Source organism: Drosophila suzukii, chromosome 3, assembly GCF_043229965.1.
Source record: "Drosophila suzukii chromosome 3, CBGP_Dsuzu_IsoJpt1.0, whole genome shotgun sequence".
Lineage (NCBI taxonomy): Eukaryota > Metazoa > Arthropoda > Insecta > Diptera > Drosophilidae > Drosophila > Drosophila suzukii.
The window spans coordinates 61,657,704-61,729,792 of record NC_092082.1 but is presented as its reverse complement, the minus strand read 5'-3'; the positions used below and the strand labels follow the sequence as shown (position 1 = coordinate 61,729,792).

The following is a 72,089-nucleotide window of genomic DNA, read 5'->3' as shown; positions in this document are numbered from 1 at the left end:
CCACCTACCGGCGGTAGACAGATTTAAGCGTTTATTTTTGGATCAATCGATAGGTATTGACGACACCAATACATTTCAGTTAAAATTTTTCATCTAGCATCCAAATTGTGGGCGTCACATGTTTTCGCGGTTTGTGGGCGTGGCAAACTTTTTTTTAGGTCAATCGATAGTTATTGATGAGAACAATACATTTCAGTTAAAATTTTCTATCTAGCATCAAAACTGTAGGAGTTTCAGTTTTGGGCGGTTTGTGGGCGTTAGAGTGGGCGTGGCAGTCTACTGAAACAAACTTGCGCTGCGTAAGAAGCTCAGGAATCTGTACGCCAAATCTGAATAGCCTAACTCTCATAGTTTCCGAGATCTCAGCGTTCATCCGGACAGACAGACGGACAGACGGACAGACGGTCAGACGGACAGACGGACAGACGGACAGACGGACAGACGGACATGGCTAGATCGACTCGGCTAGTGATCCTGATCAAGAATATATGTACTTTATGGGGTCGGAAACGCTTCCTTCTGCCTGTTACATACTTTCCGACGAATCTAGTATACCCTTTTACTCTACGAGTAACGGGTATAATAAGGGAAAATAATAAGAAAAAAATTAAATAAACAATAATTGTTAGTATAGAAAATTAAAAGAATAATAAATAAAATAATTCAAGTGCTTTCTTTTTTTTTGGTACCCAAACCAAGGTAGGTGAATCTTCGAAAGATATTTAAAACGCCGTCGCAATAAATATGCCCGATTCGTAATAAAATAACGCCTATGGACTAAACACCTCCTTTACAAAAAAAACTAAAAATCCAATTTAAAAAAAAATGCAACCATGGAACTACTACTATTTTTTCTAAATAAGGAATGGCTACCGCTTTTCTCTTAAATTCCATTATTAAAAATCTTTTTATACTAGAAGGCACTTCTGAATTAACTAAATATATACCTAGGCCAGAAGAATTCATTGCCTCAACAAAAAAACCGTCCCTATCTTGCAATTCCCTTCCATTAATAAAAATTTCCCCATCTACCTCTTCAAAGGATTCTATTTGAATTGGAACCTCATCTCCTACAAAACAAAAATTGTCTGGTTGCCTATCACTAAGTGTGCAGTCGTTCACTTTAAGATTTCTGCCTACCAATTTTATTTGTTCTTCTGCTGGGGCTACGTATATTTCTTCGACTATCTTCCTAAATATTTGTTCTAAGATAAAAGATTTTTTTCTAACACATTTTTTAAGGAGCTGCAAGTAATTCTCAAAGGAGTAAAAAGATCCTGAAACCGGATTTCCGATTTGATTTATAGTATCTCTTACATGGAGTAAGCCTTGGACATTGTAAGTCACACTGTTTGCTCCAAATACAATGGGGAAATTTTCAACAAATAAATTTAATATTTGTTGAGCATTTTCAATATTATTTCCCCGTTGTTTTTGCGAACAGAGCAATCTAAATTCGCAGTGCAGTAATAAAAATAAATAATACTGGTCATCAAATATTGAATCTTTAAGGGCTACAAAACCAGTGTATAATAAGAACTGCCTAAACTCAGTGCTTTTCCAGTTAGGAAGCTCTAACAATGTCCTCGGCTTCCTTGCAACATTAACAACGCATTAACATCAATTTAGCGGAAATACTGTTCTTGGTTTGTTTTAAAACTTTATTTATAACTTTGTTATAATAAATTCGTTCTAAAAATTTGCGCATACCCCCAACTCAATAAGATGCATACAATCTAAAGGAACTTAGGTTATCATACGAACACCAAGCGTTTCAAAAGCCGACGGACTATTCAAATAATCTTTGCTGTGATGGTTTGGATAAATTCTATTCGCAGTCTTCATCAGTAATTAACTTACAGCAACAGTACTGTATGTTAATGTACCATCTACTTTGCGACCAACCTGAAGACATTTGGTACAGCCGTGACGGGATGTATGTCCAGGGGTTCCTGTGACAAAAGCCCTTGCAGGTGCATCACAAGCCACCGCCCTAAGTTCTAAATTTACTTTTTTGTTTGAAATAGTTAGTCCGTTTATAAAAAGATCGGACAATTCACTAGTAAATTTTGACATGTGTTGAACACAATTTGTTGGCTTACTTTTAGATGAAAAAACTCCTACTGGAAAGAAGAGGCATTTATTAATATTATTAACTCGAATCAAAATAGGCCACAATTGTGCACAAGAGCTTTTAGTTAAGGTAAGACCGTCAATATTAACGTCAATGCTTAAAACTTCTGAAAATTCTGCTACCACAGATAATTTAACTAATTGCTTCGATAAGCCAATATACAAATAGGAACCCCATCTATTTCCGTAATATCTAACGTATTGATGCATTTAAATTTATAAAAAGTCCTAACATTTAAATTTTCTTCATTTAAAATTTTGATTAGATCTATAGCGCAACTACGAGTTGGCTTGTGCTTTATATTCCTCTGTTTCAACTTAAAATTTGAGTCTCCCTGATCGGACTCAATGTTTTCTATATCTTCCTGATTAACTTATACAATATCTTGACCTCCTAATAAATTTTCCTGATCTACATCTAAATGTTCATGAACTTCTAAATTTTCCTCACCTATCTCTAGATTATCCTGACCTACTTCTAAGTTTTCCTGATCAGCTTAAGCTATCGCAGAACAGCATGTCTGCAACCGTTTAATGATATCTTCTAAGAGCCGCGTCTAGTTTTAATTTCGGCTAATAATATTAAAATCGTCTCGCTAAAGATATTATAAAAGGCTAGAAAACGATCCGTTTTCGAAATATCCAAAATGAAACTTTTCCTGCCACAAAATGAGCGACCAGTAGTAAGTTTTTTTGTCGTTTTTGGATCCGAATCGATACTCGTTGCACGTTTAACTCTCTCGAAACTTTCGTTTGCGATATCGCTAACGAATTTTTAGTCCATTGGGCCGGAATAGCTGAGAATCTTAAATACTTTAAAACATAACAGTGCGCAGGGAAAAGTATGTAAGAGGTAGAAGGAAGCGTCACCGACCCCACAAAGTATATGTCCGTCTGTTCGTGTGAACGCTGTGATACGCGAACATGCCACGCCCCTTCTGACGCCTACAAAAAGCCCAAAATTGTGGCTCCTACAGTTTTCAAGCTTAAAAAAAATGTAAATGAAATTTATTGGTCTGTTTGCAACGCCCACTCTAACACCCACAAGCCGCACAAAACGCTTAAATCTGTCTGCCGCCCACATAAGCATATATTTAAGTCGGGGGTGGGTGGGGCTTTACAATCTCGCTTTGCTGTTTGTATAAATCCATCTCCCTTTTGCTCCCTATAACTGTGTTCGGAGCAGATCGCCAGCGCCTAGTCATGCGCGCATAGGTGTACGACGGCACCTGCAGCGCTCTTTGCTTATCTTTTGTCGCCTTCTTTCTTATACCACTAAAGCTGTCGCTTATCTATTCAACTACTTTGTAAGCCTGCATATATCTATATGAAGATCTTGGAGCCAAGCTTTTCCACAGTCCGTCTGCCGCTCCGAATAAACGCTATACATGTAATATAACCTATAAGGGTGGCATTTTTGTTGTATTCCCACAAACAGGCTGAGTAACGGATATCTGATAGTCGAGGCACTCGACTATAGCGTTCTTCCTTGTTATACCCGTTACTTGTGGAGTAAAAGGGTATACTAGAAGTATGTAACGGATAGAATAATATATATGTATATATTGTTGATTAGGATCACTAGCCCAGTCAATCTAGCCATGTCCGATTGTCCGCCTGTCTGTATGAACGCTGAGAGCTAGAGTGTTGGGACTAGACTAATTAACTATTCCTATTAATATTGTAAAAAAATTTATTGTTATTGTTGTTTTATGTTCCCAATAATTACGCAGAAAGAACTATGTTTTATGTTTTATGTTTTATTTCACCGCAACACCAGCACCACAACTTAACTCAAGAAGATGTCACAAGAAAAGAGAAAGAAGAACGATCAGTGTGACCAAAGGCTACGCTTTCATTAATGCCTAAAATGTATAATAGTAAAATGGTATTTCTGTTTAGGAATAGGGGTATTCCAACAAAATTATTTTGGCAAAGCTTGCTACTGAGTTCTCCAAGTTCTTATCACATAAGCATTCTCACACTCGCACCTCATAAACCAACGGCGAGTCAAGCTTGAGACAGATGTAAACAAATTCCCCCACGGTAGCCAGCAACGTCGAGACAAGCTCAAGTCTAAACATCCGCTAGAGTTATGACACCAAGATCCCATATTTAAGGCGTCGCCTTTGCTTCCAAATTTTCCATGCTGATCACAGCAGTCCTACTTGGTCATTAAGGTCGGGATCAAGACTTCGGGAAATTACTAGGACAAGCTTTCATAAGCTTCGATCCCGAGGCAACAAGAAAAGAGAACCAACCAAGCTTGTGTAGTCGGAAAATTAGCCTAAGATATCACTGTCTAAAAATAATTGTTAGAGTAAAGTTTAAATAAAAGTTTGTATTTTAAAGTTTAAATAAAACTTTATATTTTTTTATTAGGTCGGTATCCGTTTTTGTAATTTGCAGATTCCTGGGCTTCCTGCGCAAGCTTGTCTTAGCAGGGTGCCACGCCCACTTTAACACAATAACAAATGACTATAACCATAAAACCCGTCTAGCGCCCACATTTGTTAAAATTTTGTAAAAATTTAAATGAGAGTATTTTCTTGTTGTCAATACCTATCAACATGTTAACATACAACCCAGTCATTAAAAAGGTTTAACCAATTAATAATAAATATTTTGCAATTCAATCCAGATTGCACACCACATGCAGCCAAAAAGCTGTTTTCACCAATAAGCCATCAAGCCGCTAGGGGCGCTATAGGCTAGTTTTCGATGTAGGCCAAGTGGCGCTATAGAAGAAGAAGATAGGTGGCGCTATAGGCTAGATGTGTTAGTGAAAAGAGCAGAGTTGCTTTAACGGGTATCCAATAGTCGAGACCATCGTCTATAGCGTTTGCTCATGTTTTGTTGTAAAAAAATTTAAAGAAAAAGTCACCACACATTTTCATATAGATTTTGTACTATTTATTAAAACATTTAATTATTTGGAATCCACAATTTTTAATAGTTTTAAAAAAGTTTAAAGAGATTTTGTTTCTGATAGTTTGGATTAAGCATAGAGATCCAGATATTCTTCCGTAACACAAGTGTATTTCAGCAGGTGTATAACGCCCACAAGCCGCCCAAAACTGTTGCGTCAACATTTTTAAAGACTAAAACTTAAAATAAATATTTAATTTTTTTTTCTTGTCAATACGATGAAAAAAGTTAAAGAGTAATGATTTCAGCCTGATCTAGAAAGAACGTCGTCAATAAATTCACAGCCAGCAGATATAAGTGAAAAGTGTAAAATTTGAAGTAGAACAAAAATAATAGATGTAAAAAGTATACTTATTTTAAAGTTAGTTAAGCTTAGTAACGGGTATCTGATGTCGACGCACTCGACAATTGCGTTCTTCCTTTTTATTGTTTAAAAAGATACGAATTATTAAAAAAAAGTCAAATGTTGCCACTTTGTGTCGATTGTACCTATGCTGAAAACAACATGGTCTCAACCGGCTACAAGTTTTGAATAAGTCGTACTTAGTGATTAATTTAGTATTATATTTGATTTTGTTCTTACAAATTTTAACGTTTTATGTGCTGAAGCTCGACATTTAGGTCATCAATTTATGCATGGTTTGTGTCGTTACTAATCTTAAAGTTGAATGATAGCACAAAACTGTATTTCCTTACAAATTTCGGGTGTATGTACGTATTTGGGCTAGATTTCGGTTAGAAGCTGTTCATAAAACTTTCCCAGTGAATATTACAGCTTTTAAACTATTTTAAAAGTCACAAAAGAATTAAAACAAAACAAGGACGAAAGCTACAGATACCTGTTACTCAGCTTAAAAGAGCAAAGGTAGATGGAGATGGCTTGACCAACTGTGTTAACTCAATTAATAGGTATTAAGACACCCAAAAAAAAATCGTCATCAATATGCCATTATTTAGGTGTGAATGTGATACTATTGAGTGTCAAAAAATCTCTGATACGAAGAACATCTATTTGACACTATTTTGGTGTCATTTTGATATTTTCGAAAATATCAATTTAACACTTTTTGGTGTCAAAAGGACACTACGCTTAGGCATTTTTTAGTAAGAATATGTGGTCAAATTGATACTATTTCACAGTAATTTGATACTCATTCGAGGTGTAAAAAGGCCATTTTTAGGGTCAACTTGATACGATTTTAGTATCAATATGACACGAATTTATTGTTAATTTCACACCCAAAAAAAGACCAATAATTTCTTTTTCATTTTTTTAATACAAATTTGGTTTTTTAGTTAAAGTTATATGTGTATTTTCTTATAAATTTGCTGCTGTCGACCAGGTGTACATACGTGGATAGGCGGCCCATCTGCATAGAATCGTTGTCCTCCATAGTGAACTTAAATGACAAAAAAATATTGCATTCAAAAATTGCAAGCGATGTTACCGTCAGTGCTTACATGCTTACATACATATATATGTGCAGTGTGTATCTATGAATTCGAAGAATAACGAATAGATACACATTCCATACATTACATACATATTACATATTATATTATTGGGAATGTACTTACCTGATTCAATAAGCACTAGCACCTTGCACTGAAATGTTTGACGTCTTTTTCGCAATGTCGAGCTCACAATGATTTATCGATAACTACGCTTGCTATTGATGACGATTTCTTTTTGGGTGCACGATAGGCGCAGTTCGAATTTTGAAAATATTAATACAATTATTGGTATCGACGAGACCCTGGATTTGGTCAAAATGACACTAATTAGGATAAAAAAACATTCTTCATACAATGTAATATACTTTTGACACTCGCTTAGGATCAAATTGATCCCAAAAATTTGATCCTTGGTGTAGTGTCATTTTTTTTTTTTTTTTTTTATCACCGTTTTGGGCGAGTAAACATAATCGCGGACAAAGAAAAAGACAATGTAACAATAGACAATTAAAAATACAGGTCAATACGAATAGACAAAATACATCAAGTAAAACTAATTAGTTACTAGGGAGGATAGTATTATTGATTTGAAGATAGGAAGTGAGTCAGTAGTAGATATTAGATGATATAGTCTATTATAATCATTGCAAAGTACTCTAAAAGGTTCATGCATTGCGTAATTAGAGATACAGTGATTTAATACTAAAGGAATATAGTTTCTAGTGAATCTATTTGGCACATTAAAATGCAGGCGACCCAGTAACTCGGGACTCTCTACATCACCATGAATAAGATTTCTAATAAACGTAATACCAAGCATAGTTCTACGGTTAGCTAACGATGGTAAGTTAATTAGAAGCAGTCTACTAGAGTAGGATGGTAGTATTAGGCTTGTATCCCAGTTAAGTCTTCGTAAGGCAAATATTAAGAAGTTTTTTTGCACAGACTCAATCCGGTCTATATGCACCCCATATTGGGGACTCCAAACAGGAGCGCAGTACTCAAGAATTGGTCGGACTAATGAAATGAACAAGGTCTTTGTGACATAGGGATCATCGAATTCCTTCGACCACCTTTTGATAAATGCAAGCACGCCCCTGGCTTTATTTACCATAGTAGTAATGTGATCGGAAAATTTAAGTCTAGGATCCATGTAGACTCCAAGGTCGTCAGCATGCGTTATCCTATCTAACGCACAACCACTCAAAGTATACGTTGAGTAGTGGGGGCTGACACGAAAAAAGGTCATTAGTTTACACTTAGAACCATTTAAATTCAATTCATTATCCATGCACCATGTTTGAAATGCATTTAGATCCGATTGTAAAGCTAAACTTTGTGCGGGGTCATTATATTGCAGGCACAACTTAACGTCATCTGCGTACATAAGAACCCGTGACTTCGTTAAGACTAATGGAAGGTCATTTATAAATAATGTAAACAGGAGCGGACCAAGATGACTTCCTTGTGGTACACCGGAAGTAACTCGGATTAGGGATGACAAAGAGTTTTTAAAAATGACCCTTTGAGTCCTATCATTCAAATAACTTAAAATCCACCTAAGAAGATCACCTGAAAACCCTAAAAGGTCCAATTTCCGGACTAAAATCGGGTGACTTACAGAATCAAACGCCTTACTAAAATCAGTGTAGACCACATCAGTCTGACGATTCTTTCTAAAACCTCCTATAACAAATGAAGTAAACTCCAAAAGGTTGGTTGTCGTTGACCTACGTTTTATAAATCCGTGTTGACAAGAGGAAATAAGGGACCTACAACTGTGTTGTAAATGAGGCGTAATAATGTTCTCAAAGAGCTTCGGTATAGCTGATAGCTTTGAAATACCTCTGTAATTACATGCGTTCAATTTACTCCCTTTTTTATGAAGCGGGATAACAAACGATTCCTTCCATCTGTGTGGGAAATCGGATGTTTCTAAAGACAAAGTAAACAGTTTGTGCAATGGTCTACACAAAGTCTCAGCGCAATACCTAAGCACACATCCAGGGACTCCGTCAGGACCCGGAGAGTAGACTGGTTTGACCCTTTGCAATTCTAAAAGAAGTGAGCTTTTACTTATAACAGGACAACAAATAAAGTTTGATTTAGGAATGACATATGGGTAAGACTGATCTGGAGGACTTGATGTTGAATAGGTGGTTTGAAAAAACTGTGCAAAAAGATCGGCTATGGCTTGATCAGTGCTAGCAGCCGAATTTTCAAATTTAAGTGATGATGGGTAACTAGAAGATTTACGCTTTGTATTAACAAAATTATAAAACTGTTTTGGATCCAGTGTAAACTGGGTCTTGCAACGAGCTAAATAGTTTTTATAACACTGAGCGTTAAGCACGGTGAAATCGGACCGAGCACTTAAGTATCGGGTAAAGGCAGCTTGTGAACCTGCAGCTCTAAACTTTTTGTAGAGTCTAGACTTTACATTTTTAAGTCGTGCCAGCTCTTTGTTAAACCACGGAGGTTGGTTTGAAATTTTAGGATAATACGTAGGAACGCATGTATCAAAAACTTCATTTAATATGTTATAAAATATATTAACCGCTTCAATTATATTAGTACTTAAGTACAGATTGGACCAATCCGAGCAAGCTATAAGGCTATTAATGAGTGCAAAGTTCGCTTTACGAAAGCAGGGAATGCGTTTAGCTATTTTTTCAGATACTTCATACACTTTTGTACCCGTGTCAATAGTCAGCTCTAGCGTTGGGTGATAAGGGTCTTCTGGTAAAGTAATTGCAGAGGTTCTAGCTATGCAGACACAATCTGGACTGGAAACAAAGCATAGATCCAGTAATCGTCCTAAGAAATTGAATACATGATTTACTTGAGACAATGAAATATCAAGCAAACCGTCAAGAAAATCATGCTGCGTTGACGGTAACAATATATTTGAGGTTTCGACGGTGGACCATGTCGCCCTAGGTATATTAAAGTCACCTAAAACTATTAACTGATCCCTATCTGATAGTTTACTTGAAATAAACTGGATAGCGGACAGATGATTCGCATATGTCGGGAATTCCGATGATGGCGGAATATATGAACATGTTATGTATATAGAAATACCCGGTAGGGATAGTTTTATACACAGAAATTCAATGTCATTTATTTCGTCGGACGTTATTACTTCAGACGTTAATTCTGAGTCAACTGCAATTAAAACTCCACCTCCACGTCGGGACGGACGATCAAGCCTGTAAGTTGTGTACTTACTTGGAAAAACTTCGGAACTTAGAACTTCCGGTTTTAACCAGGTTTCAGTAAAAACAATAACATGGGAAGACAAGGAAAAACTATCAGTATACAATTTGGTCAACTTACTTTGTAAACCTCTTGTATTCTGATAATAAAGCTGAAGAAAAGAATCTAGTTTTTTGAGATAGATGAGGATGTAGATGTGGATGGCTCTTTAAAGGGATTTCCAACTTCTTTTGAACGAGTTTTCTTTTTTTTAGCTTCGTACTCCCTAACAAAAATGCCAACAGGCCAAAAATTGGCTGAGCACATAGTTGCAAAATGAGCACAGGGAACACCGATCTTAAAAGATGATACTTCCCTAGCATATGGAAAATTAAATCGTTCAACCTTTAAATCATCAATCTGAACTTTGTTACGGATATAGGCCGTAATGTCCAGCGATGAAAGGTCAGGATTTAGCCGAGAAACAAAAATTTGTTTCCGCTGCGGTACACAGGTGACTGTTTTAGGTACCACGCATGTGACAGGTTTAGGTACTACGGCATTTACGGCTGCACTACCAGTTTCATTCGGTACTCCGGACGTTAAGTCAACATGCGGCGTTGGAATTATTAAAGTATTGCTTATAGCAGATTTTTCGGGCGTCTCATGCGGCAAAATCTCGCGTCCTTTGCATTCGGAAACCGAATCTTTTTTAGCTTTCGATCTCAGTACCATTTGTGCGGCGGCTGAGATCGACTGCTGTGCTGCAGACCCCGGATCGCCAGAGAGAGTTACACTAGCGGCTACCGTGGGTTGTCTATCGACCGCGATCTTTTTACGCTTAGGAGAATCGGGCTCAGATAGCATACGGCTAGTGAGCTGCGACTCAAGCGCCACAAGCAGATCCGTATTTTTACGGCTGTTCCGGATTAATTCCGTAACAGTGCTTTTTGTAAGCCGCCTTATAGAGAGTGCCTGGGTTTCATACGCAATGCATTCATCACAATAGTAGCGCAAGCCACTTCTCATGTCGATTGCATCGCGTACCAGGCCCGAATAGCCAAGGCATTTTGCATGAAAAATATTCTCACACGAATGGCACGGAATGCTTTGTTGTCCAGCCGAAATTAACGACTTGCATTTCTTTAAATTGCAGACAGCCATTATCGCGATATTCCGAACCACAGTGCCAAGAGAATAAAGCTACGCAAGTAAAAGAGAGAGTTAGAGAGCGGGAGAGAATGAGCGGGAGTAAGTAAGCTGGGGGAGCGTAAGTTTTAGATGTTCCAAAAACAAAGTTATAAGCGGGAGTGCGGGAGAGCGGGTAACTACCGTTTAGACACTTACCGCTCCAAACAGCGTTTGGAACAAAAGAAGAAGGCAATTAGAAAAAAACTATAACAACAAACACTGCACAGAGATTAGACGTGCAAACTAATTTTGTTAATTTAAACACAAAACAATCACTATGCACTCGCGAAGCGAACGGATGTTGTTAGGGACATAAAAAGTTATATAGACGTATGAAAATATGAATTAAACCCCGATGGTTTATGGACAAAAAGAACAAAAATTCGGAGCGCAAGACAAAAACACGACCGTTCACTGAAAGTTCTCACAGAAAACCAGGCTAATAACTTTTCACCCACACTTATCAAATTGACACTCAAAGATTTTTTTTTGGGCGGAGAAATAAATTTCAGTAAAATTTTTTTTCTACCATGAAATCTGTGGGCGCCACAATTTTGGACGGTTTGATTACGTTAGACTTGCGCTGCGTACAAAGCCAAGGAATCTTAATCTGAAATCCCAGTTCTCCAACTTTGATAGTTTCCGAGATATCAGCGTTTTTACGGACAAACGGACAGGGCTATGTATATCGACTCGGCTAATGATCCTGATCAAGAACATATATAATTTATGGGGTCGAAATCGTATCCTTCTACCTGTTACAACTTTCCGAAGAATACCCGCTTACGAGTAACGGGTATAAAAATAAGAAAAAGCAAGAACAAATCTCTGATACGAAGAACATCTAACTGACACTATTTTGGTGTAATTTTGATATTTTCGATATCAATTTTCCACTTTTTGGTGTCAAAAGGACACTACGCATTGGCATTTTTTAGTAAGAATGTGTGGTCACATTGACACTATTTCGTAGTAATTTGATGCTCATTCGGGGTATAAAAAGACCATTTTCTTATCAATATGACACGAATAAATTGTTGATTTCTCACCCAAAATAAGACCAATAATTAATTAAAATTTGTTTTAATTTATGTAAGTTTAAATTTTGTTCATCTTTTCTAAGAATTAAAAAGAATCCTTTCTTACATGTAAGACCTTTATATTCCAAATGTTAATGTTAAACGAATGTTAAATGTTAAAAAATTTTAAAATTTTTTTTAGAATTATCCATCATAAGGAAATATTCTGATGATTTTATGTCATAAAAGATTTTTTTATTAATTCAAAATTATGTGGAAGGCCATTTGGCTTTTTCTCCAAGAATGTAGTAAATTTTAATGCAGCTTTCATGCTAAGAGAATATGAAATATTTTTTCGGCACATAACATTTCGTGAATAAATTTTATACTCCCTATGTTTTGCCTCAAACCTAAAGTTCCAAAAGTATTTTGGAGGCCCACTCCTTCTTTTTATATGCGGATAATGAGTGAGAAAATGAAATTTTGGCTTAAGGGGCTTGTCAAATTATCGCACAAAATCCTAACTAATATTTTAAGCAAGAAGAGATAAATTGTTAATAAGTTCTGAATTAAATGCTTTCCCTAGCAACAAATTAATTAATTGGTAAAATTGGTAAGATATTTCCAAACCTCATTGCCAATAGAAACCAAATCTCCGTCTATTAATGTAAAATTATGCATTAAAGTTTTCATTTCAGATGCTCAGGTTTTAATCGAAGAATTTTTAAGCTAATGAAGCTCAAAATCGATTGATTTGTTTCCGATTTTTTTTTTTTACGAAAGGTAAAATTCTTTACAGTAAAAAACTTTTTCTTTAAAATAAAGTGTAACAGAATTTCACATACACTGTACCTACAAACACTCTCAAACAAATCGTGCATAACTTCAGCAATAAAATTATTTGTAGCATGAAAAAATCTAGGCTCATTAAAAATGCAACTCGATTTAATGCCAGTTAACCATAAATTGTTATCCTTAACTGCTTTTTCATAGCTGTCTTTGGCTCTTAAATTTTCTGATAATGCAAGATATCCTTTGGCATTTTGCTCTTTTGACAGAATGCAAAATCGGCAGTAAAAAGATGCGTTAAATGAATTGTAAAGCCAATAATTTCGTTCAGAGCTAAATTGTCTCCAAGAATATTTGACAAAATAAAAAATATTCTCCTGGGCCGGATAGTAGTTATTGGTATGCCAACTTCTTGAAGTTTTTCAAATGTTTTTATAATAGGTTTAAAAAATATATCATCCCCATATTTTTCTTATGAAGGCTTTTGAAATAAGCCGCGACAAATATAAAGTCAAGGTTTCGTGCCAACACAAACAATAAGTTCAGTTAAATGTATTAAATCCTTTCCGACAACTATAAGAAATGGTTAAATTGTGGATTCAAATTCTAACGATTTAGTTGCTATATGTGTTTGATGGTGGCAGCATCATGAACAAAATGCAACCCTTAGAGTCTAAAAGAAAGATTTTTGTTTATTATTTTGTATTATTAGGCAAAATACAATTTTTAATATGTATTATCGTCCGTATTGTCGTCTATTGATACCTTAAGGTTTTTATAAAAAATGTCCTTCACGCTTCCATTAAAAATTTCTAGTAAGTTTGGAACCGTGGTAGCTTATTTATTAGTCAGACCATTTTGAAATCCACATTGCAGTTGACATAAGTCGTTCTCCAACTAAAAACAAATTGTTGTTAATAGTTATCAAATATAAATATCTAAAAACACACAAGGACAATACGAAACAAGACAAACAATTACAAGCCAACATTTGGCATCGTGCTTACAAAAGTGTATCCGGTTGTCTGCTTGCAGAGTGGAATCTCATCGACAACCTCTTGAAAAGTTATTGACTGACTTATTAAATATTTTCTATAATCGTATGTCAGTTTCCACAAATCCATACAATCTGGTTCACCGCCCACATAAAACTTAAGTTTACTAACATGATCAAAAATATCGCTAAAGGCTACAAAAATTTCTGTATCTGTATTACTGCAGCTGTATTACTTTTCGAGCCCTCTTATTTTTCCTATGGTGGCTATGAAGCCTATTATAAAGTATACCTCCTGGGTGCTTATCCTTCCTTCTTTTTGCCCCAAGAAATATATTTTTTTTTTCAGATGAATAAATGCTTATTATTTCTTCGGCGATTCCTTCTATTTCAGCTAACTTCACTTTTTCGTACTTATCCGTTTGGGGATCATAAAAACTTTTTGATATTATATATATAATTTTTCGTATTTTTTCAGCAGATAATTTTTGGTCCAAGGTATAGTGCTCAATAATTTGTTTGCCAATTTCAGAAGATTGTAGTATTTGGTGTGTGCTTTAGATTTTAATATATAGTAAAGAAAACAAATAAAAACAACAAATTATAATAAAATAGTAAAGTAAAATATAAAAAAAAAAATATAAAATACCTTGGTAAATTTTGATAAATAGCTTAGAGTTGGCATAGAAAAAGGGTCTGACTGTGTAATTGTCTGCGAGTGATTGAAGCCCGGCATGCTAAGACCCTGAAAAAAAACTCACAAAATAGTTGGCTTTAAGTGACATTGATTGAAATTTCTCACTTTTGAAAGTTTCCAATCAAGTAATTTGGATCTAAGTTCGGAGCGCATCGTAGAGTATTCCCGATTAGGAAAAATGACATTTAAGACCTCATTTCCAATGTATATACATTTTTCATAGGTATATCCGCACTCTAATAATATTAAAAAAATTTAATTAAATAAGTAGTGTTGAATTGTAAATAGTGTAGCAGCAAACGAACCAGTTCAATTTGATAGACAGTCTTCGTCCAAATTAGTTTCTTTAACAAATTTAAGCCGCTTCTGCATAGAAACGTTGTCCTCCATAGTGAACTTAAACAACAACAAAAAACAAAGAAGAACGTTATAGTCGAGTACCTCGACTATCAGATACCCGTAACTCAGCCAATGGGACCAAAGGGAAATGGAGATATGCAAGCAGCAAAGCGAGATTGAAATGCGCCACTTACCCGTGATCTCAATATGTGGTTATGTGGGCGGTAGACAGATCGCTTGCAAATACTTCTGCTATTTTGAAATCACTCTGAGCACAAGTGCCATCGCTTCGTTTAAGGGAAAACCTGTGAAGGCGTTGCCTTTTTAGATTACGTGTTCATTACTATATTGCGAATCCATGATCTTGGTTGGGACCAATGGCACTGAGATAATTCACAAACATTCTGATTTGGTCAATCGGAGCACTTTTCTAAGTTCTGACACGACAGTCCTCTACCTTTACCAAGACCAGGGTATGTCCTTATCCAAACGCGGCAATGTGTACGACCTTTTCTGGCCAAGACTGCAATTTCAGATTTCGAAGAAGCCCATGTTAGTGGCGGAATAGGTACACTTCCAGTAGGAAGGGCAGCTTGATGGAGCTTGTCTACCAAAACCTGAGCAAAGGAATCAACGTCATTCGTAGTGACAAACGGAGGGTTATCTTCAGTTAAAGCAGTGAGCTTGGCACTGAAACTTCTAATATCGGAGCCCCGACGTAAAAGCCTATTTTTGGCAATGACGTTATAGGCAGCAACAGAGAAATATATCAGGAAAGGAATATATCAGAGGAAAGGCCCTAACACACAGAGATGGATGGGTGGCTGCGCGGGATACCTCTGTACACTGCAAAATCAATGGGAGTCGGAAGATGATCATTGATCATGGATGATGCAGGGATGAGCAAGAGACAACAGACATCAGAGTGTCAGAGCGACGGCTACCCAGAGCCGAAAAGGCACAGAAGGCTGTCCAGAAGGACAGTAAGCTGTGTTAAACGAAATTCTTCCTAACGACGTGACCAAATTGAGCTGCCATGGCAATGGCTTGCAGTTGAGGCTCAGTTATTGTGGTGCTCAGGTGATAGTCCAGGGACGGTTTGTTAATGACAGCAGCACCACCACTATTTCTATCATCGGGGTGGTTGCCGCAGGTAAAATTTTTTATCTGAGATTAACAAAATGTCAATGTTAGTTTCCTGGAGGAGATGGATCTAAGGATTTGCTAACTAAATTGTTAGCGTTTCAAATTATGGAATTTAATCCGTAGTTAGTTATTGCGGCGCGTTGACTCTACGCCGTGCTTAGACGTCACGCTCTGTAACATTTGCAGCGTCTACGTCATGACTGACATCATTTGTTCAAAGCGTTCCAGCAGTTTTTCAATTGTCACCGCTAAGGCATTCAGCAGCCTCTTGCTGCTTTTGTAAATGATTAATAAATTCCAAGAGCCTGTCCTGAGCAGGTTGTAGTAGCATTTTCAAAGTTAGGCTGGCCAAGCGGAAGCAACACATTTTTAAACGAATTTAATGCCATCAATGGGTGACTTGAGGAAATAGGAGGGTTCAAAGGATACCGAGCATTCTGACTCGGGAGCGGAGCAACAATAGTTTGCTTTTGAGTCCGTTGTCGTTCTGAAGTGCTGTTAGACTTACGTTTCTCATACTGCTCTAGATAGGCAGGACAACTGCATGAGGAAGCACTATGATTTGACCCACAGTTGATGCATTTAAACTGATCCTCTTTCAGTGCTGGGCATTTATCCTTGTCCTTGCTGTCATGGTCGCCAGCACAACTAGCAGATTTAGGTAAAAAGAAGCAAAAGTTTTTCGAATGGTTAAATGATTGACATTTGAAACACCTTAAAGTGTCATTTCTTTGAATCTGTGCATTTATTGTAACCACTTGATAGTCTATTACTTGAATGTTATAAGCACCTTTGTTGTTTTTAGCTGGTTCTAATAGAACAAAGAATATGTCTCGTTTGGCCTTACCATTTTCACCAGGTGGGTTATATACATTGCAAGGCTTGTGCCCCAGTTCTTTACGTCTGGCAATGATTTTACGAACCTCAGTTAAATTATATATACTGTCATTATCCACAGAAATTCTATAGGAGGATCGACCAGTCGTCTTAAGGCGAAAGCCAGTAGTCACAGGTGATAATAATGCAATCAGTAGCCTAAAATCCGTGACACGTAGAGTTCACTGAGAGTTTTGCCCGGTAAAACTAGACCGAGTAGTTAAGAATATAGAATAAATACATTGATAGCCGGTATCTTTGTATTTAATACAAAGTCTGGACTTCTTATTTCTTAGAGTGTCAGCTCTTTACTAAACCAATGTAACTTGTTGGGACTGACGGATAGTATTACGGAACACAAGAATCGAAACCGAACTAAACATAATTTGCAGAATTTAGTTTTATGAGAATGGTCTTAAAATTAGACATCTAAAAATGATCAACGCTTTTGATTGTGCAATCTTTATGCGAATCATAGTATATGCTGAACAACATTTTGTGTGACAACTTTTAAATTGCCAATAAATTAAGCTAATTAAATTGAAATTGCTTTTTTCCTTTTCAAAAAACCCTTCAGTCAATTAGACCAATATACAGTTAAATAGGCCACCATCCGAAATTGTTACTTTGTTCAAGAAATGAATAACTCTTATAACAGCAAATTACACACTCGTTTCTATTTTATGGAGGTCTTACTAATGTTTAGTTTGTTTTCTATGGCCAGCTTACCATTTCATGGTAGTTTTACTGTTTTTATAGTAAATTTACTATTTTTACAGTATTTTTACAGTAGTTTTACTATTAGTTAGTAGTTTTACTATATTTGTAAAGTTTTTCTGTTTTTGCTTGTTATAGTTTGCGATTGTATGCGATTCCCAATTTACTAAACATCATTTGTAGAATTTGGTTTTATGAGATTAGTTCTAAATTTGACCGTTTCAAAACGAACAATATTTTTATACCTGTTACTCGTAGAGTAAAAGGCTATACTAGATTCGTTGGAAAGTATGTAACAGGCAGAAGGAAGCGTTTCCGACCCCATAATGTATATATATTCTTGATCAGGATCACTAACCGAGTCGATCTAGCCATGTCCGTCTGTCCGTATGAGCGCTGAGATCTCGGAAACTATACAAGCAACAATACTGGGATTAGGCAGATTCCTGAGATTCATGCGCAGCGCAAGTTTGTTTCAGCAGAGTGCCACGCCCACTCTAACGCCCACAAACCGCCCAAAACTGTGGCTCCTACAGCTTTGATGCTAGAATAAAAATTTTAACTGAAATGTATTGTTTCGTCTATACCTATCCATTGGCCCAAAAAAAAGTTTGCCACGCCCACTCTAACGCCCACAAACCGCCCAAGCCTGTGGCGCCCACAATTTTCATGCTAAATAAAATATTTTAACTGAAATGTATTGGTCTCGTCAATACCTATCGATTGATCCAAAAAAAATTTGCCACGCCCACCCTAACGCCCATAACGCTTAAATCTATCTACCGCCGGTAGGTGGCGCATTTCAATCTCGCTTTGCTGCTTGCATATCTAATTTCCCTTTGATCCCATTAGCTGAGTAACGGGTATCTGATAGTCGAGGTACTCGACTATAGCGATCTTCCTTGTTATTTATGTGCAATCTTTTTGAGGTTTACAGTATACGTTGAACAACATTTTGTGTGCCATCTTTTAAATTGGCAATAAAATAAGCTTTTTAATTAAAATAGATTTCTATTTTCTTGTATAAAAAGCCCTGCGGCCAATTTTACCAATGGGTCATTTAAAGACGATGCAATTTTTTTAGAATTAAGTACGATCTTAATAAGATTCATAGTGTACACTGACCACCATTTTGTGTGCCAGCTCTAAGGCTGCCAAGTAAAATGGGTAAATAAATTATGAACTCTCATAACAGCAATGTACACACTCGTTACTATTTTATAAAAGTTTTACTAATAGTTAGTACTTTAACTTTCTTATACTGTAACTGTATAAGAAATGTATAACTGTAACTCCTACAGTTTTGATGCTAGATAGAAAATTTTAACTGAAATGTATTGTTCTCATCAATACCTATCGATTAAGCTAAAAAATAGTTTGCGACGCCCACTTAAACGCCCACAAACCGCGAAAACCTGTAACGCCCACAATTTGCATGCTAGATAAAAAAAACTGAAATGTATTGGTGTCGTCAATACCTACCGATTGATCCAAAAATAAATTTGCCACGCCCACTCTAACGCCCATAACGCTTAAATCTGTCTACCGCCGGTAGGTGGCGCATTTTAATCTCGCTTTGCTGCTTGCATATCTCCATTTCCCTTTGAGTAACGGGTATCTGATAGTCGAGGTACTCGACTATAGCGTCCTTTGTTGTTTTAGTTATAGTTATAGTTATATATATTTATTGTAGTTAGAGTATTAAATAGTGAATTCCACTCAAATTTGTATGCGATTCCCAAGTCACTAAACATCACTTGAAGAATTTGGTTTTATAAGAATTTTACTAAGTTTGGTCATTTAAAAACGAACAATATTTTTAATTGTATGCAATCTTTTGTAGATTCATAGCATACGCTGAACAGCATTTTGTGTGCCAGCTCTTAAATGGCCAATAAAATAAGCTTATTTTATTGAAATTGTTTTCTTTTTGTGGGAGTCAGTATTTTCGGCCAAGTTGGCATTCCTAGTTAAGACATTACCCATGGTAATTAACATAAATAGCCCAGAGTCAACCCTTCAGTAGCAAGGATCCGACCCTCGCTAGAATACCAAAAATACCATTTTTATGGATTTTGGGGATTTTGTGCATCCTACATCCACTCTAGACGCCATGATTTCCTCCTCTTTGTCGCAAGCTTCTCCTGCTATAATTTTCAAACCCGTCCGCATCCGCACATCCGCGTGTGAAATTCTAGGAATTTTGGTTGAGCAGTACGACCTGTTATCACTCCCAATATTGGTGGTAAGATTATTCGACGATATATTGGAAAAATCTAATGGTAATTCCCGGAAAACAGCAGTGACCAGAGACACGTGCAAATTCTCGGAATTGACGGAAGTTTTACAGTCCTCCCTCTGCGCACAGCAAGGAGCAGGTGCCGCGTGCAGCGATTCATCAGCGGAACCATACATTTCTTCAGCGCCAGGCCATAATCGCCATTTGGGATTCTTATACCGCACACCGCGTGAAATGAATCTGTCTTCTTTGCCACACCTGGATTAATTTCATCATCGGCAAAACATAAGCGGCTTCAAGGATCGCCGCAGTCAACCCGCGTGAGGTTTTGACTTTGCCAAGTCCGCTCGACGATCTACAAGTCAGGTCACGTAGCAGTTCGGGCGAAAAACGCACCGGCGCCGATTCGGCGTAATTCGGGCAAGACATCGGAGGCGGACGCCGCATCCCAATTGGAATATCAGTTCCAATTCTGGTTTCCAGTTAATTTTGGCCGGGACTGCCAACTCGTTTTTGTATCGCTAAAGCGATTGTAGTTTAATTTTCTTATTCTAAATATTTGTACGACAAGTTTCTAATTTAATTTACGATTCCTATTTAGCTTTTATACTTGCGTGTGTCGTAAACATAGTATGACATATATACACCTAAATTAAATTATCCTACAGCGCACATCGATCGTCATCAGGCCTGCTGACTTCGTTGGAGAGTTCGTAAGTACGGCATAGCCGTAAATCATTTACATTCCTACATATATATTCATTCTTGTCTGAGCCCGCACACTTTTGGTACCAATATATACATGTAATTTTTCCACATTCGCGTATTGATATAAATATTAAATAAGAATCGTTTGCACTTATAGAATTTAACGTAATCCGTCTAAGTGATTTCCTGTAATTTTTGAATAAGCTTGCCGCATATCGATAAAATATGTAATCAGTTTCGTAATAATTTAACGTAAACAAAATATCCATTTCTTTTCTTATTTGATAATCTTGTACTGAAACTTGGTCATATAGAGAGTTTTTTTTGGCGTAAAGAACGGTTAGTCTTAAGGCTTTAGTGTTAGGATTTGTAGTATTAAGAACCATGAACCATATTATCGTATTTGCCGTATTAAATGAAATTTAAGATGAATTAATTTGTGATCTTTTGAGGGCACCTTAGAGGATGTACCGCAGCGGTTGTTTTAAGGGTGGAGTCTAATGAGACTTCACAGGTAGGGTGGGTATAGAAGGTGGCCAATAACATCTGGGCCTCCGTCTTCGATAGGTACAGTCTCTCGTCCGAATCTTAGCCGATAGGTTAAAAATCCTTATCGTTACCGTCTCTCTGTCTACTATTGTTAGTTCTGTGACACTCTTGTTTCATCTTAACACAAACCCACACCCATCTCCCTGAGCAGGCCGGTCAAAGCGTAGACAGAGGTGTTAGGGTGGACAACGCTCATAGAGTGTGTTCGTTACAGAATTAAATGGCGCCCAACAATGGAGCAAGCCCGATGCCTGATCAGGCATCTGTCGTTTGACAGCCGAGCTTCCCGAAAATATTTCAATCCATCCATTTTTGTAAAATTGTAGTTTCAGTTAGTATTTCATTTTTGACTTGGATTTGATGGTACTCTGGATAGATTCGGAGCCATACCAGCAGAAATGTTATACTTTTGTTACATGTTTTTCTATCAGTTCGGTCATACTCGGACAATATAGTTAAAAACATTCCATTTTGATTATTTGATACTTCGGAATTTTAGTTCTGATTTAAGGTCGGTTTTTTACCAAGTTTTCAGTTTTCAAACCACATCTTCTATCCAATTAAAATCGAGATTTGTTCTAGCTGGAAAAATTCGGCTAGTCCCTCTTTTGATTGGTTAGACCTCAAAATACTATTTTTATATAATTAATTCCGCAAACATTTTCAGTTAATAATTAGTACCTATCGAACGAAAATCAACCTGCTGCTACATTACTCCTCAGGATAAACCCCTCTTATTTTTATGATACTACCGCATTCCGTATTTCTCAAGGATCTTTCTCGTCTTGTCATTGTTGAATGATTATCGTATACTTCTATCGCATATCGTACATTTCTATCGCGTATCGTATATCTTCTATTTCTCTTTATAAGTTTTTGAGATTAGTTGGTTGTTTAGTTAGGTTTTATAAATGTCGGTTAGGCACAGCAACGAGAACCTAGTTTCTCTAGGTGATGATGACTCAGTGACGTGCACCCTCTGCAACGCAGTAGTTTTCGAATTGGATTTAATTGAAACTGCTTGTAAACATTGCTTTCATAAGGCTTGTCTACAAAACTGGCTGCAGGAAAACAACACTTGTCCAACATGTGCTCAACCATGCTCTTAGTCCCAGACGGTATCTAATCCGAATTCCGGTATGCAAAATCGAATGATGACCAGATCTAGGTCTCGTAACGCCGATAATCAGAACAATATTATCGTCTCTCAGAATGGCAACTCAAATCCCCATCAAGACAATAGGCAAACCAATGACTCAGATGTAAGCGAAGACCCAGATCAGCAAAGTCTTGCGAATCAAATGCGAGCATTTCAAAAAAGCATGTTAGACAACCAGAAAACATTTCAAGTAACCATGACAGATACAATCACAGAAAAAATGACTCAGATGTTTAGCCAATTGAATAGGTCTACGTTTGTGGATAACAATACGCAGCACGAATTCCGTAACAATTCAGGACAAGTCGATTTCCAGAACAATCAGGGTCAAAACAGTCAGCGAGTTAGGAACTCTCCGGATGTGCGAAGCGATCGCAGCGATCTTTCTTTGGATCGTCCTGACAGAATTTCAAATGTGATTTCCAACTGGCGAATCAAATTCAGTGGGTCAGCTGACGACATCGCAGTTGAGGATTTTATATACCGAGTAAACTGTCTCACTACACAAAGCCTAAACGGAAATTTCGATTTGTTGTCGCAGTTTGCAAATTTGCTATTTGCAGGTCCTGCTCTATCTTTTTACTGGCGTGTTCATAGGTCGGTAGATGACATGAACTGGCATGTATTATGCAGACGCTTAAAGGAGAGATACTCAGATCAGAGGTCAGACCGTGAAATAAAATTCCCTAATTCCCTCCGAGAGCCCATGCATGATAGTGAGCTAGCCAGCGAAGTGCGCCACAATCTTAAGGCAGACTTGAAACTTGAGTTACTGCATGTTGACACCCCTTCTTTGGAAGCTTTGCGTAAGGCGTGTCACCGCCACGAAGAATTTTATCGTAGCACTCGATCGAAGCCAATTCAACGCCCTAATGTATCAAAATGGTTTGTCAACACAATTCTTCACGAATACGACTCTGAAGATCAGTCCGAAGACGAAGCCGATGTCGAGGGCGAAGTCTGCGCAATTAAGCCTGCAGACAAATTCATATGTTGGAACTGTGATGGAACAGGTCACAGGTACCATGATTGTCTTAAACCTCGCCGTATTTTCTGTTACGGTTGCGGCATACCAGATGTATATAAACCAAATTGTGCAAAATGTAAATCGGTATCGGAAAACTCCAAGCAGGACATTCGCAAAATGAATGTCCGCCGTTAGCCTTGGATATTCTTAGTACTCCGGATGCTGCGGCAACGGATAATTTATCTGATTTGTCTACTCCCAAACCTGATGAACCGACTACTAAAGCGTTCAATGCATACCACCTGTGCTTTCAAGAGTATCTTAAACGAAAGCTTAAACCTGTTAGTGTCAATTCTATCTTTGCTTACAAACGTCGTTCTACCTCGCGTATACGTAAATTCTGGATGCGCAAACGAGCTTTTAACCGTTGCATTATCTCATCAATCATCCACAAAAAGAATGACATCCGGCCTTTCACAATGGTGCAGATTTTCGGCCTCGAATATTCAGCTCTCTTAGACAGCGGAGCCAACAAAAGTGTCATTGGTGGAAAGCTTGCCCAACAAATAATATCTGACAAACTGTATAACAAATTCAAAAGCATAGTCCGTACTGCAGACGGCCAAACACAATCCGTGGCTGGCACAATCTCCATTCCCTTGACGTACAACTCTATAGATTCAAAATTTGAATTCTTAATAGTACCCTCTATTCAACACAGCGTGATATGCGGCATGGATTTCTGGGAAACCTTTGGCATTTCCATCCAACTTTCGTTTTCAGTTAACGAAATTGAATACAAACCCGAGGACGACCCCTAACGCATCTGTTCATCCAACGCTGCCAATCATTTCAACGCAAAGCTAGCACCAGTCGGAACAAAAGCGAGAGTTAAGGAGAAACTTGGTCAATCATTATATGTTCTGGAAGACATGAACGGCAAAGAGCTTGGTAAATTCCATGCCAAGGACATCTGGTGATCCCTCCTGACTCCTTTTTCAGTTTTTATTATTAGTCACAGGGACTGTGGTTGTGGGAGTCAGAATTTTCGGCCAAGTTGGCATTCCTAGTTAAGACATTACCCATGGTAATTAACATAAATAGCCAAGAGTCAACCCTTCAGTAGCAAGGATCCGATCCTCGCTAGAATACCAAAAATACCATTTTTATGGATTTTGGGGATTTTGTGCATCCTACATCCACTCTAGACGCCATGATTTCCTCCTCTTTGTCGCAAGCTTTTTCCGAGATCTGTTCGTTCCCTGCAAAAAGTGCTATAATTTTCAAACCCGTCCGCATCCGCACATCCGCGTGTGAAATTCTAGGAATTTTGGTTGAGCAGTACGACCTGTTATCACTCCCAATATTGGTGGTAAGATTATTCGACGATATATTGGAAAAATCTAATGGTAATTCCCGGAAAACAGCAGTGACCAGAGACACGTGCAAATTCTCGGAATTGACGGAAGTTTTACAGTCCTCCCTCTGCGCACAGCAAGGAGCAGGTGCCGCGTGCAGCGATTCATCAGCGGAACCATACATTTCTTCAGCGCCAGGCCATAATCGCCATTTGGGATTCTTATACCGCACACCGCGTGAAAGGAATCTGTCTTCTTTGCCACACCTGGATTAATTTCATCATCGGCAAAACATAAGCGGCTTCAAGGATCGCCGCAGTCAACCCGCTTGAGGTTTTGACTTTGCCAAGTCCGCTCGACGATCTACAAGTCAGGTCACGTAGCAGTTCGGGCGAAAAACGCACCGGCGCCGATTCGGCGTAATTCGGGCAAGACATCGGAGGCGGACGCCGCATCCCAATTGGAATATCAGTTCCAATTCTGGTTTCCAGTTAATTTTGGCCGGGACTGCCAACTCGTTTTTGTATCGCTAAAGCGATTGTAGTTTAATTTTCTTATTCTAAATATTTGTACGACAAGTTTCTAATTTAATTTACGATTCCTATTTAGCTTTTATACTTGCGTGTGTGCTTACGACATAGTATGACATATATACACCTAAATTAAATTATCCTACAGCGCACATCGATCGTCATCAGGCCTGCTGACTTCGTTGGAGAGTTCGTAAGTACGGCATAGCCGTAAATCATTTACATTCCTACATATATATTCATTCTTGTCTGAGCCCGCACACTTTTGGTACCAATATATACATGTAATTTTTCCACATTCGCGTATTGATATAAATATTAAATAAGAATCGTTTGCACTTATAGAATTTAACGTAATCCGTCTAAGTGATTTCCTGTAATTTTTGAATAAGCTTGCCGCATATCGATAAAATATGTAATCAGTTTCGTAATAATTTAACGTAAACAAAATATCCATTTCTTTTCTTATTTGATAATCTTGTACTGAAACTTGGTCATATAGAGAGTTTTTTTTGGCGTAAAGAACGGTTAGTCTTAAGGCTTTAGTGTTAGGATTTGTAGTATTAAGAACCATGAACCATATTATCGTATTTGCCGTATTAAATGAAATTTAAGATGAATTAATTTGTGATCTTTTGAGGGCACCTTAGAGGATGTACCGCAGCGGTTGTTTTAAGGGTGGAGTCTAATGAGACTTCACAGGTAGGGTGGGTATAGAAGGTGGCCAATAACATCTGGGCCTCCGTCTTCGATAGGTACAGTCTCTCGTCCGAATCTTAGCCGATAGGTTAAAAATCCTTATCGTTACCGTCTCTCTGTCTACTATTGTTAGTTCTGTGACACTCTTGTTTCATCTTAACACAAACCCACACCCATCTCCCTGAGCAGGCCGGTCAAAGCGTAGACAGAGGTGTTAGGGTGGACAACGCTCATAGAGTGTGTTCGTTACATTTTTTTCTTTCTAATAAATTAAGATTTCCCATAACAGCAAAGTACACACTCGTTACTATTTCAAAGAAGATATATTAATTTATGTAGGCTTACTTTTTTAGAGTAATTTTTTAAACTTTATGGTAGTTTTAATTTCTTTTTAGTAGTTTTACTATTTAGTGGTGTTTTTACTATTTTTACAGTACTTTTACTATGTGGATAGAACCCATACTATTTTATTGTTGTTCTAGTATTAAATAATGCTTTTTATCAATCAAATTTGTATATGATCCCCAAGTCACTAAACGTCGTTTTAGAATTTGGTTTTACGAGAACAGTACTAAGTTTGGTTGTTTAAAAACGAATTTGCTGAACAATATTTTGTGTGCCAGCTATTAAATTGCCAATAAAATAAGCTTATTTAAGTGAATTTGTTTTCTTTTTTCATATACAAATAGCCCTGCATTCAATTTTACCAATATAAGTTAAATGGTCTACACCAATGGAATTGTTACTTTGTCCAATAAATGAATCACTCCCATAAGAGCAAAGTTACTATTTAACAGAAGTCTTACCAATTTATGTGGTTGTACTTTCTTAGTGTAATTTTTTTTATTTAAGGTAGTTTTGAAATTTTTAATAGTAATTATAAAAGGGTATACTAGATTCGTCGGAAAGTATGTAACAGGCAGAAGGAAGCTTTTCCGACCCCATAAAGTATATATATTCTTAATCAGGATCACTAGCCGAGTCGATCTAGCCATGTCCGTCTGTCCGTCCGTCTGTCCGTATGAGCGCTGAGATCTCGGAAACTATACAAGCTACAATACTGGGATTAGGCATGCAGATTCCTGAGCCCACTCTAACGCCCACAAACCGCCCAAGCCTGTGGCGCCCACAATTTTCATGCTAGATAAAATATTATTTAACTGAAATGTATTGGTCTCGTCAATACCAATCGATTGATCCAAAAAAAAATTTGCCACGCCCACTCTAATGTGTAGCGTTCAACTTGAATCCTACCGGATCTCAAGTCGCCACTCGGTATGCTGGTCGTAGAGGTCGTGCACTTCTAGCGATGCTCTGCGCTATGCTCGTCGGACTGGCGTGGGTTCTTTCTACTTCCGCTATACCACGACATAAAACAAGAAAATAAGTGCACTATCTGAAACTATTAAGATGTATCTAAATTGTTGTAATCGGCGGTACCCACTGCTTAGTTACGCCAACAGGAACAGATCTCCAATCGATCAAGGGTTAGGGAGACTTGGACGTTGTTTGCCCCCCTATTCTTTACCCACCCTTCCGTGGTAACCTTGACATCTATTAGATTACCCCTTATCTGACCTCAGATTATATTCTAATACCCCTCAAACATTATGTAGCTCCGGTGACGATCCATAAAAAAAAAGAATTTACACGATCATTTCGTAGCGTTATACAAAGAATTCATAGTTTTCATTTATTTCATAACTTAACGCGCGGTACAAACAAACCCTTCAAAGGTCGTTTTAGATAATCTATGCACAGCTGGTGCCGTTTACTTATTGGCTATACTTCAAGATTTATATCCCAAATAAATTATATACATATATATAGCAAATCATTGCAAGTTAAAGTGGGCGGTACGTAATTAAGGTTAAATAGATAAATTCTTACTTATTTATTTACGGCAGGGGTTTCAGCTACCGCGGGATCCGCATCGACAATAATTAAGGCTCAAACATATTCATACAATATTCATTAAGGGTTACTCACTATCGGTACTTTATAGGAAAATCCATCGAAGCGTTCGTTGGGCCCAATGAAGCTCTCGTTGATTCCTTGAGGGTAGATTAGAACATGATGTATATGTATATGTGTGATGTTTACAACATTAACTTCGATGCACTTCCCGCTTACATAAGAAGCTTTTTACCTAATGGGCGTATATAAAACTATCGTTAGAAATTTCGTATAAGCACATTTATGCAAAAAAAAAAAAACTACTCAAATACAGCAAAAAGAAAAAGGAGAAACTAAAAACTACGCAAAGTTACCGCCGCTGAGCATACAGCAGCCGAATCGCATCTGGCAACGCCGTGCGGCCGATGTCTCCTGTTATCTGGACCTCATGTCCTGGTGGGGTTAAGGTAGCGGGGTACACAGACTACACATATAGTCTCTGACGTGTGAGTGTTGGCTTGGTCTGCGTCGCTTAACTGTTCATGAAGGCGCCTCCGCTGCCGGTACGTAAGCCGAGAAGCGGGCGCTGGATGGCTGATCCGACCACCTGACCAAGTTGAGGAAAACTCCCTTCTGATTGTATATAAATGCGCTCGCAAAAATTTCCGGCAACCGACCAGGGTCCTAAAAGCCACCCCCCACTCTGCAATCGTTCGACGATATCAGCGCCAGCATACACTGAGCGGCAGGGACTTAGCGCCTGTTAAGAGATCGATTGCGGGGGGGGTGGGTTCTGAAACAGAAACACTTCCGATATTATATGTCCGGTCCTCGAGAAAAATTATAACTGATATTTACCTCAGACTATGGTTTTGCACTATTCACTTTAGCTATTATTGTACAGGTTGCCCCTTGCCGCACTATGGTACCGTTTGTCGGTCAGTTTTCCCGTAGACTTGTTTGATTTGACTATTGGTTTTGGGCGCACGTCTGCTGGCCTTAGCGAGAGAAACTCAAGTGCTCGAGCTGTGCACAGAAGTTGGCCTACGTGGCTGACTACGCTTCCAGGAATCTAAGTAAGGAGCGCAGAGACGGAGAATAACGGCGTTATGGCGTGATATTTTCCGTCGTCTCGTCGCTCACACTGATTTTCGCCAGATGTTCAATCGCCGCGGCGCAGATCGTGCGAGCGAGATGGCAGACGTACAGTACAGAGAGGCGGTCCAGCAAATTCGGGAATTATGCCGCTATTTACGTTTTGTACATGCGAGCGAGGAACACTTACAGCCAAACTTTAACCCTTATGCGTGCGTGCGTGCATTGTACCCTACACCCACAGTTAACAGATGGAGAATCATATCTCGAAAGGCTGTTAACTGAAATGACGACCTGTCTATTTGCCGATTTGAATATCTTTGAGATGCTATATACCTATTGATTTGCCTTTCTCGTTTGCTAGTTCATAGTATGCCGGGCTGACTTTCTTGATTACCTTTGATATCATAAAAACTGGCGCTAATTTGCTACTGAATTTCTTAACGGCATTGCTCTGTGAAAAATTCCTAGCGAAGACAGTGTCGCCAACCTTCAGCTGTACAGTCCGACTTCGCCGGCGAAACTGGCCAATGCCTCTGTTTTACTGGACGAGAACTGCCTACATCAATATGATGCTCTATAAGATGGGTGCGCCCTAATCCTTCTTTCTCATAAGACGGAAGCGTGCTTATGACTTGATTTAACCTGTCTTGTTGAGCGGCTGATAATACATGGTTCTTAACTGTCTCATCACTTTCTTCGCGACCTACATCTAATTCTGCTACAGCTCCCTTGTCGTCGGTGATTCTGTCGAGTAACCCAAACTTCTGCCAAAAATCTATACCTAAATATACGTCCTGTTTTAGATCTGGAATGATAAAAAACTCTACTGCGTTTTCCCGTCCCTGGTATTTGATGTTCACAATGAGTCGTCCTGTAACAGGACACTCTGAGTTATTCGCGGTTCTTATGTACCCTGAACAGTTGCGCCTTTGAGGGTGATCGTTAAATGTTTTCGCGGCGTCACCGCCAATACAACTCACTGTAGCGCCTGAGTCTAACAACGCGATGTAAGAATGGTTATCTATCTTAATATCGGTGTATAATCGACTATCCTTGTTGAGGAAAATGGCTGAAATAAGTCTTCTGCGGTTGTCGCGAACTCCTTTCCAAAAGCTTCTCGCTCGTCTCGTCGATCTTCGAATTCTAACGTCGTGCTCAAAACTATTTACGCCTCCAAATATCCTATTCCGCGTTTCTGTGTACCGAGCCAGCCTCTCCTGATATGGCATATGCTCGGTAGTGCTTTCTGATCGGCTTTTGGAAACCGATTCAGTCTGTGTAGCGCAATCTATACCTAATGTTTTGGATGCGGCAGCAGGTCGTTCGCTGACGCATCCTTCTGTCGGTTTTTCGATGGATTACAAGTCTGACATTTTGTCTTAAGCACGTTCTTGGCACCGCATCCATAGCAAAAGATGCGCCGCTGATTCTCAAGGCATTCATCGAATCGGTGACCTAGACTATCACAATTCCAGCATTTGAGTGGTTTTCGCTGCATTGCTGCGACTTCGTTCTGTTGCATCTCTTCTTCCTCTCCATCTAGCTGAGATACGAATGGTCTAGGGGCAAAACTACTTTTTAGGGGCTGCAACTTGATTTGTTTACAAAACTGTTCATGCGTTCGTAACTCTTCTCGCAACCGAGCAAGAGTATTAATCCCTAAGTGCATTAATTCAAATCTGAGTGAGGTCTTGGAGTGCCTTATTAGCAAGCGTACCAAGGATTCCTCTGTTATAGGGTTACGTAGTCGGGCTACGAGTCTTTCGACATGGAACTGGAATTCTTCAAACGGTTCCTTGTCGCCTTGCCTTCTGCTATTAATGGACTCCCAAATGTCCATGTCTGTATCAATGTCTTCGAATTTCTTACAAAACTCTTCGCAGAACTTTGACCAAGTGAAGTTGGGATTTGCCTTATGAAACTTCCAATACCATTCAGTGGCTTTTCCTCCAAAGAATAGGTGTAAATGATCACACAAGATATTTTGATCCGCATTTAGATTCTGCTGCGCTAATGCCCTAATGCGATAGAGAAATTCTTCGGTCTGAAGCCCGTCTCGAGCGCCGTCGAATTTGATCCGCCAGCTCTGGATAATAGTCGGTACTTTGTCCTGATGGACTGATACGTGTGACCTGTTGCTTACGCCACTGGCTTGCTGACGGTTATCGTTCCCTATAGCTCCATACGAATTAGACGATGGTCTGTTCGCCGGTGCTGATAAATCTCTGTTCTCTATGGGTCTAATCTCTGCATTCGATCTTGTATTGCTTCCTAGCTGCATTGTTGCTAATTGAGTCTAAATAACGGATGTCAATTCCTGCATTAACTGACGCTGGCAAATTTTAATTTCACAGCGTACTACACTAGTAATATCTTCTCGTTGACTCGATGTATTCAAATGTGACGTGGTACTATTCGTCAGATTCAGTGCTGGTTGGTTTGGGATCTCTAGCCGTTGGGATCTAGTTATCATCCACCTTCGCTGACCGTTTCCGCGACCCCTTCTAGTCCTAGTGCCTGCGGGCCTTGCGTACTGTTGTTCGTCAGCGTTACGAATTTGCTCTGCGGCGGAGATTTCTGCTTGCAAGTTGTTAGTCGGAGAAGATGCCGGTTGTAATTCACACTGGGTCTTACAAATTGGGCATACACTAGTTTCCTGAAGATGCTCTATAATGCAACGACTGTGGAATTTATGCATACACGGAATTACTGTTCGAATGTCTACTGCATTTAACGACTCGTTACATATATTGCAAAAAGTAGAATTTCCACTAAGAGCAGCTTCCATATCTTCACTACTATGATTTACTACCATTGTATTTTAATTTGCCTTTTGGTAATAATATAACGATTTTGGATCGTCACCATTACAACATTCTGCTATGAGGCATATTATTTCCTTGATTCGACTGGTTCTGCTATTCCTATGACTGAGTTTCTATAACTATGGACTCCCTGAATTTCGACGTCTGGTCAACCCATTCCTGTTCAGGTGATTGCTTTTTCCGTTCTCATCGATTCGCGGAGGAAATTCTATTGAAAGCTTAAATGTCTGAGCTGATGTGTAGCTCCTTCCGGTTAGCCAGTTCGTGATATACTCGACTGTACTACAGTTCCAGGAAATGATCTATCACTACCCTGAAAAATTTGAAACCTACAATTGGATTTTTCTTAAATAACGTATTCCTTCACGGGTATTGCTTTATCCTGGGTCGTTCCACTGCTTAGGAGGACCTCTATACGCTTTTCCACAGGACAAATTGGCTTTTCCGCGCTGGACGTTACTTTAAGAAATTGTGTTCTACAAAAAAAAACTGAAAATTACTGGATGGTGTTAGAGAGCGATTTTCGCGGGAATTTCGGACTATATATCTCCCGATCTGAACGATCGGGCCCCACGTTGGGCGCCATTTCTGTTTTTATGCTATGTCTACTATGTAGCGTTCAACTTGAATCCTACCGGATCTCAAGTCGCCACTCGGTATGCTGGTCGTAGAGGTCGTGCACTTCTAGTTACCGCCGCTGAGCATACAGCAGCCGAATCGTTAGAAATTTCGTATAAGCACATTTATGCAAAAAAAACTACTCAAATACAGCAAATAGAAAAAGGAGAAACTAAAAACTACGCAAAGTTACCGCCGCTGAGCATACAGCAGCCGAATCGCAGGTCTCCTGTTATCTGGACCTCATGTCCTGGTGGGGTTAAGGTAGCGGGGTATCTACCCGACTACACATATAGTCTCTGACGTGTGAGTGTTGGCTTGGTCTGCGTCGCTTAACTGTTCATGAAGGCGCCTCCGCTGCCGGTACGTAAGCCGAGAAGCGGGCGCTGGATGGCTGATCCGACCACCTGACCAAGTTGAGGAAAATTCCCTTCTGATTGTATATAAATGCGCTCGCAAAAATTTCCGGCAACCGACCAGGGTCCTAAAAGCCACCCCCCACTCTGCAATCGTTCGACGATATCAGCGCCAGCATACACTGAGCGGCAGGGACTTAGCGCCTGTTAAGAGATCGATTGCGGGGGGGGTGGGTTCTGAAACAGAAACACTTCCGATATTATATGTCCGGTCCTCGAGAAAAATTATAACTGATATTTACCTCAGACTATGGTTTTGCACTATTCACTTTAGCTATTATTGTACAGGTTACCCCTTGCCGCACTATGGTACCGTTTGTCGGTCAGTTTTCCCGTAGACTTGTTTGATTTGACTATTGGTTTTGGGCGCACGTCTGCTGGCCTTAGCGAGAGAAACTCAAGTGCTCGAGCTGTGCACAGAAGTTGGCCTACGTGGCTGACTACGCTTCCAGGAATCTAAGTAGGGAGCGCAGAGACGGAGAATAACGGCGTTATGGCGTGATATTTTCCGTCGTCTCGTCGCTCACACTGATTTTCGCCAGATGTTCAATCGCCGCGGCGCAGATCGTGCGAGCGAGATGGCAGACGTACAGTACAGAGAGGCGGTCCAGCAAATTCGGGAATTATGCCGCTATTTACGTTTTGTACATGCGAGCGAGGAACACTTATAGCCAAACTTTAACCCTTATGCGTGCGTGCGTGCATTGTACCCTACAAATGCCCATAACGCTAAAATCTGTCTACCGCCGGTAGGTGGCGCATTTCAATCTCGCTTTGCTGCTTGCATATCTCCATTTGCCTTTGGTCCCATTAGCTGAGTAACGGGTATCTGATAGTCGAGGTACTCGACTATAGCGTTCTTCCTTGTTTTTCTTTTACTATTTACTATTTCACTATTTTTACATTAGTTGTATTATTTGTATAGTAGTCTTACTACTTTATTGTAGTTAAGTATTTAATAGTGAATTCTACCAATCAAATTTGTAAAAGATTTCCAAGTTACTATTCATCATGTGTAGAATTTGGAGGAAAATAGTTAAACGAACAATATTTTTAATTATGTGCAATCTTTATGAGATTCACAAAATACGCTAAACACCCCTGCGGTCAATTTTACCAATATATCGGTTAAATGGTCCAAACCCATGGAATAGTTACCTTGTCCAACAAATGAATTTCTCCCATAACAGCAAAGTACCAGTCTCGATAATGCTTTCGTGGAGTGCAGACAGGTTTTTGCATCGCTGCGATATTCTTTGTGAAGACTCCATGGACAAGTCCATCCGAAAACAAGTAAAATAAAGATCAAAAGGAAACAGTTGCAATTTGTTGATCCTGTAAATTACCTCTACTTCGAACTCAAATTCAAACTCAAATTCAATTATAAACTTAGTAAAAATAAAATAAAAAAATAGAAATCCCCCGCTCTTATTTTTTGTTGGTTCATGCGATAGAGAGATATTGAAAGAATATTCATGCCAAATTTTAAGTAAATCGGCTGATAAGAACTTGAAATATTATGGCTACCGTATCAGAAAAAGTAGTTTGGAGAAAAACGCGTTTAAAGTTTTACGATAATTTCAGGCAGTGTAACTGATAGAATAGCACGAATAACTTACATTCTCTTAATCAGCCATCCCAGCTTCATACATTGGGTCTTCTTCTACTTCATATCCATTAATTTTAGCAGTTCTTTCATGATAACGAGCAGTTCTTCCTTCTTTTGAAGCATCTGAAGCTCGGACCTCAGACCGTTGGATCCTTACAGCGTTGCGCCTGACAGCAAACCCATGAGATTCTAGGCCGATTTTAATTCCCATAAGTTTCATAATATTTAGAATACGATAAAAACCTTCATTAAAAATACAGGCTGCTAAATAATTTGCAATTTCAATTGTCTGGAATCCAGCATGAATATGTTTGGGTGCAAACGTCCATATCAAAGAATTGAGCGACTCGTTGTTATTTTGAGTTTCACAACCCAAACAACGGTCTAATAAAGAATCATCCGACAAGCTTTCATAAATAGGCTTCAAAACTTCTAAAACCTTATCAGTTAGAGGTGGATCCTCGTGGGAAAAGTCATCCAGAGTATCTTCAGCCGCTGCTTTCTGCCACTTGCACCAACTGTCTGGTCCAGGTGGACAATTCATGTGCGCGGGATTCTTATCAGTTGAACTTTTATGGAAATAAGTTGCCCATATCTCGCGTTTCATATCTTCAGCAGAATCAGGATGACGACGAATAGCTAATCCATAATATAAAGACTCGTTGATTTTTTTATCAGTTAATTGACCAAAATGACGTGCCTTGAATACTACCAATTCTTATGTGTGGAACACCAAACGGCTCAGTGTGTTGCGGTCAACGTCAAAACTGACCAAGGGAAAGTAGTCATTACGTCTATATATTGTCCCCAAAATTCTCAGCTCACAGCTAACCACTACGAAGAGCTTCTAAGTGAACTTCGACCAAATTTTATAATTGCAGGAGACTGGAGTGCGCATCATCGCACTATAGGCTGGCTGAACACTTTTTGTGGCCAAAATTAAAAACTTCAAGCAAAACCAAATATTTGAGTTCGGTTCTTATATTTGGGCTTATAATTAGCAAATTAACAGAAAAAGGCGTGGCAACGCCCCTTTTTGGAGAAAATTCTTGTTATGTCATAAAAAATAATATAAAACAAGGAAGAACGCTATAGTCGAGTACCTCGACTATCAGATACCCGTTACTCAAAGGGAAATAGAGATATGCAAGCAGCAAAGCGAGATTAAAATGCGCCACCTACCGGCGGTAGACAGATTTAAGCGTTATGGGCGTTAGGGTGGGAGTGGCAAATTTATTTTTGGATCAATCGATAGGTATTGACGACACCAATACATTTCAAATTTTAAGTAAATCGGCTGATAAGAACTTGAAATATTATGGCTACCGTATCAGAAAAAGTAGTTTGGAGAAAAACGCGTTTAAAGTTTTACGATAATTTCAGGCAGTGTAACTGATAGAATAGCACGAATAACTTACATTCTCTTAATCAGCCATCCCAGCTTCATACATTGGGTCTTCTTCTACTTCATATCCATTAATTTTAGCAGTTCTTTCATGATAACGAGCAGTTCTTCCTTCTTTTGAAGCATCTGAAGCTCGGACCTCAGACCGTTGGATCCTTACAGCGTTGCGCCTGACAGCAAACCCATGAGATTCTAGGCCGATTTTAATTCCCATAAGTTTCATAATATTTAGAATACGATAAAAACCTTCATTAAAAATACAGGCTGCTAAATAATTTGCAATTTCAATTGTCTGGAATCCAGCATGAATATGTTTGGGTGCAAACGTCCATATCAAAGAATTGAGCGACTCGTTGTTATTTTGAGTTTCACAACCCAAACAACGGTCTAATAAAGAATCATCCGACAAGCTTTCATAAATAGGCTTCAAAACTTCTAAAACCTTATCAGTTAGAGGTGGATCCTCGTGGGAAAAGTCATCCAGAGTATCTTCAGCCGCTGCTTTCTGCCACTTGCACCAACTGTCTGGTCCAGGTGGACAATTCATGTGCGCGGGATTCTTATCAGTTGAACTTTTATGGAAATAAGTTGCCCATATCTCGCGTTTCATATCTTCAGCAGAATCAGGATGACGACGAATAGCTAATCCATAATATAAAGACTCGTTGATTTTTTTATCAGTTAATTGACCAAAATGACGTGCCTTGAATACTACCAATTCTTATGTGTGGAACACCAAACGGCTCAGTGTGTTGCGGTCAACGTCAAAACTGACCAAGGGAAAGTAGTCATTACGTCTATATATTGTCCCCAAAATTCTCAGCTCACAGCTAACCACTACGAAGAGCTTCTAAGTGAACTTCGACCAAATTTTATAATTGCAGGAGACTGGAGTGCGCATCATCGCACTATAGGCTGGCTGAACACTTTTTGTGGCCAAAATTAAAAACTTCAAGCAAAACCAAATATTTGAGTTCGGTTCTTATATTTGGGCTTATAATTAGCAAATTAACAGAAAAAGGCGTGGCAACGCCCCTTTTTGGAGAAAATTCTTGTTATGTCATAAAAAATAATATAAAACAAGGAAGAACGCTATAGTCGAGTACCTCGACTATCAGATACCCGTTACTCAAAGGGAAATAGAGATATGCAAGCAGCAAAGCGAGATTAAAATGCGCCACCTACCGGCGGTAGACAGATTTAAGCGTTATGGGCGTTAGGGTGGGAGTGGCAAATTTATTTTTGGATCAATCGATAGGTATTGACGACACCAATACATTTCAATTAAAATTTTCTTTCTAGCATCAAAACTGTAGGAGTTACAGTTTTGGGCGGTTTGTGGGCGTTAGAGTGGGCGTGGCAGTCTACTGAAACAAACTTGCGCTGCGTAAGAAGCTCAGGAATCTGTACGCCAAATCTCAATAGCCTAGCTCTCATAGTTTCCGAGATCTCAGCGTTCATCCGGACAGACAGACGAACAGACGGACAGACGGACATGGCTAGATCGACTCGGCTAGTGATCCTGATCAAGAATATATATACTTTATGGGGTCGGAAACGCTTCCTTCTGCCTGTTACATACTTTTCGACGAATCTAGTATACCCTTTTACTCTACGAGTAACGGGTATAACAAGGAAGAACGCTATAGTCGAGTACCTCGACTATCAGATACCCGTTACTCAGCTAAATGGAGATATGCAAGCAGCAAAGCGAGAGTAAAATGCGCCACCTACCGGCGGTATACAGATTTAAGCGTTATGAGCGTTAGAGTGGGCGTGGCAAAATTTTTTTTGGATCAATCGATAGGTATTGACGAGACCAATACATTTCAGTTAAAATTTTTTATCTAGCATAAAAATGTTGGGCGTCACAGGTTTTCGCGGTTTGTGGGCGTTAAAGTGGGCGTGTCAAATTTTTTTTTTGGTCAATCGTTAGGTATTGATGAGAACATTACATTTCAGTTAAAATTTTCTTTTTAGCATCAAAACTGTAGGAGCCACAGTTTTGGGCGGTTTGTGGGCGTAAGAGTGGGCGTGGCACATTGCTGAAACAAACTTGCGCTGCGTAAGAAGCTCAGGAATCTGCACGCCAAATAGCCGAGCTCTTATAGTTTCCGAGATCTCAGCGTTCATCTGGACGGACAGACAGACGGACATGGCTAGATGGACTCGGCTAGTGATCCTGATCAAGAATATATATACTTTATGGGGTCGGAAACGCTTCCTTCTGCCTGTTACATACTTTCCGACGAATCTAGTATACCCTTTTACTCTACGAGTAACGGGTATAAATAGATAAGAAAATACTTACCCTAAAAACAAAACCTAATATATTTATACCCGTTACTCGTAGAGTAAAAGGGTATACTAGATTCGTCGGAAAGTATGTAACATTTTAAAAATGTTTAATGTTCTCATCAATACCTATCGATTGACCCAAACAAAAGTTGGCCACGCCCACCCTAACGCCCATAAACCGCCCACAAACTTCAAAAAATCGTAAATATGAACGTGGATATCTCGGAAACTATCAAAGATAGAGAATTGGGATTTCAGATTTAGATTCCGTAGCCTCATACGCAGCGCAAGTTTGTCACGCGAATATGCCACGCCCACTTGAACGCCCACAAACCGCGAAAACCTGTGACGCCCACAATTTTTATGCTAGATAAAAATTTTAACTGAAATGTATTGGTCTCGTCAATACCTATCGATTGGTCCAAAAAAAAAAATTGCCACGCCCACTCTAACGCCCATAACGCTTAAATCTGTATACCGCCGGTAGGTGGCGCAGTTTAATCTCGCTTTGCTACTCGCATATCTCTATTTAGCTGAGTAACGGGTACCTGATAGTCGAGGTACTCGACTATACCAAAGGTTCAGGAAGCTATGAACGGTTTAGTTACCCTCAACATGAACACTGAACATTCCTGATGACATTGACGATGCTACTGAGATGTTGTGCGAAATATTCACATCGCTGCTGAATCATCAACCTACGGCCAAGAACCAAACAGACCATCTGAAATAGTATAGAAACGCGGGTTCTGGACAATTATCATATTAATTCCAAAAAATATTGTGATGTATATTGGTTAACCAAGTTGCAGTTTTTCAAGATTTTGCATTTAGCAAAGTAAAATCAAGAATTATGTGCAAAGAGCGCAACGATACACTCAGCCACTATGTGCCGCATCTACCGCGGAAAGATTGCAGACTGTTAGTGGGAGTCCTCACAGGCCACTGTCTGGCCGCATCACACGCAACCACACTCGGAATACTCAACAGCCTCGAAACCCTGGAACATCTAATCTGCAATTGCCCGGCTCTCTCTCGAGCAAGAAGAAGTTACCTCGGTGCCCCAGTAGTGGCTTTACTAGGAGACGCCTCCAGCAGGGAACCAGGCGAACTTTTTGCCTTCGCCAAAAACACCTCGATTGTTGTGGACAAAAAAACCTCTTAACTCATCTCAAGGTTCATACACATAAACCGGACAACTGAGGGCCACATTAACCTTAGAGTGCCCCTTGAGGGACGTTCGTATATGACTATATGTTAGACATAAACTTAGCTTCGGCAAGCCGAAGTTTGTATACCCCTGCAGTTATAATTAGTAAATTTAATTCGGAATTCTCAAAAATACAAACAATGAAATTCCCAATAGTATAATATAATATGTCAAAAAACACCGAAGCCATAGTGTTTTTCATATTATTTTCCCACCAATTTTGCGATTTTGCTATAAATATAGTCGTCCGATTTTGATAAAATTAAGTTCGAAACTCAAAACTATTTAAAAATGTTATTTCCATGCGTAGGAGTCTTGTTTCTACAGGTCTTTTTTTTTTTCTTGAATGCCTATTCCTATTCCACTATGAGTGCATGCCAGAAATCTGCAGAACATATGGCTGAATAGAGCTCGTTTGGAACACAGATATTAAAAGACGAGGTGTCCATAGGTAAAATTAAATTTTTCCACGGTAATATTTTTGGCCTTTGTTTTATGTTGTATATAGTCCAATACCTCGAAGGCCATCTGCTCGGCGAAAACTATCTCTAGCCGCGGCGAAGGTATTAATTACACCCTTTAATACACCTTTAGTTTGGCTTATAAAAGATCGCGTCTCGTGCGCAACTTCTAGGCAAGGATCACAACAATACAATAAGTTATGACCCTTAACCAGGTCATCACTAGTTCGACCGGTATACCCGGCACCCTTGTTTGCACAAACTATGGACACTTTCAAGACGACCAGTCAAAACTGGGCAGCTTCAATGTTTCCATAGGGCAAAAACAACATCACAAAATGGCACTGCAGCTTCTACGGAGAAAGCACAAAGCAATATAGATCACAAAAACAAAAAAACAGAACATATGTAAATTCAATTTAAGGACCGAATATTAAAAGTTTTGATCTAAGCCGTCCTAGGAAAACACGAAAAGAATTAAAAATTCCGAGCGCAGAAGAAAACACGAGCGTTCACTTTGAAAGTCAAGCTATTATACGTTTTTATTTTTATGTTTTATTTATATGTTTATCTTATCTTATATTAAGTTTAATATTAATAGTTTGGTAAAATGTTTACTTAAATAAAATTAAAAATAATAAATATACTTTTTACACACTCAAAATAATTTGTATTTATATTTTGCAAAGTCTCGATCATAATATAACATCTCCAATTCAACTGATTTATAGAAAACCTGTTTTTCAATATATTCCTTTTGAAATTTAAATCTTATGATTCTCCATCGTTCACATAATTATTTTGTATCATCTCACCCAAGCAAAATGAATTAGATTCTAATCATTTAACATTTTCTAAAATATCTTTTTCGATTAATCTCTGATGTTTTATTGATCTCGTACCATGGTCTTCATTGCTTAACTCTAAAAATTGAGTTTCGTTAACATTGCGTTTTCTTTTGCTGTCTTTACCACAAAGAATTTTGTTTATTTTTTTATTTGTAGTTTTTTTTGTGTGCTTTTGATCTAAATATTGTTCTATTACCATAATAATACGTTTTTATAATGTTCAATTGTAAGATTTCGTAAACTCACTCCCTTTGCTTTATTATGTGAAGGTTCAACTTGATCTATTCTATAAAAATAAACCTTTGAGCAAAGACCTTCAAATTCTGTCGTGAGTTTACCGTTGAGCGCATCTTTAAAAAACCTTTAACTTTTTTTGGTGACTCTTTTACAGTTATACACCCAGAAAAAAATCCGTTCGAAACGTTCAAAAATCAAGACCAAACGTTGTCAAAAAGTGCGTGAGCCCGTTTGTTGACAGTTCATTAACGGTCGTTCGTAAAATGTGACCGAAACTTTAGGGTCGGGTCCCGAACGAATGGTGTCAGTTTAGGAACATTTCGGGCTTAACCTGAGAACATAAAAATCTAAAAAAAACGAGGTTTGTGTACACGCTAGACTTTCTGGACGCCTGGTAGAGATTTATTTAATTTCTCACCTTATGTTTTGTTTTTGCTAGAATTCAATGTATTTTGGATATTTTGCTGAAGACAAAGAATTTATTTATTAATAGAAGTACACATATAAACGTTAGAAATAATATTTTTATAAAACTTACAATTCACAACCGTCTTCTTGCGGACTCGAACCTGTGCTACCATGTGTCGGAGGCGTTCGATATCTGAGAACATTTTTCGCAATTTGGAACCAAGTTGTTCGTCGGTAGAAATTGTTACCAACACCGTTCGATTTTCGTGAACAAACGTTCGAAATGTGAGAACTAAAAATGGAGAACGGATTGTTCGCATTTCATGAAAAATGTTCTTGATTTTGTTCGTTCTTTTTTTTCTGGGTGTAAGGATTAATTCTTTCATCTGAATAGTCCGATGTATCAAATTTGGCTTCAAGATCATTACGAATGTCTTTATAAAATTCCTCAGTTTTTATTGTATAGATAAATTAATCAGTATTATTTAAGAGTTACTTTTCCTGAAACTTTGACTTCATATATTGATAGTGAAAATCATACATTTTTCATTTCGATAAGTCTAGTATTGGAAATCCCAAATACATTGGCTTATTAAATAGAACGGACAATTTTTATATCCGTTACTCGTAGAGTAAAAGGGTATACTAGATTCGTCGGAAACTATGTAACAGGCAGAAGGAAGCGTTTCCGACCCCACAAAGTATATATATTCTTGATCAGGATCACTAGCCGAGTCGATCTAGCCACGTCCGTCTGTCCGTCTGTCTGTCCGTCCGGATGAACGCTGAGATCTCGGAAACTATGGGAGCTAGGCTATTGAGATTTGGCGTGCAGATTCCTGAGCTTCTTACGCAGCGCAAGTTTGTTTCGGCACAGTGCCACGCCCACTCTAACGCCCACAAACCGCCCAAAACTGTGGGTCCTACAGTTTTGATGCTAGAATAAAAATTTTAACTGAAATGTATTGTTCTCATCAATACCTATCGGTTGACCCAAAAAAAAGTTTGCCACGCCCACTTTAACGCCCACAAACCGCGAAAACCTGTGACGCCCACAATTTTCATGCTAGATAAAAAATTTTAACTGAAATGTATTGGTCTCGTCGATACCTATCGATTGATCCAAAAATTTGCCACGCCCACTCTAACGCCCATAACGCTTAAATCTGTATACCGCCGGTAGGTGGCGCATTTTAATCTCGCTTTGCTGCTTGCATATCTCCATATAGCTGAGTAACGGGTATCTGATAGTCGAGGTACTCGACTATAGCGTTCTTCCTTGTTTCATTTGAATTGCATAGAAATTATCATTAATTTTAATTGCACTATGAAAATTGGATTTTGAAGTTAAAGTTTTGGCACAATGTGCTTTTCGTCCAGTCTTCCTGCTATCCAGAGCTACCCATGTTCTAAGAAGCTTAATATCGACCCTGCGCTCGGGATCTTCCATTGTTTTTCCGTAAACAGAATTATTCATTAATTAAAAAAAATCTTTTTCAAATTTAATTTTTTGCATTTTGCCTATGTAAAGTATTTAGATCAATGTAATTCTTTAACCAAGGTTTTTTCAATACAAACCCATTCAGTATACATTGTTGAAAATTCCGATAATGTATTTGATAATTTTTCTTTAAATAACACAAGGTTACAAAAAAAAATAGACGAAATAGGCCATGAAGGCGACCTTGGTTTTCCGGTAAGTAACATCTCCCTGATTAAGAAAAGGGCACTTAAAATTTTTTGTATGGCTCTAATTTTTTTTTAAGTATAAAAAACGTTTTTGGAACTTTTTTATTTTCTAACTTGAATTCTGAGAAACCGAATTCGGTCATCAAAGACTCAGGTAATAGAATGCCCTTTAACTTTCTTATACACAACATTGAGTTCCATTCATTAGTTCAGAAGCTACACTTCGTCAAAGTTAAAAAATTTGGAAAAAGAAGCAAAAACGCTGTTATAATATATTGTTTAATATTTTTTTCTTGAAGGCTGAACTTTAACGAAGAATATGAGCCATTAATCACGAGCCATTGGTTACAGCTCGTCGGCAAATCGATTTTTTACAGATTCTTAAACGTATACACCCCAGTTCAGTATTCGGGAGCAGCGGCCGTTAAACATTATTTTAAATTTTCAGTGTTGGGGAACGTCAGAACTTGGTGCAAGTAGTTATGCATAACGTCAGTTTCCTTGCTATTAGAGGTGGCCAAGCTAAATAGTATGCGATTGCATTTACTAGGAAATCATTTTCATATATTTTTTTTAATTTTGCGCTTACGGCTCCGCTATTTACAGTACGAGTAGAATACATTTTTTGTTTTGGGAAAGATTTAAGCGTAACTTTTTTGGATGTACTAGTAGTGAAAGAAAAAGTTTTTTTTAAACATAGACTACGATTGTTATAATTATGCAATATTAAACTAAACCTTCAAAACAGTTTTGGCTTCTTATTTGCTTCTTGTATGAGCTAATTTCCGTTTCCCAAATAAGAAACCAAATGGGTGACTATCCCAACATAGCGGCATCCCAAAAGCCATGATATCAATTTCCTTCATTTGCTGATGGAACCGCTCCCCATGCTCATCACTTACAGCTCCCAAATTCTCCGGAAAAAAGTCCAAGTGAGAGTCGAGAAAATGAATTTTTAGCGACATATGTATGCACTCCTGTCAAAAACAAACAAAGACATAATAAACATTACTTTTAAGAGCTTATGATAGCTTACCCATAGCCATATAGTTCTTAAGCATGTCCCTTACAATACTTTTGTAATTTCCCGCTTTGTTATTTCCAAGAAGGTTTCTACCACCAGCCTAAAGGATTTCCACGCTGCCGCTTCTTTAAAAGATAACAGCGTTGTGAATTTATTGTCCTTTAATAGTTTCTTAATTTCAGGACCTGCAAAAACGGCCTCTTTAATTTTAGCGTAGGACAGTGCTGGAAAAAGGCTAATTAAATATGTAAATGCGGTGCTTTCTTTGTTAAGGGCTTTGACAAAGTTTTTGTCCCAAAGACAAGGGAATCAACAGTTTTTGGTATAACCTCCTTGCAACCCGCAGACCATTCCAACAACCTTTAGGTCCGCACATATCTTCCATTGAAACTTATCATATTTTATTAATTTCAGCAGCTCTACTCCTTTGTGTTTACCGCATGGGCGATCGGTAGAGATGGTTTTCATTTCCTTTATGCTACAGGACAACCTTTCAACTCTCCTTGCTGCCGTCAATGAACAACCTCCACTCCATTGGTATGTGGTCTACATTAAGCTCGTTAAACAAAGCGCCTATATTATTATAAAAACAAATACTGTCCTGTTTTGTAAAGTACTTCGAAAATTTTTCGTGGTGACTTCTGTAATGTGACATACGGATTTAAAAAGCCATGCTGCTTCATTCGAGAGGACAGAAATTCCGACTTTTCTTTGGTTAGCTCAAGATCTCTAATTAGATCATTCAGTTTTTTTTGTGAGAGCTTTTCCAAATTTGGCAACGTTTCGGAATCATTTGAATCGCATGTTTCTGAACTTTCATCCGTATCAACACAGGTGAAGTTTTCAGGAATCGTAAAAGCTTTAGGAAAGGTCACTGAAAAGACTTTTACGTGATTCCAGATTGCCGAACGTCCCACACCAGATAATTTGCTTAGACAGAAGTAGCAATCATCTGTGTGATTCAGCGGCTGTCTCCAAGTCATTGGCGTTGTGAAGCAAAAATTAGATCTATGAGAAAATTGTACTTTATTGACGCCCGAATGTGCAAAATTTACGCGACACGAAACACACAACACATATCCAATTGGTATCGAATTTCGAGATATTCGGAAAAGCATTCTTTGTAGAATTGTCTCTCCTTATTATAAAAAGCTCGAGTTACTGAACTTTTCTAAACGTATTCACCGCATACAAAACAAAATTCATTAGAATCATTTAAGCAAATTAAACGTTTACCTTTATGCTCCATGACAAGCTTTTCGCCAATTATGAAAATGATTTCCTCGTAACTGCAATCGAAAACTTTTTAGCGTACACACCAATAATAGCAAGGAAACTGACGTTCTGACGTTCCCCAACACTATAAATTTAAAATAATGTTTAACGGCCGCTGCTCCCGAATACTGAACTTGTAATCTGTAAAAAATCGATTTACCGACGAATTGTCGTGATCAATGGCTCATATTCTTCGTTAAGGTTCAGCCCTCAAGAAAAAAACATAAAACTAATTTCTGTTTTTAGGCGTGTATTTTTACCTGTATTACCTGTAAAATGAGTCTTTGATGTCCGAGCTCGGTTTATCAAAACTCTAGTTAGAAAAAAAAGGTGCCAAAAACGTTTCTTACACCTTAAAAAAAGTTGTATTATACAAAAAATTTTAAGTGCCTTTTTCTTAATCAGGAAGATGTGCCTTACTGGTAAACCTAGGTCGCCTTCATGGCTTATTTCGTCGATTTTTTTTTGTAAGCTGGTGTAATCTTTTAGAGTGGAACATGAGAAATGTGACCAAACTTTAAGAGCGTGATCATACTCTTCAAGAGTGCATTCCATTTCCGTTAAATTACTATAGAATGTTTCCCTTAGTGCGATGGAAGTTTCCTCTAGTCTACTAGCGGAATCTAAATATTCATAGGGAAATAAACCCTTCTTACGGATTAGTCGAAATTCTATATCATTTCTGAAAACTGACTTTACAGTATTCAATTGATCATCAACTAAATTAGAAGCTAGGGTATCTAAACTTGATGGCGTAAATCTATATGTATCGAGAAAACGAATTTCAAAACTATTTCCACTAAAAAATTTCATATTAAACCGGGAATCTTTCCCAACTCTTGAACTCTTGTTCATTTATTCTTGTGTAAGTACTTATCACTCAACTTAGTTAAATTTTTCATCAATGAATTTACAAAACTTATTCCTGAATTTTTTTCCTGTTTCTAAAACAAATTTATCTAGTCTGGAATCGAAAGCACACTTTATACAGAGGTGGTCAAAATTATTTTCACAAAACAAAAGATAAATATACTCATAATTTGACCTTACTTCTTGTTGAGTTTGGCATCAATGGAAAGGTAATTTAAATGCCGTTTGAATGATGCAATACTTTTCTTAACCCATTCAGTACTTATTAAAAAGGACAAACTTGTGTAAACATCTACTTTTTAAACTTTTTTCCTCGACTTGAAAACTTCAATATTTTAATGCAAAAAGTTTCTTTAAACAAAAATAATAGTAACAGCAAAAAGAATTTTTCAAAAATATTATTCTTCTTTTTTCATACAAATTGTTTCCGACATTGTCACCTTCAAAAATCATAAAAAATATAAGACCAGATGTCATAAATCTCAGTTTCGATTTAGGAGAAACAGTTTATCGCGATCTGCTTCAGATTCTGCTGTTTCAAAGCTAACGCAGTTCCACAACTTCACTGTTTCCGTAACTGAGCATGAAACTTTAAATTTCTCAAAAGGAGTCATCTACTCTAATGAACTTCGCAACATAGATGTGGGATATGGATACATTGAGGGATTTACAGCAACCTATGTAATTTCATATGGGGACACACTGTTCAGAGTTCCGCAACCTCAAGCATTCTTCATCAGCCAAAAACGCAAAAGAGTTCCTATCCCTTTTCATCAAAGTGATCTATATCCATCACCTTCTTTCATTAAAAATTACGCCTTATAAATGTAAGCAAGTCAGTTGATGTGGATATTTTGTCAGAGGAAGTCGCGTCATTCATAGAGTGCGAAAGTCGTGGAGTTTAAATAAAATACCTTTGTTTCTTTAATTTACTTAACTATACCCGAAATAAACATTTGAATTTGTAATACCCTACATATATTATATTATTATATATTCTTCCCAATTTAAATCTTCTTTTATGGCGATTTTCTAAATACACGGGCGAAAAGTCGGACTTTTAGGGAGATCAAAGGAATGCATTCTATGAATGAAAGAATGTGATTTTTTCGACACGACTCATATTGACCCGAATATAAAAATGGTTATTCATTTTATTTATTTTGAACGCTGTGCAACACAAAATAAGAACCTAACCAAAAACACACATCGCAAAGAAGCGTCGCCAAGCCGATGGCTGATGGGTAGAAGATCTAAGCTCCCAACGTCATCGAAGCTCCTGGTATATAATACCATATGGGACCCAATTATGAGGCACAGCCAGCAAATCCAACGTGAGCATCATCCAGGCGTTCGAAAATAAAACGCTTCGCGTCGCCTCCAATGCCCATGCTCCATGATGTACTCAACTTCCCATGGGTGAAGGAAGAAATCCATGCATGACCACCCACACACTCTGGCGATAAACCTGCTGGACAATATCGAGAGAGGACCAGCAGGCTGCGAAGGACCCACCCCCTGGACCGGCACTGAACCCAGGCGGACCATCGATCCACTCTTCTAGCCTGCCATAGATGAAAAACCCAAGTCCCACGTTTTATATTATCACATTTATTGGTTGCCTACGTTAGAATAGTATTAAATAAAAAAATTGCACGTTAGAAAAAATAAAAAAAACAAAAAAAAACTTGACACATAGAAACGTAACAACACCGTTCAACGTTTTGAAGGTCATATTCGAATCTTTCCCCTTCTAATTTAACCTGACGCCAAGAGAAGTCAAAAAATAAATATTAAAGTGACGCCCAAGTGACGTCACATGTTTAACATATAATTTTTCACGAACTTTTACTGGTTTCTTTTCTTTTTTGGTATATATATTGCCGTATCTTACTCTTTTTAACATGGGACTGGTAGATCATTAGGAATTTATACATTTATCTGGCGACTTGTTTGTTATACGAAAAGTACAAAAGTCGCAGCGAATAATCGTGACATTCATCACATTTTTCCGGGCCTTAAGTCGAGAACGGACCTTGCACTTCCTTTTAGCTGAAACGAAACGCTGCTGACAACCAGCAGGAAAAGTCATCTGCAATTTGTGTGGCACTTTTGACTGCACTTCCCTTTTATTTAGAATGCTTTTAGGGGTTTCTCCAGCATGTTTGGACTGCTGGCAACAATGTTGAATGCGAAATTTGTTTCTTTTTTCGTGTTTCAGTATTTATGGTTCCAGCAACTACAATGTGGCAGCAGCTGAAGTTGTGCGACAAACGGTTTCGTGTTTATTTTGTGTTCCGCTGCACCACATGACGTATGAGTAATTTATGTCCGAGCCGCCATACGCGCCAGATTACGTATACGTCGTGTTGTGAGACTGTTGTTAATGTGCATTTAATTGCTTAAAGATATATAATTGATTGCCCTCAGCAATAGGACGGGAATTAATTTACCCTTGCAACTTGGCGAAATTGTTGAACTGGGCTATCTGACACCTTTTGTGGGAATATCACTGTGGCATCACATTGATAACATGGCAGTACACGCAGTGACGAATCGCACAGTGAGTGTGCTTGAGGAGACTTCTAAATAAAGCCACAAAATTAATAATTTGATCCGATAGAACAGTCAAAATGAAATCGAAGTAATAAACACTATTACTTAGTGTATGCTATGAGTTTCGTGAACTTGTGAAAGCGTGAAATACAATAACCCATGTTTAGGCGACACATATATTTGGTAAGTAAATTAAAAGTACATTTTATTTATCAATTTCGTTTTAGCAGCGAGCGAGACCGGGTTTGTTTTGCCATTGCTCAGTGGATTATACATCAGATCCGAATTTCAAATTTTAAAACTTTTCAAAGACTTAAAAGATTTACTTGAGAAAAAGAATCACTCCATTTAGGAGAGTTGGCAAATATATATCACTGTGGACGGCAGTACACGTAGTGGCGAAGCGCGCAAGAGAGCGTGCGAAGACAACTACTATATATAGCCGCAGAATTGGAAATCTGCAATTATGGCCAGATCATAACGAGTGATACACCAATCGAAAGGTATCGCACTAACTAAGAAGATTGCATACCAAGACTTTTGAAATATAGATTTGTTTGGGAGAAAAAGCGGTGAAAGTGTAAAAGTAAAAATTTAGAAAATTGGAGCTGCTGGATTCGGTGGGGATAAAAGCTCCCCAGCTGTTTAGCTAGTTTTATTCTTACTGAGAATACGCGACGAATGACACCTGATGTTGAAATGATGTTGTTGAAATCCGATGTTCCGTTCAAAAGTAATTCAAAAAACAAGATTTTCTTCTTCTTCCCTTTGGTCCCTTTAGCTGAGTAACGGGTATCTGATAGTCGGGGTACTCGACTATAGCGTTCTTCCTTGTTATACCCGTAACTCGTAAAGTAAAAGGGTATACTAGATTCGTCGGAAAGTATGTAGCAGGCAGAAGGAAGCGTTTCCATCTTAGCTTTAGGGTTTTGGAAACCCTATGGGTGTATAAAGCAGCTTGAATTAGAAAACGTTTGTTCTACGACTTTTGGAAAAACCCGCCAGTTTAGCGGAAAATCCAAAAAAAAAGCCCGATTTAAAGTGCTTATAGTATTTAAACAACTAATGATTTAATTTGCTAAATACCCTTCATATAGTAAAGTTGTCTGAATATAATAGATTTCGAGTTATGACAAAAAGTTATTTTTTAAAACCACTTTTTGACTATTTTCTCAAAATTAAGTAGAACGATTTTTTTTTAATTTTCAAATCATATAGCTCTTGAAATTCGTCAACTTTTGATATATAACACTTTTTGCCCTAAAAATTACCGTTTGGAAGATAATAAGCGATAAAAAGTGCAACTCGTTTCAGCTCCGTATACGAAATATTTCATACTTATTGGAATAAACAAGAAAAAAACCATTTTGATGAAAAGTATTCTTATTAGATTTTTTCAAACGGAAAATCTGTTATGGTTTTAGGGTCCTTTACTTGCATGAAGCTAATCGAAATAGGAAACTTGATCTATTTGTTCTACCTCTTTGGAAAAACCCGCTAGTTCGGCGGGAAATATAAGAAACGACAGGTTTCTCTTTGAATCTGAAACTATACAGCCCTTGAGATTCCAAACTTGTGCTATTAAAATAGGTAATTGAAGCGATAAAACTTGTTATTAAAAAGTTTAATATTCATGGGAACGACTCCTAGTCATGGTATTGAGGTACTTAAACTCTTGTGCAAAAAAAAACTTCTGATATCAAACAAAAACACCTCTTAACGAGGTAAAAAGTAGTGGCGAAAGCGCTTTTAACAAAAATTTGTGATATCAACAATTGTGACGAAAAATTATATTACATTCGATAAAATAAATAAACTATATTAAATTTATGTATTCGGCACGCTACAGCAGAAAATTTACGTGCAGGTAAATAAATATTTACTGTTGCGGGCCGAAATCATAAATTTAATATAGTTAATTTATTTTATCAAATGTAATATCATTTTTGGTCACAATTGTTGATATCACAAATTTTTGTTATGGCCGCATTCGCCACTACTTTTTACCTCGTTAAGAGGTGTTTTTTTTAATATAGTTAATTTATTTTATCAAATGTAATATCATTTTTGGTCACAATTGTTGATATCACAAATTTTTGTTATGACCGCTTTCGCCACTACTTTTTACCTCGTTAAGAGGTGTTTTTGTTTGATTTATAATTAGAGCTAACTCAAACTTTTAATTTTTCCTCTTTTTACGCACACCACACATCCTTGGTGGCTTTAAAAGGAGCAATCACTACATCTCCTGAAAAATTGCGACACCTAGTTTGTCTACGTGGGCGTTTCGCGCATATACCCTCAAGCCACCTGTTTATGATCAATGTGGCAGTAATCCTAGGACCAGCAAAGATTTTATTTGCGCGATGATTTAGATCGAAAAAAAAATTTATCGTCAAAAGCGAGCCGGGAATCTAATTTCCAAAGCCGCTGAGAGGAGCCAAGGAATGAAAATTTGATTTTTAAAAAAAGTATGAATGTCCAAAGCTTCATTTTTTGAAATATATATATATATATATATATATATATATATATATATATATATATATTATATATATATAAAACCGCATTCATAAAAATTCCGATGCCTTTGGAAAAGCAGGTGACAATCTGCATATACAAATTTGCAATCTGTACCGAATATCGCGTCATTGGGGATGTAGTTGGAGTACAAAAAAGTACTGTCCATAAATACTTTCACATTGTTGTTAAAGCAATACTAAAAATCGCTAGTATATTAATTTCGTACCAAGATTCCAGGCTTTAAAAAACTATTGACGGCAAAAAGCATTCAAGTATATCTAAAAATTATATTAAAAGTGATATACCAATTATTTAGGAACACACAATCCTGTTAAAGCCCCAAAGATTGGCTTTACGGATTTTGTTAATCGAAAAAGATGGACATCGAAGGTCATACAAGCTGTGGATGACAACAATGACTCTTAAGTAAATATTTTGGTATTGGTTTTTAGTACAATATATTTATACATTTTTAAAACAATATATTTGTAAAATCAGAGACGTAATCACGATGTTTCCGAGAAGTGTCCACGACGCCACGGTCTTTAAGGAATCTGCAATTTTTTAAGATCGCACCAGAATTATTCCGGATTTCCAAAAACAAAGCAAAGAGATTTCCTTTCTTATCCTGGGAGATCGTGCATACCCATAACTACCGTGACTTCTAAACCCATTCACTGGACATCTTACTCCGGAGATAGAGTCCTTAAACTGCTACCTTAGGTCGGGAAGAATAGTAGTGGGCGACTGAAAGGACGCAGGAGATGCCTGGCCAAAAGAATAGACATTGGCCACAAATTTGTTGTTTCGCTTGCGCCGCACTTAATAGCTTTTTGGGAATAAGAAAGGACAAGTTTACGCCAAGCAACGAATTTGAAAGTAACCAGCAACCATCAGACTGCCTGATGCCGACCGGTAGAGATCCTCTGGGAGTTGACTTTAAAGAAGCTTAGAACCGAAACAAACTATCTTGTAGCGTAGAACTAGAGCGTAAACTGTGTGGTGTGTGTTGTATTCTAGTCGAAAAAATACATGCTTTAGATTTAACCTTATCTTAACAATTAATTTACGTACCGCAGTCTTGCCTCCCAGTCTCTTTGAATCCTCCAATCAGAATAAATCAAAGCGGGAGATTTGGGCTTACAATTCACCATTTCATGTGACCGCAATTAGTTTACAACATAATCCCTCTAGAAGGTTACAACATCGATAAAAAAATACTGAAATAATGAGCGCTACATTTAAATTGCTATAAGCCTAGTACTCAGATCGGCTAAGAGTTTCACTAGTCGAAATATCTTATTCTTTGTAGTGCGACCGAAGTTTTCAAAGTTCACCCGCAATGCATGTAGCATGGTCTTACTGTCAAGCAGTTGGGTTTAAAATTGAAATTTAAAAAGGAGTCTGCTGGTACACAATTAAATTAAAATAAAAATAAATGGAATGTTCAACGAATTTTTTATTTATCTAAATTAGTAGTTTAAAGGTTCCTTCTCGTCCCACGGATGCTGCGCCATCTTTCCCGCTCCACCGCAGTCCAGCTCCGAGTCCCAATAGGCATATTGGACCTTTAGGAAGTGGGAGCCGGATTGGGAACGGGGTTGATCCGCTGATGCTGCAGGAAGTCGCCCAGCATCCTGGCAGTGGCTGGCTAAGGCTTCTCGAACTGTTCCTTAGCGGGCGCTCCACTTTCCTCCTCCCTATAGAAGCCAGCGGGTCTTTCAGCTCCGCTTAAGCTGCCAAGTAGCTAGTGGTGGTGGTGTACGGAGTACTAATGGAGAGGTCGTCGGAGATCACTTTCTTTGCGAGGAGACGCCCGGCAGGATGTCCATGTAGAGAGCCAAGTCCCACTCGGCATATTCCTTACCAATGGGATTCTCTAGTGGATCTCCTCCAGCACTTCAACTATTCTGCGGATTTGCCACTGTTGTTTTGCTTCCTGTCGGTGAAATCCCGCAATAAAGGGCAACAGCTTGGATTAGGCGTTCTATTTCGTCAGCACTGACCTCCTGCATCCTATTTTGGGGTTTTCCTTAAATTTTTAATATTTAGTTTACACATCGCCTTTGCACGAACACCGCCAAAAATTAAATTTCATATTCTTTGGGCCGCGGCTAACGGCGTTCATCGAAAATTCACTCGCGATATCTGGTATTTTGTCTGGTATTTCCTTAGCTCATCTGAGTACCACGCTGAAAAACAGACCCGACGAAAACCTTTAGCAGCCTGTTTGCCTCTCGCTCACTCCTATGGCTAGCTCGCGGTTTTCGTCGATGTGAGTACTAGGCTATAGGATTGAGCGATACGTTAATCCGTTCCACGACACTGGCATTGTAACCAAGCCATAGATAGATTTTCATTGAGAATCAGTTTTAAATAAATAAATATTTTACTGTGGTACAAAAATCTTATTAAAGTTATGTATTTAAAAAAATTACGCATGAAACTTTGGGTGGGCGCCCGATCCTCCGACAGAACATCACGCACGCTCTGCACAAGGAGGCATCAATTTCCCCTTGAGCCCCAAGGAACTTCTGGTTCTGCATCTCCAGTCTGTCCAACGCCTCTTTGTTGTCACCAAGTGAAATCATTAAAAATGACCATCGTCTACAAGTTTATAAGCAATGAATATAGGTACTTACTTGAAGTTAGACGGCTACTTGGCATATATGTATGTCTCTATCAGGAGACCAGGTTGATCAAGAAAGGAAATGTTTTCCCCGTTTTTCTCCTTCGATTCGGTGAACACATCATTGGCCAGCTCATCGAAGCCATCGATGGCTACAAAGCCGATTTGTCCACGCATAAAGCATGAGAAACCGGGCGTTTACCATACATTTTCACTTGGAATCCAGATTTAATCATTTCACGCATTAAGGCTGAATTCATATTCAAGTTTAGTGCGTTGTCGAAATCATGAGACGGTGTTTATGAACACAAGAATGAAATGAAAGCGGATAATGCCCATCAATAAACACAATGTATTGGTTTGGGCGGTTTGTGGTTGTAACACTTTTATAAAACCAACTTGCGCTGCGCAGGAATTTCTAGAACTTGCATCCGTATTGCCAACTTTGTAGCTTTTATAGTTTTCGAGATATGCGCGTTCATACATATCATTTTGGGCGTTAGGTAGGCGTTAAAACTTTTATTCTAGCTTTAAAACAGCGTTCGGCAAAGTCCCATCAAGCGGACATAAGGAATAGCTCTGCTCAGCCTCTGCCATCGTAGAACGGCATTTTTAACGTACAAATCTATAACACTAGTTTTTAACCATAAGAGTTCACATTTCTAGACATTTTGGTTTCCTGTACACGCTGGTATCATTCAAACCTTTTTTCAAAGAATCGTTCTTGAGGTATTTTCGAGAAACATATTTTTTAGATATCTCAGAAACTATTGTTAAATCTCGAAGAAATCCGACAAGTTTCGATGCCAGCGCCATGGCCCCTAGCGGTAGCGGGGTTTAGTTTAGTCATAACTTTTAAAATAACAATGCAATTAATACGATTTTCAGCATTTAGGCAGGTATTGATCGATGTAATTTATTTTAATTTACAAACTTGCGCTACTCGAGAGCCCCTAGGATTTATGCGTAAGCCCAATCTTTTCATTTTTTATAGTTTTCGAGATCTCAGTGCTCATATGGACAGACGAACATGCTTATCAAATAAATATATATTCTATATTCACTACACTTAGGGAAAAACACGGTGCTAAAATCAAGTACAAACAGTACGATTTCATGATTACCATTTTAAGACCGTCCGTACTAAAAAAAAGGCTTATAAAATACACCGTGCTAATGCCAGTGAGCGGCAATTTGTAAGTATACTTATAAAATTCATGTAATTTATTTTGTTTTTTTTTTTCATTTTTATTTTCAAATACTTATTTCTCTTTCTAGCATATAATTAAAACCCAATTTAACATGTATAAAACTTGATTACTTAATCGTACTACTTTTTAATAAAAATATGACTAGATTAAAAAATTTTGCTTACTTGATTGTAGACCGAAAGGTTCTAAAAACTTACTGAAACCGAATTCCTTGTCTTAAATTTTTTTCAATGCTTAGCCATATTTTTACACTAAAAATACTTGATTTTCTCTAAATGTAGGCGAGTCGATCATCCATTTCCGTCTGTTCGTCCGTCTGTCCGTCCGTCTGTCCGTTTCTATGCAAACTAGTCTCTCAGTTTTAAAGCTATCGCGATGGATCCTCCCCAAAAGTCTATTTTCTATTACAGGTAGAACATATATAATTCGGAACAAGCTTAATCGGAAAATATAGACTATAGGAACTCCCATAGGAACTATATCCATATATACACCTGCAACAGAAAATAGACTTTTGGAAAGGCTTTATCGCCTTAAAACTGTGAGACTAGCTCGCGTTGGATCGGACGGACTGACTAACTTGGCTAGATCGACTCATCTAGTCATATTGATCAAGAACAACATATACTAGTACATATGTATTTTATGTCGAAAACGTCTCCTTCACTGCGTTGCAAACTTCTGACTGAAATTCGATATTTAATATATAAAACTTGGAACAAAAAAAAGGGCCATCGAGAAAAATGTTACTGACATTTTCAGCACAATCAGAATTTACCATCACAGGCTTAAAAGCGTTTCATGGATTTTTACTTGTTAGCAAGTGTTATCCCACTCACCTGTCCATTAGGTTGGGACTGCCTCCGTGTTTGCTCCAGAAGCTGCTCGAATGCGACTTGTTGGTGGAGTGACAGCTCGAGGCGGATGACGAGGAGTGCCGCAGGATGCCGCCTCCGGAGAACCGGAAACTGCTGCGGGCAGGGCCTGCTCCCTTAGACCCACTTCCTCCAGCTCCTCCACTGCCATTGGCCACATTGCGGAAACTGGCCGTGCCAATGCTCCTGCTGCTCGTCGTTCTCTGCTGCATCAAAGGTCGTTCGGCGGGCTCCACGCACCTTTTCCTGGCATCAGCTCCTTCCTCAACCCCTCGTCCTCCATTGTTAAAGTTGCGAATGCTGTCGCTCATTGACAGAAATTTGCTATTGCCTCTGGAGAAGCTGATGTGTACCTGCAACTGTTGCTGGCTGTGCTGAGGTCTTATGGTAAAGCGTCCACCTAGCCTGAAAAATATGTATATGTATATAATAAAGGACTAACGGATACACTCAGAATTTTTTCATAAGATAACCATAACCAACCGTTTTGAGAAACCCGATTTTCCTGTCCGTATTGGTAATGTCTTACCCAAAAATAATTAGCATGAATCAATAACGGTCGTTGATTTTTCATTTTTGTGACAGACAATGGATACATTCGGCTTAGTTTATACACTTTTTTTTTAATTTTCTCAAACATTTCACCTATTTAAAATTTTTTCACGGCTTCATTTTGTTTTTTTCATAACTTTTATTCAAAGTTCCTACTTTGTATTCAACGAGTAACGGATCTTTCCCCTGATAATATTCATTTCATTTTATAAAAATCTGACCATATCATGTTGCTTTCATAAGAACTATAGGAAAGTTAGATGAGATTTAGTTCTTATTATCAGTACCCCTCAACACGCCTACAATTGTTCGATTTGGACAATTTATAAGCAACTAAAGGAATACACGCTAGGTGGCAAGGCACTCGACGACTTAAGCTGACATTTCTCAGTGCAGAGACGTGGTAGAGAAAACGTGATGGCTGGACAAACTGGCGGTTGATTATGTTAAGGATAATTTGCCGAGCTTAGTCGGGCTTCGATTGACCTTAGGCAACCAATCAGTACCGGAAATGTCTGTAATGTCTGTAAGCGGGCCAACCAAAGAATGACTTTTTAAAGATGGAAAAGAGAAAAATCTTTATTAAAAATTGTTAATTAGTTTTCTATCCAAGGTCATTCCAATAAGCTTTCATTATCCACTTTTTCTCATCTAATATAAAAAGTTAGGTAAATTAATAAAATATGTATGTACAATGTACATTGTTCATGGTACATTGTACACCCAGAAAAAAGATAAACAAAATTTTAGGTCTTTCTTAACCTAAAAAATTAAAAATATACGAAAAGTTATTTTTTAGGTCATGTACTACCTGAAAATACAATTTTTGCACACACACACATACAATTTTGGACTACTTTTGAGATTAGGAATAGCCAAATATTTTACGTCATCGTAGGCCTTAAATGGCATCTTACCTAAAAATATTTGACAACTAAAAACCTTTTAAACTAAATATGTTTGTTAGATATTAATGTTGGACCTAGTCAAACAATAATTGCATTGCTTGTAATTATTTAATGCAATGTTTTAAGAAAATCAATGTTTTAATGTTATAAAGTGAGAGTTACAGGTCATGTCGTCGCACAGAACATGTGCACTTTGAATAAAATTAAGTTGTAAAATATTGCATTTAAATCTTGAAAAAGTTAGAAATTGGCATGAACTTACACGCTGCTGCGTTACATGGTGCGAAGGCGGAATTTGTAAGGCGCTTGCCTCTGATACGAGAGGACCCCAGTTCGGATACCCGCTAGGACCATAGTAAATCAAAAGTTTTAAAGAAGTTTTCCTTAGCAATTTTAAATATAACACTGAATTAAAAAAGATAACAGACCGGGGATCGATTCCCATCGCGGACAAAATAAAAATGTTAATTTTTTTGGAAGATAACTATAATAAACAGTTATTATAAATAAATTGTATTACTATCATAAGTAAGCATTAAACATTATTTGAAAATAACAAATTTTTAGGACTTATATCTGACCAATTTTGCTGAGGAATAACGTTTTATGAGTATGGCACTTTCTACTAGTCGTGTAAAAACCTTTAGCCTTTTCAAATTTTGATTGAAATCTATCCTTCACAGGGTTCTGTTCTTGCTTACTATAAAAAATACGTCAAGAAAACATACAACAAATCGGACTGAAATCCTTCTTCTAGACTTAAAATATGCTATTGAGTGGTCATCTATGGCTAAATAAAATCCACTATTTTCTTCGTAATCGGGCATGTAAAGATAAATCCAACTGCTTTTGATTTTTGTAAATCGTGTCTTTCGTTCGCCAGACATAATAGTTCTAGAGTAAGCTACCTTACGTGGATATTCGGCGAAAGAGTGATAATATTGTCGAAATAGGCATGATAACAAGTCTTGTAAACGATGTGCTTTAATCTCAAACCGGTGCTGTGCACCTTAAAAAAACAGGTGTGGCCGGGTTGATATGAAACGTCCAATATATGGCTTACAAAATTTGTAATTTATGACCTAAGCATTAAAAAATGTTAACTTACTCATAGTATTACAACTTATTTATTTTAATTGTTTATTATAGTGAACTTGGCTAAGTGAATATTTTATCTTCCTGAAAAACAATCATTTTTATTTTGTCCGCGGTGAGAATCGATCCCCGGTCTACAAAACCAAATGCAGGCTTCCCGGCAAGACCAAAGACTGTGTCTGGGGGCAAAAGCAAACTGTATTTTTATAAAAATACAGTCCTATTGTTTATGGTTTTTCAGGACATATGGACTTATTTTAAAGCACTCATTGGAATTTAAGTTTTGTCTAATATTAACCTTAAAAGTAGGGTAAGCCATTACCTAAAACTACAATTTTAGTCTTTTACAAAATTTTAAGTACTATTTTTTTCTGGGATTAGGTTTCGTTCACTTCTCCACACCATCAAGAGTTTTTAATAAATAAGAGGCAAATGTATTTGTATAGTATACTATTACATATTCTTACCTGCGGAAGAGTTCACTTTCCGGATGCTCTGCGGCAAAACGTGCTTTCTTGCGGAGGAGGGGAATGGTGAGTGCGTAGGTAGTGACCATCATGAGCATAAGGATATAAAATGCCACCAGAGATCCAAAAACGAAGAAGGCGCGGTTGTTTATAACGCAGACGTTGTGCTCAGGCATAATGTTCTTCTCGTTGACCAGACCTGAGTACACGAGATACTGATGTAAAAACAACTTTCAATTTACAAACTTTTTTATTATACCCAGGACTGTTATCGAGCTGGATACTATCATGGCCATTACCCAAACAATGGCTATCTTAATACCAGCCAATCGTTTCGTAGACCGATGTCTCGGGCCCAATGGATTTCGTATTCCCAGATAGCGTCCCAAACTTATGAAGCACATATGCAGGATGCTGGAGGAACAGGCCAGCACATCACAGGTCACATAAATGTTGCACCAAGTAAAGCCAAGTGGCCAATAACCTGAAACACATATGTAAGTTTTGTGGAAGTTTAATGAAACCGAAAATAAATCTAAATATTAATATTTGAAATTATGATTTCAGCAATGAGTATGCAACTTTAAGTGTCCATATATTTATTTGTGAAAGCTATATAATTGTGTTGTTAATTTTTATACCCTTGACTCGTAGAATAAAATGGTAATGGGTATCTGACTAAAAAGATTCAAAACAAGAATGGAAGTTAGCTTCGGCAAGCCGAAGTTTGTATACCCTTGCATTTATAAGAAATAGTACTAGTTAACGCCATGACCTATCTTTTCCGGTAAGATACATCTCCCTAATTAAGAAAATATCACTTAAAATTTTTTGTATGGTACCAATTTTTTTTAAAGTTTGAAAACGTTTTTTGCCCTTCTTTATTTTCTAACTTGAGTTCTGATAAACCGAATTCGGTCATTAAAAACTTATTTTACAAGTAATAGAATGCCTTTTAACTTCTTATACACATTGAGTTACATTAATTAGCTTAGAAGCTACACTTCGTCAAAGTTGAAAAAGTTGGAGAAAATGAAGTCTGAACCTTAACGAAGAATATAAGCCATTGATTACGACAATCCGGTAAATCAATTTTTTTTTTCAGATTTTTAAACGTATATACCCAAGTTCAGTATTCGGGAGCAGTGGACGCTAAACATTATTTTAAATTTTCAGTGATGGGCAACGTAAGAATTTGGTGCAAGTAGTTATGCATAACGTCAGTTTCCTTGCTATTAGTGCTGGACAAGCTAAAAAGTATGCGATTGCAGTTACGAGGAAATCATTTTTATATATATTTAGCATGGAAATATCATAGCATTGTTTTACCTGTAAAATTAGACTTTGGTGACCGAATTCGCTTTATCAAAACTCGAGTTAGAAATAAAAAAGATCGAAAAACATTTTTTACACTTCAAAAGAATTAATACCATACCAAAAATTTTAAGTGCCCTTTTCTAAATCGGAGAGATGTACCTTACCGGAAAACCAAGGTCGCCTTCTTGGCGTATTTCGTCGATTTTTTATTGTAAACTGGTGTAATCAATGTTAGTAACACCATTTAAAATTTTTAAGGATTGTTGCGAGCTTTAGTGATATTTGTGTAAAATTTAATTCGCAATGCTGAAAAATTAAAATATTCTATATCCCAGAGTTAAAGAAAATACGATAAAAAACAACAAAGCAAAATTTTTTTAAAAAATTTATTTCATTATTTTTTTGACCGTTTCTTTGACAGCTATATGTTAGAGTCGTCCGATTCTTTTTAAGTTTAATTCGAAGTTCCTAAGAATACAAAAAATGATGTTCCCATTAGTATAAGATATTATGTCAAAAAACACCGAAGCTATAATTTGTTTCATATTCTTTTCTTACCACTTTTCCGATCGTTTTTATGGCAGCTATATGATACAGTCGTCCGATTTTGATAAAAATCGCGTATGAGGTTATATGTTAAAAAACACTAAAGATATAATTTTATTAAATTTTTATCCCCTTATTTCTATGGTTCCGGCCTGCAAAAAAAGGAAGACTTTTGGGAAAGTCCCACGGATAGACGGACAGACGGACATGGCTAAATCGACTCGTCTAGTAATGCTGATCAAGTGTATATGGTGTCGGAAACGTCTCCTTCACTGCGTTGCCAACTTCTGACTGAAATCATTATACCCTCTGCAAGGGTAACAAAAGCGACGCTAGGAGCAAATGAGTGCTGATCATTTTTATTTTTGGTTTTTATTTTGTGGGCAGATAAAATATTGTTTTTGTAATTTTAATGCCGTTTGAATGATACAATACATTTCTTAACCCATTTAATACTTATTGAAAAGGACGAACTTGTGTAAACATCTACTTTTTAAACTTTTTTCCTCGACTTGAAAACTTACATTTTTTGATGTGTCACACACAGACGAACAATTTGCAAGGAAGTTGTCAGTGTACGGTGCTCCCATAGAGTGATGGAACAGATCAAGTGGCGGACGCACACGCAAATACAGTTTTGGTCAAAATAGTTGCTTAAGAGTACTAAAAACCAGCTTAAGATTTATTAGAGCGTACATTCCTAGGCACCTTTTTCAGTCCTCATGTTAATCTGTAAGAATGTTTTGACATTCAACATTTTTATATTTTACTCTACCGCCCTGTTTCCATTATGCATGCGAAGGCTAGAAAAATTCTGCGTTTAAGGGCTGCAAAGTCAAATTTTTGGCATTTTACAACTGTATTTACCAAGGATGTTAACTTTTTCACAACCCGATAGTGATGATTGAAATTTATTAGAAGCGGGAAAAATAAAACATCGAAGCAGATTTTTGATTTAAAATTACTGCTGGTTTTTATTTTCAATTTTTTCGTAGTGGGTAAACATTATTTGAAAACCATAACACCATTGATTCTCGTAGTATTTCACACATTATTGAACATAATCGCCTAAAATTTACGGACGTGTAATTTGTACACTCATAGAAATTTTACTGTAAAATCGCCCTAAAAACAAAGAAAATCGGCTTAAAACGGGGGTCAATGGCGACTGGGTAACAAAATAAGGGCAACATTTTCTAAAAATAGGCATGTATTGGTCTTACATTTAGGGCGATTTTTCTTAGATCTAGTGTTAATTTCCTTAAATCTTGGGCGATTTTTCTGTTTTCAAAGGTAAACACCCTTAACATATGAAAACAAATTTTAAGCATCCACGGCGGTATTTCTTGAAATTATGGTGAAGCGCGCCCTAAAAACAAGAGCAAGTGCCCTAAATATTAAAACTAATTTTTATTAAAAAAACGTGTTTGGACATGTTTGCTGGTTCTCAGCAAACATTATCTGCGGTACTTTTTCCAGGAATTTTGACTTAGTGTCCTTTTTTTACTATAATTTGAGAGGGTGAAAAGGGCAAGGTTATTATTTGGCCGCTCCACGCACGTTGGTAAACTGCTAATTAGAGTCATACGAACTGAAAGTAATCATTAAAGAGAATCAGGGAAATAAGATAAATACAAAACAACTTACTTATTGAGAAAAATCTTCGTGGTCGCAGCGAGAATCGAACTCACGACCGCTGGGTTCGCAGTCGAGAGCACTACCGCTGCACCAAAGACGCATCGCGTTAGGCGACGCGCAAAAAGGTTCCATGTCTCAATTTGTTCTAAGAACAAATTCTCAATTTAATTCTAAGAAATATTCTCACTAATGACAACAAATTATGATTTATATTACCCAATTAGACTTAATCATTAAAAACTATTATTTTAATGTAATATACATTTTTTTTGTTATTTTGACGTGTTCTAATATTTGATTTGCCTCTGCACACAAAATTGTTCAAGAATTCAATTCTAACAAGGAAGAACGCTATAGTCGAGTACCTCGACTATCAGATACCCGTTACTCAAATGGAAAATGGAAATGGAAATGGAGATATGCAAGCAGCAAAGCGAAATTAAAATCCGCCACCTACCGGCGGTAGACAGATTTAAGCGTTATGGCCGTTAGAGTGGGCGTGGTAAATTTATTTTTGGATCAATCGATAGGTATTGACGACACCAATACATTTCAGTTAAAATTTTTTATCTAGCATGCAAATTGTGGGCGTCACAGGTTTTCGCGGTTTGTGGGCGTTTAAGTGGGCGTGGCAAACTTTTTTTTCTGTCTGTCTGTCCGGTTGAACGCTGAGATCTTGGAAACTATAAGAGCTAGGCTATTGAGATTTGGCGAGCAGATTCCTGAGCTTCTTACGCAGCGCAAGTTTGTTTCAGCAGAGTGCCACGCCCACTCTAACGCCCACAAACCGCCCAAAACTGTGGCTCCTACAGTTTTGACGCTAGAAAAAAAATTTTAGCTGAAATGTATTGTTCTCATCAATACCTATCGATTGACCTAAAAAAAGTGTGCCACGCCCAGTTTAAAGCCCACAAACCGCCTAAACCTGTGACGCCCACAATTTTCATGCTAGATAAAAAATTTTAACTCAAATGTATTAGTCTTGTCAATACCTATCGATTGATTCAAAAAAAAATTTGCCACGCGCACTCTTACGCCCCTAACGCTTAAATCTGTCTACCGCCGGTAGGTGGCGCATATTAACCTCGCTTTGCTGCTTGCATATCTCCATTTAGCTGAGTAACGGGTATCTGATAGTCGAGGTACTCGACTATAGCGTTCTTCCTTGTTTATAATTACCAATCTCAATAGAGTGGAAGCGGGATGGAGATATATTCAATTAAGCGTTTTGGGCGTTAGAGTGTGCGTGGCAAACTTTTTTTGATTCAATCGATAGGTATTGACAAGACTAATACATTTCAGCTAAAATTTTTTTCCTAGCATGAAAATTGTGGGCGTCACAGGCTTGGGCGTTACAGGTTTGGACGGTTTGTGGGCGTTAGAGTGGGCGTGGCATATTCGCATAACAAACTTGCGCTGCGTACAAGGCTACGAAATCTAAATCTGAAATCCCAATTCGCTATCTTTGATAGTTTTCGATATATCCGCGTTCATATTTACGATTTTTTGAAGTTTGTGGGCGTTAAAGTAGGCGTGGCAAACTTTTTTGGGTCAATCGATAGGTATTGTTGAAAACAGTACATTTCAGTTAAAATGTTTATTTAAGCATTAAAACTGTAGGAGCCACCGTTTTGGGCGTAAGAGTGGGAGTGGCACGCTGCTGAAACAATCTAGCGCTGCGTAAGAAGCTTAGGAATCTGCATGCCAAATCCCAATAGCCTAGCTCTTATGGTTTCCGAGATCTCTGCGTTCATCCGGACGGACAGACAGGCGGACATGGCTAGATCGACTCGGTTAGTGATCCAGATCAAGAATATATATACTTTATGGGGTCGGAAACGCGTTCATACGGACCGAACGCTGAGATCTCGAAAACTACAGGAGCTGGAGTGTTGGGACTACATGCGCTATGTGGCTTTAAAGAAAAAGAAGATAGGTGGCGCTAAAGGCTAGGTGTGTTAGTGAAAAAAGCAGTTTTGCTTTAAGCATATCTCCATCCCTCTCGCACTCCCTTTAGCTGAGTAAGGGGTATCTAATAGTCGAGGCCATCGAATATAGCGTTTTCTCTTGTTTGTCTTCCTTTTTATCATTTTTTCCACTTCTAGAAGTCATTTGAAAGACAGTTTTTTTCACAATAACTTTGTTTTTGTAAAATTTTTTCTATCGTCGTTTTAGCTCCAGAAATGCATCAGAAGATTGTTAACTTTCCCGACCCTTTATGATTTTGTAAAATGTGTATTATCGTCTTTCCATCACATAGAAGTGTCTCAGAAGTTACATTTTCGTTTTTGTTTTTGTAAAATGCGTTGTATCACCTTTCTAGCGTCCAGAAGTGATTAAGAAGTCTTTGTATATTTTGTATTTGTAAAATGTATTCTATCGTGTTTCTACTAGGCTCTTTCCTTGGCTTTTGAACAACATTTTAAGAGATCCTGGAGCCAATTCTAGGTCCAGCACAAATAAATCACCCAATACTGTCGTGTACGCACAAAACAAAAATTCGGGCGTTTATGCACAGGGCAACACGAATAATATTGGCCGCGGCAATCGGAAGGGCAAAACCAGTATGCAAACATCAACCAGGGAATCAAATCAGGTGTTTTCACACACGGCATCACCATCGGATCTGAACACATTACCCGACAATCCGGTACTAAGATCCTTGAAAGCCCAGGCAACGGTTCCATTCCGACCAGCAACGCGAATAACGTGGGTCAGGGCAACCCGGAAGGCCAACTCATCTTTAACCAGGGCAACACAACCGCAACGGAAAACACGCTTATGTACGCAAACCCGGGCTACATTGGCAACTGCAATAAAGGAAGTTATAACACCTATGGAAACTATAACCAGGGCAACAATATAAATACAAATACAAGCCCGTACGGTTAGGAAAATAGCGTTGCTCCCAGGTATAGCACTGGATGTACATAGCTTACCATGAACCCGGCCACGTCTCCATTCCGGACAACAGCGTAAACAACATGGTTAAAGCTAACCCGGTAAAACATATCATGCCTGTTAGTACCCAGTAGAACCCAGGAAATGGTTCCTGCCGCACTAATAACCCAATGAAACATATTCTGCCGGGAAAAATATCTGACAACACAATCCACCAGTTCGGTCAGGGAAACACTGCAGCACCTGGACACGGCAATGGAGCGAACACCCTGGTAGCTACGAACACGGGAATCAACTTCGATCCCAACCAGCGCTGTTCCAAGGCCAAAAATAGCCAGGGCATACCGGTGACCAAAGAAAGACAGCACAAATTATTCGGATGAGGACGAATCCCTTGGCACAGTCAAAAATATAACATAACTGCATATTACTCATACTTATAACTGATATACTCTTACGCCCTCCATAAATAGCTCAAATACTGTTATACTTATAGTTGTAAGACATACATAAATAAATAAAAAATATAATAAGAATTAAAATCATTACCACTAACTGTGTCTTTTAGTAATGTAAAATTAATTTTTTAAGAACTCCTAGGCGTTTTAGTTATCTGTTACTCTATTTATGCGATGGTCATTTCGCGCTTTCATTTCATGAAATGGACTGATTCGTGTTGACATAAGCCCCATTTCATGAATTCGACAACACTCGAAAGTTGACAATGAATTCAACCTCAAAGTGTGTTATTCGGGGGTGTCACAGAAATCCCTTCCAACCCAATTTCTCCCGAAAAGCAAATCTCGGTGTCACAGACGTCATTTTTGACGGTTTCTAATCCCCTGTATTTTGACAGACGTTTTGATTGAATAAACCAACTTACAAATGCTTGCCAAGAACAAAACTTTATTAAAGGCAACACTAGTGAAAACTATGAACTATCTGCATACGACAATTTTTTTGGGTACAAATATCAGCAACGAAAATGTTTAGTTTTATCTCGCAATCCCTTGTGCTGAGTATCGGGTATCTAATATTTCCTTTTATCTTGTTTTAGAAAAAAGAATCTATGGCGTAGTGGTGGAAAAATTTTTTTTCGCAACTGTATATTTCTTTAATGAAAGCTATCAGAGGTGGCGTTTACCCGTTTAGACGGGACGGCTAAAGAAATCTTCCCCCAATTATTTGGTCCGGTAGTAACTTAACGCACAAAAACGAAAATAAACTAAGCTATTCGCCACAATATTTCATTGAGATTCATTGAGATGTTCAGCAAACATATGCACACTAATATAATACAATGGTTTTTAGTTTATTATACCTATTTCTCTATTGGGTAAAAACCAAAGTTGCCAAAATATGCTCAAGCATTTTTTTCAGCCCGTCAGAACAGTTTACGTTTAGTAAGTGATCAATCAATCAAACTTCAAATAGAATTTCGAAGTATTTTTTTTTTTGTTGTTGTTCTATATATTTTTCCCTTATTAAACTAAAATAAGAAACAATATTTATAACTATACTATGGTTTTTTTATATTAATTAAGTTTTACAACTAACAAAGAATAAAGATTTTTCAGAGTTAGGTAAGACCGCTTTTCGTTTAAAATGTAGTTAAGGGCTGAAAAGAACCTCTCCACTGACACCTGAGTAGCCGGTGTGGCCTCCTTGCTAGGTTCTACAAGAGCACTACTCGTTGGGACATCGGATGAAATTATTGACTCTTCTTTGCTCATATAGATTTTTTTTTTGGAACGCGTTTACCATCAGATTTTATTCCTTTCTCAAGCAATCCTTGTAGGATATGTCGGTGTTTTGCCATTAAATGGCGCCTTCTGTTTATAATGGGGCGCCTAGACAGTTTGAAGCCACACAGGATACACAAAAATTTATAATTCACTTTCATATTGAAAAAATGAACATTAGTTTTCACTTTAAAACTCATGTTTATACACCTTTTAACTACACACAAAAGTAAAGTACTGAATCAAAACAGTTTTAATATCAAACGACATTTTTGTCAGATTCTGAACACAAAAGTGTCTCTAAAGCAGGTTCCTATATAGAGCAAACAGAAATGCTCAGTGTCTGAGCGGGACACTTTGAAACAAAAGACGCTTTGTAAGTGTCTTTTCGATTCCATTTTTCAAAGGGTTCTAAGGTTACTGATCTTTTTCTGACACCTAGAAAAATGGGGACACTTTTTGGGAGCTCTGGTTGCAAATCTCTGACTGAAATCATTATACCCTCTGCAAGAGTATAAAAAGCCACCACAATTTAGTAAAACCGCTCTGAAATCGAGACCGCTATGAACGGCTTTTTCTCGGTGTGTAATTGTAGAGAGAACAATTTAAATTATTTAAAGTCTTTTAAAACTAACTGCCCCGACCGAAGAATAGGCGTTGTTTACAAACGTAAACTAAAATAAGCCAAAGAACTGCGACCCATTTTCGGATTAACTTTTGGAAAGGCAAGGGGCGCTGTTTTTGTTATTATATCCGCTGCAGCTGAAACCACACTTAAGGCTTTTAGTAACATTTAGTTTACAGTTTTCGTCGACTTTTCAACACAGCACTCACGCGAAAAAACGCAAATGTAAAATAACAGACCTTTCCCCCAGTCCTACAACTGTGAATGGGCCTTTACTGTGGCGAAATGACAAATACCACGTTCTGGTTCGTGAGTGCCATGACATACTATTTTCTAAATATAAATATAATCATTCGATGAAGAAGCTATCCAGAGATTTGTAAAACAGAAATTGTAACCATCAGATTTGTACGATTTAGAACCAAAAATTTGCGAGGGATAAAAAATAGTTTGGCTATGATTATTGTGATGCTACTATTCAACCGTCCAGTGATATAATCTACTAAGTTTTCACAATTTATGTGTTTCATATTAAAATAGCTTGGCAAGTGGACGTCCACCACTTCGCTGGAAGACACGAAAAGGACTCCCTGGCGCTGGGACAAAGCTACAGAGGGGTCGAGTTCAGAGTGATCTCCTCCCATTTATTGCTAGTTCCTTAAAACATGTTTATGATGGACCCAAAGATATTTAAGTTAAATATTTTATGCGAACGCTTTGTGTATAAGATAGTATAAGATAATATGTCAAAAAACACCGAAGCTATAATTTGTTTCATATTATTTTCCTACCAATTTTCCGATCGTTCCTATGCCAGCTTTATGATATAGTCGTCCGATTTTGATAAAATTAAATTCGAAATTCAGAACTAATTAAAAAATGTTATTTCCAAGCGTTGGAGGTTATATGTTGAAAAACACCGAAGCTATAATTTCTTTTATATTATTTTTTCACCAATTTTCCGATCGTTCCTTTGGCAGCTATATGATATAGTCGTCCGATTTCGATAAAATTTAATTCAAAATTCAAAACTAATTAAAAAATGTTATTTCCAAGCTTAGGAGGTTATATGCTAAAAAACACCAAAGATATAATTTTTTTTTAATTTTTTTGTCCGATTATTCCTATGGGAGCTATAAGATATAGTTATCCGATCCGGCTGGTTCCGACTTATATACTACCTGCAAAAGATATAAGACTTTTGGGAAAGTTTCAGCCCGATAGCTTCAAAACTGAGAGACTAGTTTGCGTAGAAACGGACGGACAGACGGACAGACGGACATGGCTAGATCGACTCCTCTAGTCATGCTGATCAAGAATATATATACTTTATGGGGTCGGAAACGTCTCCTTTACTGCGTTGCAAACTTCTGACTGAAATCAATATACCCTCTGCAAGGGTATAAAAATCGAAATTGACAGATAGAAAATAAAACACTGCACGGTGTTGAATGTTATTGAAACACATGTTTTGTCGATAATTTAATATTGCTATATGATATAAATTGATATGCTGCACACCAATTTAAAATGAAAAAACCCATTGAAATGTGCAAAAATATAATTTTGATATGGCCATATAAGGACCAAAATTGATATGCAAACATTGTGACGTGACTGTGACTGTGTTCTTGCTAGGTACAGTCAGGTTAGGTCATTACTTATTAACTTATGGTCCTAATTTAAGAATTTTCGAAGTGCCGGTAGGTTTTGACATTTAAAAAATACAATTTATTTCAATTCAATTAAATTTTTGAAAATGTGGACACCGCAGTTTTGCGAGGATTGTGGAGAGTTATACATTGATTCGATTAATATAAAATCGATCGGACAAGTCGTTTTTGTAATATCGTGGCTCCCAATTAAAAACAAGGAAGAACGCTATAGTCGAGTACCTCGACTATCAGATACCCGTTACTCAGCTATATGGAGATATGCAAGCAGCAAAGCGAGATTAAAATGCGCCACCTACCGGAGGTATACAGATTTAAGCGTTATGGGCGTTAGAGGGCGTGGCAGACTTTTTTTTGGATCAATCGATAGGTATTGATGAGAACAATACATTTCAGTTAAAATTTTTATTCTAGCATCAAAACTGTAGGAGCCACAGTTTTGGGCGGTTTGTGGGCGTTAGAGTGGGCGTGGCACTGTGCTGAAACAAACTTGCGCTGCGTAAGAAGCTCAGAAATCTGCACGCCAAATCTCAATAGCCTAGCTCCCATAGTTTCCGAGATCTCAGCGTTCATCCGGACGGACAGACAGACGGACAGACGGACATGGCTAGATCGATTCGGCTAGTGATCCTGATCAAGAATATATATACTTTGTGGGGTCGGAAACGGTTCCTTCTGCCTGTTACATACTTTCCGACGAATCTAGTATACCCTTTTACTCTACGAGTAACGGGTATAACAAGAGACCTCGCTATAGTACGGCCTCGACCATCAGATACATGCTACTCAGCTAACAAAAAAGCGCCACCTATCTTTCATTCCTATCGGCTGTTCAAGAGATTACACTAACACGACAAATAACATGAAACCTAGGTGGCGCTAGTAAAATTTCGTAAGCAAACGATTTGTTCTACGTTACTACTACTATTAAATTTGCTGATTATTTATTATTTGTTGGTAATGACATTATAATGGATGTTCCGATTTAAATAATTTTTGCCATGTAGAAGGGTATTGATAATAAGAACAAAATCTCATTTACATTTATACAAATTATAAATATACACTGGTTGGCATAAGTATTTTGACGAAACAAAAGTTAAATATAGTCATAATTTAAACTTACTTCTTGTGCACTTTGGCATCAATGGAAAGGTAATTTAGATGCCGTTAGATTGATGCAATACTTTTCTTAACCCATTCAGTACTTATTAAAAATGTCGAATTTGTGTGAAAATCTACTTTTTGAAATTTTTTCCTCGTCTTGAAAACTTAAATTTTTTGATGCAAAAAGGTTCTCCAAACAAAAATAATAGTAACTGCAAAAAGAATTTTTCAAAAATCATTTTTTTTGAAGGTGACAATGTCGGAAATTGTATGTAAAAGAGAAAAATATGGCTCAAATGCATAAATCATAAAATCATAAAAAATATAAGCAAAATGATTTTTGAAAAATTGTATTTTTGAAAAAACTGTATTTGCTTTCGGATACGGCATACTTATGCTGTGTGCAGAGGGTACAACGGCGTTCGATATGACTAATATTCTTTCATACCATACTGATATTCTTTCATATCAAATTGATATGTTTGTAATATCAATATTAATCAGTTTTGTTATTATATTATATTTGTTTTGTTGCTATATTAAAAGCCCATAAGTTCATTTTAACTATTTTTTTTTTTAACTCTAGTCATATGCATATAATCTAAGTCTAAATTCTCAATTTTCTAGCTCTTAAAATTTCCGAGATCAAAGCGTTTATAGGAGCAGACAGACAGACATGGCTAGATCGACTAGGCTAGTGATGCTGATCAAGAATATATATACTTTACGAGGTCGGAAATCTTCCTTCTACATGTTACATACTTTCCGAGGAATCTAGTATACCTGTTTGCTCTACGAATAACGGGTATAAATAGAGTGATTAAAAAAACCTTCTTGAATGTTTACCTTGTTTCTTTTCGAATGGACTACAAATAAGCAGAAAGTAAGAAAATAAATCCTTTAATTTTGTCATTAAAAATTATTTACCTTTCTTCTTCTTAAAAAAAATGTCTTTGTAAAGTTTTAAGCAAGTGAATTCATTTGACCTATGGGCACGTTTAAGTATGCTCTACAAAATAGTTGTTGAAACATATGTAAGCCATAGATTCTGCACACGCCTGCAACAACTATTTTGTGGGGCATCCTTTGAAGCGAGTAAATTGCTTAGCTTGTATATCCTTACACACCTTTAAATAATTTTTCTTGAAATCCTTGAATTATGCCCAGAAGCGTACTTTAAATACATACTTTTTCGTAAACAATATTAGGTCTGGCAACGAAACTATACCGCGCCTCCTTGTTAAAGAACTGATACCATAATTTTCTCCGATGCTGTTAAATTGTTTGTTTTAATTTATATACAATGGGTACGGGGTTTGACTAAGGGTTTGTTTTCGGCTTCTTGTATAGGATTCATGTATGATGATAGATGCACACTTAATTTATGCGAACGTTTCATCTGTTTTCGCTACGTTGAGTTCACTTCTGGCCAGGATAAAAAAGGTAAGGGGTGGGTCTGACTTTGTTTCTTGTTTTTTTCAGGGTCGTACGCAAATTAGTCAAGCCACCAAAGATTTTACGTATTTTTGAAATTTGTGCGCCAACAGGTTCTAGCTTAATGGATATCGTCTGTCGTGTTTCCCTTTTTCTTATTTACAAATTAAAGTTTGGAGGCTTTAAATGGTCAGTGACGTCATTAAGAGTAGAGGCGCTAGCAACTGGTGGCATCTAGAGGATAACAGAGTAAGGGGTATCTGATGTCGGCGCATTCTGCTGGTTTCTGCGTTGTTAAGCTTTTGCCATCTCTAGCAGTTTTAGTTCCCACAAACACGACTTTTATTTGGTCGTATCTCATTTAGACTGTTAGTACTGATCCAAGTTAGACATTTAAAGGAGTCGGAAAATG

The 72,089-nt window shown here is 37.7% G+C and overlaps 1 protein-coding gene across 1 annotated transcript; it reads right to left on the bottom strand.

Annotated features, from left to right (window-relative positions):
* Positions 1–31,856: 31,856 nt before the first annotated feature.
* On the bottom strand, positions 31,857–65,127 carry LOC139352873 (uncharacterized). The gene is made up of 6 exons (XM_070995510.1): positions 65,082–65,127; positions 64,835–65,005; positions 58,954–59,178; positions 58,695–58,893; positions 55,637–56,077; positions 31,857–31,986 (listed from the first exon to the last, which is right to left on the bottom strand). The coding sequence occupies exons 1-6, from the start codon at positions 65,125–65,127 to the stop codon at positions 31,857–31,859; spliced, it is 1,212 nt and encodes a 403-aa protein (XP_070851611.1).
* Between the last annotated feature and the right edge of the window lie 6,962 nt (positions 65,128–72,089).

Excerpts from the sequence above, each read along its gene's own strand:
- LOC139352873 (XM_070995510.1), bottom strand. The coding sequence starts at position 65,127 with ATGTACATCCAGTGCTATACCTGGGAGCAACGCTATTTTCCTAACC. Across the intron at positions 58,894-58,953 it reads CAGCTCGATAACAGTCCTGG|GTCTGGTCAACGAGAAGAAC; the intron begins GTATAATAAAAA and ends TCGTGTACTCAG. Across the intron at positions 31,987-55,636 it reads AGTCCCAACCTAATGGACAG|AACACAATTTCTTAAAGTAA; the intron begins GTGAGTGGGATA and ends TTTTTTTTGTAG.